This window comes from Miscanthus floridulus, chromosome 14 (assembly GCF_019320115.1).
Source record: "Miscanthus floridulus cultivar M001 chromosome 14, ASM1932011v1, whole genome shotgun sequence".
Classification (NCBI taxonomy): Eukaryota; Viridiplantae; Streptophyta; class Magnoliopsida; order Poales; family Poaceae; genus Miscanthus; species Miscanthus floridulus.
The window spans coordinates 97679342-97751430 of record NC_089593.1 but is presented as its reverse complement, the minus strand read 5'-3'; the positions used below and the strand labels follow the sequence as shown (position 1 = coordinate 97751430).

Genomic DNA, 72089 nt, shown 5'->3' with positions numbered 1-72089 from the left:
GCCCTTCTTCGGTGCGGCGGACCAGGTCGACCTCGCGGCATGGGTGGTGCGCTCGTTCAACTACACCTTCGACGCCGCCAACGCTGCCCGCATGAGCGAGGCGCGGTGGGCGCTGGTCGGCAACCTCACTGAGCAGGCCGCCGTCTCGCCCCTGCGGTTCGCCTACAACAGCTCCAGCTACATGGACTCGAAGAGCAACTCGCTGGAGATGTGCGCGCTGGCGCAGTGCAGGTGGGACTTGGTACACGACGAGTGCACCACATGCCTCGGGTACCTGCGCAATACGCTGGTGCGGAACATACCGAATGACACCGCTGGCTACTGCTTGGGGTACAGCTGCTACATCAGATACAACATCACGGGCCCCATGGAGATCATTGCGCCGCCGTCATCGCCGCCACTTCCACCAGCAGGTTATTAGCAGTGCACTCTAGCTCCGATCCTTTAGTTTCCTTCTACGAAAGTCATCGCTATTTGATTAACTCATTACTGTCTTTATAAACTGACTATGTTGAAAAGCTGCTGCGAGTGTGAAAAAGTTGTTGTGAACTATTATGTTGTAAAAACGCTATAAATTGTTTGCTTGAAACAACTATAAAACCTGTATCCTCTCTTTTTTTTTTCTTCCCTGAAACAACTGTAAAAAATCCCTCTATTTCCACTCATTTGTAAAAAGCTAGAAAGCTGAAAGCAGGATCTAAGGTGCTGTGAAAATTCAGGTTCTATCCATTTAGTTGATTTTATGCTTTTTGGCAGTAGAATCACTTTCAAGAAGCTGAACCAGAGATACAGCCTAAGTCGTTTTGACTTTTACAGATACGTAGCCCTGTTTGTTTCGCTGAAATTTAGCTTATGCTGAAATGTTGTGAGAGAAAAATATTATTCGTTCGCTGCAGGTACTGTTGAAGTAGTGCTGCAGAACATGACGATAGTTTTTTTTTTTAATCTATACGTCTAGTTATATATGCCAGCCTTGGATATATTATACTTGTATATATTTGACATGGCAACTTCTGAAGCATCACTACCGGAAACAGTGATTTTACCGTGTGCCACAGGCACTCGATAAAGACAAAAAAACATTTAGCAAAGGCTTTACCGAGTGTAACACTTGATAAACAGCACACAGCATCTATAGTGTCGACAAATAGCTATTTGCCAAATGTTTTTTTATCACGCACTCGACAAATGGTTTGTCGAGTGTCAAATTTGACACTTAGCAAAAAAAGTGATTTGCCGAGTGTTTTTCCAAAATACACTCGACAAACAATAATTCTATGCTGAGTGTTTTTGAGAATTACACTCGGCAAACCTATTTTCCAAAGAAACAATAATTTTTTTCTCAGCATACCATTATTGTTTGTCGAGTGTTTTTTGGAATTACACTCGGCAAACCTATTTTCCAAAGAAAAAAAAATATTTTTTTTCTCAGCATATTTCATTTTAATAGCTGCCATACAAAACTCTTAGTACACCATATCTGCATGCACATCATACTCCTGGCAACATAATTCTCATAATAACCACATGGACATAGAAATAGAGATGACAAATTTAAAAGACTAATGACAGGTATAAGTTCAGAAGAATTAACATCCAGAAAAAAAATTCAAAAACTATGCTACCAAAATAGTGAAGGTAAAACCACCAGCACCCCAGTAGACATGTCTTCTACTCCATTCTTCATGAAACTAGCTTCTTCACTGCTGCAAGAAGGAAGAAATATGAACACAGTTTGTTGTCTCACCCTTAGGTATAGAAGTAACCACATGTTTACACACTGATAACTAACTATATCATTCAAATTCACTGTGAACTTCGACTTTGCCGCAGCTAACCAGTGCACGGCCAACTCCAATAGTTATTCTTTTATTTACTTTTCCTAAAAAAAATAGGACAATGACTTGATTTTTCTATATAGCCATGAACTGGACACCCACCTCTTAGGCAGAAAAGAGGCCATTGCAAATAGAAGATAAAAGTTCATGTATGCAGGAAAAAGGTGCTAGGAAAACATCTATTTGGACATTTTAGAAAAAGGTTTTCTTGAGCTACCATTTCAGTGATGGATTGTTGGCTTACAGAACTATGTGTGAGAAATTTAAAGAAGCACAAGTTGTGTGAGAAGAACCTTTTCTATTAGAAGAACATTTTCGATCCCCTAGCTTCTCCTTCCTCACCTGGAGCAAAAGAACAAGAGCAAAAGAACTCGAGAAATGGCTCAGATTTACCCATTATCAGCATGACAATGGCAACTTAATTTCACCTGGAGCTTAATTTAATTCTCTCTCTCTAATGGGAATTGAACTGGCCACAGAACTGGTTGCTTGTACTGGTACAAGCCATCCTAGTTAAGCAACACAGCGGCGCCCCCTGCAAAGAATATGACACTCGGCAAAGCCTTCGATTCCGGTAGTGAATTAGAAATCACGAAGACATGAAAATAAATTAGTAATCAGTAATTACATAGTACTGTATGTCGGTAATTACAAGAAATGTAGACAAACAGATGCTTTGTAGGAGTTTATCTTGAGTTTACATCAAAATGCTAAAGAAATGCTTATCACCTAAAATTAACTTGATTCTCTAAAGACCATGAACAGCCCTAAGTAATATAAAACATCGCTAAAGTACAATTAAATATGAGATTGCATGAACACTATCTGTATCTGGATATGAACACTATCTGGATGGAACATCACTACAGCTCTAAATTTCAGATTGCATGAAAAATATCTGCATATGAGATGTGCCAATTTTCAGTAAAGGAAGGGCAATCAGAGAGGACGTATTCTAGCAGTCAGTTTCTGTATCAAGAATATTTGTACTTTGATCCAAACATAAACTAAACAGGGCTCACCACAAGGCCACAAAATATTTTTAGTCGAATCAGAAAATGTAGGACTCAGCACAAGGGTAAAAATATTTGTAGTTAAGCAGAAATCAGTTAGTTTACCTCGTCAGCATTGATATCAACAGAACCTGAAAAGCGCAAACCATGTTATGAGTATTATGCACGATGGGCAATTTACTTTGGTAAAAGTACATATGACAAAGGGCTATGCAAGCTCTGAGAGCTCAGACAAGACAGATATCCATTACAGTGAAAAATAGACAAGGACAGAAAACCAAAATAAAAGATGTCTATTTTCAGAGTTTGGAGCATGCAAATTTCAGTAGCAAACAATGTCGCACTGGTTGCAGCTTGCAAGTTAGCACAATGTATTTGTTTCAATAACATAACGACTCCCCAATTTACTCAAGTAAACATAACCCATGCATATGCATAATTACAATATAGTTGATATTTCCAAAAAAACTTTCAAATAACTAGGAATTGGCAACTCTAACTTCCTAACAGTAGCAATTCATTTGAAATCATGCAATTCATTCTACTCATACCGACCCAAATTCAGCAGCTGTTGTAAACTCAGCAATCAATATGCAAAGACAGGTTCTCTATAAATCTAAAACTGTTGACCTTCTCCTATGAATCTAACAAACAATGCAAAGCTGAAACTGAATTGAGCTGCTGTACTGCTACTCGCCACAATCCAACATCTCTGAAAAGAGAACCATTGTTCCATTTGCCGTCTCTGCAGGTTCACTGGAATACTACTATACTAGTGATGTTCTTGGATATAAGTATTTGACTTTTACGGTCATAACATGAACTACTGGATCTCCTAAAAACAAACAGCAGCACAATACCTCCCCCTAAGCTGCAGCCCCCATCGACCTTTCCATGTGCAGTCTGGAGTGACGTTCCCTTTCTCGAGCAGCTCCAGGGTTCCAGACGATTTCCCTTCCCAGCCAAACCTAGACCAGAGAAGAGCAGGCTGTGATCTATGGGAACACAGGAAGGGGAAGAAATCAAATTAGACCCAGAAGCAAACATCTTGTCACCAGCTTGCCGCAGATTCGCCACCGGCAGTGGAGGACTTCGTTGCGGGTTCCTCAAACAGTCCTCACGGGCTCCTGCAGCTGTGGATCTGCGGTCACAGGATCTCCTCCAGCAGCAGATCTCGGGTGGGAGAGGAGGGAAGGGAGGGCGGCGGCGACCTCCGGGAGAGCGGCAGCACAGCGGCGCCCCCTGAAGCATCATCGAGGGCAGCATCACGGCCCCCACCGCCCCACCACCGCTCGCCTTGGCCTTCTGTGCAGGTACTTCCCCAGCACGGCGGTGTCCGGGAGCGAGAGCTAGTGCACGAAGATGCGGTCGACGACGCCGCGCAGCGTGGGCTCCCCCGGCGGTAGCTGCAGGAGGTCCACCTGCAGTGGCAGCACGCTCACCTGCGAGAGCAGGGAGCTGGAGCCCGCGCGCAGGAGGGGCGCACCCCAACGTGGCTGCCCTGTCCCGCAGGCCGAGGCCGCCCGAGCCGCCGCCGTTGGGGTTGCCGGAGGACGAGCGCGCAGATCTGAGATGGGAGGGCAAGTGTGGTGCGGGAGAGGAGAGGCGCGGGGGGGGGGGGGGGGGGGGGGGGGGCAGAGGAGAGGCGGAGCGGGGGAAAGGAGGGAAGGGAGCGCGGGGAGAGGCTTCCGGGCGGCGGCTGAAAGAGGCAAGGGAGAAACGCGCGTGGTCATGTAAGGCCGAGTTTGCCGAGTGCTCGACAGGAGTTCGTCGAGTATCAGATATTAGATACCTAAATAATTTTATTTATTTATTTTTCTTTTTTCATAGAGGGACACGTGGGGGCGCAGAGGAGAGGCGGAGCGGGGGAGAGGAGGGAAGGGAGCGCGGAGAGAGGCTAGCGGGCGGCGGCTGAAAGAGATAAGAGAGAAACGCGCGTGGTCCTGTAAGCCCGAGTTCGTCGAGTGCTCAACAAACACAGGAGTTCGTCGAGTATCAGATATTAGACACTCAAATGATTTTATTTATTTATTTTTCTTTTTTCATGGAGGGACACGTGGGGGGCGCAGAGGAGAGGCGGAGCGGGGGAGAGGAGGGAAGGGAGCGCGGGGAGAGGCTTACGGGCGGCGGCTAAAAGAGATAAGAGAGAAACGCGCGTGGTCCTGTAAGCCCGAGTTTGCCGAGTGCTCGACAAACACAGGAGTTCGTCGAGTATCAGATATTAGACACTCGACAAATGATTTTATTTATTTATTTTTCTTTTTTCATGGAGGGACACGTGGCGCGATGTTTGCTGAGTGCCGTAATTTGTCGAGGGGTTTTTTCCTATATTTACCGAGTGCCGAAGTTTGCCGAGTGTTTTCAGTAGAATTGCCGAGTGTTTTTAGTTTGGCACTTGCCAAATAGATGTTTTGCCGAGTGTCCGATAAAATACACTCGGCAAAGAATATGACACTCGACAAAGCCTTTGATTCCGGTAGTGCATGATATGACCCAATTTATCTAGAGTTGCCTAATACTCCCTCCTATCTCAGACTTTGCATAAGAAATGATGTAAGAATTAGATATGGGTGCCAAGTATATCACTGATTAGTGTTAAACACGATTATGAACTATAATAAGTGGAATATTTGGATTCGTGTATATATTATATTATGGTAGATTATTCTTAGTTTAAGTGAAAATTACTCATAATTACAAAAAACAGGTCTGAGGTGGATTTAGGATTATTGTAGTTTGATGTTTTGATTATAATAAATTAATAATCCACCTTATAATCTAGTCTGTTTGAATTACAATTAGAGACTTGTTTGGATACCCTATTATAATAATCAAATAATGATCTAAACAAGATTGATTATACTATGGATTATAATAATAAAATCCCATGATTAACATAATCCAATAATCCAAAAACACCTGATTTTAGGGGATTATGGTTGTTGAAAGTCCAAATTGCCCCCTCCCCCATTTTCTCTTCTCCTGCCCTGTCATCCTCTCTGAAGAGTAAGATAAGAATTTCTTACTTTAACCAACTCCAATAATTCAGAGATCTAAACATCCTGGTTATTACAATCTATAATCCTGATTATTATAATCTATAATCCTTATTATAAATAATGAGAAAATTATTTCCTTGGCCCTAAAAAAAGTGTTGCTTAGTTTCTTGGTTCTTTTTTTCTTGAACTTGGCTATTTGGCCTTAAAACGAATTTCCTTTGGTTTCTTGGCCTTACCGTTAGTTTGATGGGCTAACGGTGTTAAGTTATACTAATATGGATTATAAACTTTAATAATTGGACTATTTGGATTCCTTTATTATTATTGTAGATTATTCTTAGGTTATGTGAAAATTACTCATAATTACGAAAAAGTAGGTCCAGGTGAATTATAGGATTATTGTAATATGATGTTTTGATTATAATAAACTAATAATCCACCTTATAATCTAGCCACTTTGGATTACAATTAGAGACCTGTTTGGATACCCTATGATTATAATAATCAGGTTGTATAATCAAATTATGTTCCAAACAAGATTGATTATTTTATGAATTATTATAATAAAAACTCCGATTTCCATAATCCCATAATATAGAAAAGACCTGACTTGGGGGATTATGGTTGCTGGAAGTCCAAATTAGCTCCACCCCCACCTTATCTTTTCTTTTCATGTCATCTTCTAAGCAATAAGGTAACCAACCACAATAATCCAGATCCAAACATTCTGATTATTATAATCCACAATCATGATTATAATAATCTCATGCACAATTCATATTATAATAATTTAGTTGTAATCCAAACAGCTCCTAGATTATTTTAGTTGATTATTATATTATAATTATAATAGATCCAATCAGACCTGAAAAGGTGCATTGAAGTTACTATATACTTATATTTATATACGTTTGATTTGATACGTTTAGGGAAAAAGCTAGGCAGACTCATTATTACTAAAAAAATGCTTGATTTCTATGTGTGGGAAAATTTCATTTTAAAGGTTGTTTTTTAGGTCTATAAAAGTCATGTACTCTCACCGGGTAACGGGCCCCTGTGTGCGGGCGAGGCATGGGGTTCGGGATTGTCTCGGGTTGGGTGAGAAATCCTCTACCTTAAGCTAAATTAGCTCGAGGGTGTCTACCCCGTAGCAGCCCGAGTTTTTTTTTTCAAGTCTAAAGTTACTTTTATTGATAACTACAAGTCTACAACTTTGATATATACTCACAAGTCCCACCGTCCTGAAATATAGCTCAGTCTAGCTAGCCACTTAGAAAAAAATTAGGAAGAGGGCAATAGACACATGTCACTTCCTAATCTATTGAAATTCAATTTGTGGCAGAACCACCCGAAATAGCGTACTTACGGAGGCGCTCGTCTTCCACCAGACACTAAGCACCCCAAAAGCAACTATAATGAGCGGTGTCCATCGGGCACACCCCGAGAGAGAACCCGAAAGATCCACATTTTTCCCAAGGATCCAATAATGAAAACGAGTTACAATACTTGTCCATTTCATACATCAGAGTTTCTTAAAAAGTACATTATTACAATACCAAATACCAGAGTGCGGAATGATAAACAGCGGAATATTAAAAGATAACATCTAGCGATAAGATAACGAGGATTTCGTCTGAGCCCACCAGAAGAATCCTCCACATAAGGTACTCCTCAAGCATCACCTGCAACAGGGGTAAATAAACCCTGAGTACACAATATACTCGCAAGACTTATCCGACCAGTGGGAATACTTTCCTGACTCCAAGGAATATGCTAGGCTTTATGGTTTGCTGGTTCTCTTTTTAGCAAAAAGCAATACTAATAGTGAGTCCTTATTGATACATTATTATCATCAGCCGTATTAAGTTTTTATCTAGGCAATCTATATAAGCTCCTGTTCTACTTTCAAGCAAGAGTTGAGCAATCGATACTGTTCCTTCTCCTTTTTCCACTTACAGTTCTTACTACGGTGCTAAACCGCAGACAAGCCGTACCAGATAACCCGGCGATTCGCGAATCAATGTACCCAGCTGGGTGCCCCGAAGACACACGCCCCGCTTGTACCCCAGGCACAAGCAGGACTAACCCACCACTCTCCTGTCCCGGGTGTCCAGGTCCCCATCCAAACTTGGACTCCAAGCCTCCGCCTCTGAATCCCGGACTCAGTGCGGTGCAAGGACCTCCACCACCTCCTCTTCCCATTAGTCGGTCCGAAAAGAGTCGGATCCGCGACAAGAGAGCAGCAAGTCTTCCCTGCGCCCATACCTAAGTATGTGCTCGGGACAATAGTCTGTGACTTGCCTAGAGTCATATGCAACGACCGGTCCTTAATCGACATAGACAGGGAAAAAGTGTAACCGGGCCATGTCCTGTTGGCCGCAGGACACAACCCCTCACACCCACCAGTACCAAATCCACATCCCTGTCCGGTCACCATTTTCCTTTCCCTTATTTCATCATGATATCATAGTTTAATCACCTATTTGCGAGTAACGGCAGGTTACTCACGCTACCGACATCCTGAGCATAGCAACTACTCGACCTGTACTAGTAGGACTCATGGTGGATATATTTATGCATATAGTTTCCATAAAATGCCTGTAACGTAAATGCAGATCATATAATATATTTAGTGACCATTTAAAAATAGGGGTTATGCACCGGGGCTTGCCTTGGGCAGGTGCCGGGTCAGCAAAGTCAGCACCAATAGGCTCCTAGGCTCCCTCCTGCGCGAAGAGCTCCTCCTCGTACTCCTCGATCACCTCGTCGTACTCCGGCTCGACGACGGGCACGAAGTCTACCAGCTCGTGATCTACATGCATGAAATAATGATGCAATGCTTAGGAATATAACAACAACAGCTCTCAAATTAAAAGTACATTGATTTAGCTACTAAGCTATGGATATCGACCACGGTACTAGGCTACCTATTGTCACCGATAACCATTTCGAAGTATCATTATTATTATAGCAACTGCGGCTATTCTTACCCCTAATGCTAGTTTACGCTATATACGATAAAGCAAAGGTAATAGCTACTCTATCTAACAACTCGTTCTAAGGCTACAAAATTTACAGCAAGTACATAATATCCTAGTGAACCTACTATAAAATTTTCAAAGCTAAAACTATTACCGATTTGCCACAATAATTCCTACAATTATTAATCTATATAATGCTAAGCTTACTAATTAAAATTTATGAACCTATCATCATAATAGCTAACTGCAATCTAACTGTACTAATAAGTAGATGGTATTTTTGTGAACCTAACAAACTTAGTTTCACTATTTTAGGACATCTACACAATTTACTACGATTTATCGAAGTTCAACTCATAACTAAAAATAATTAAGCATTTCTATTTTTCTAGAAATCAAGGAAACCGAATCTTAACTTGTGGCCCAACCGCGCCAGTGGGCCAGCAGTGGCCAGCACGGCGGGGCGCAGGCGCGCGGTCCAGCAAGCGGCAGCGGCGGGCGTGGCCCAGCGGCCAGCGCGGCAGTGGCCGAGCGCGGCGCGGCGCGCGGGCGGGCTGGCAGGCGGGCGGGCGCGGCGCGCAGCAGCGGCAGTGGTGGGCGTGGCCCAGCGGCCAGCGCGGCAGCAAACAGGTCAGACCAAGATGTATTTCAATGTATTTCGGCTTTATTTTCCTACATGAAAGCGGCCACAAAACATATGTGACGTAGGGGTGACGTCATGGTGACGTCAACAAGCTAACAACAACAGTACGCACCACGCACCTCTGGCTGCACTGCTTTCTTGCTCGGACGCAGTGCGGTGGAGTTCATCGGCGCTGCTACTAGCTCGATGCAGAAGAGCGTGATGTGAGTATTGCTAACTGGAAAGTGGTGGAGTGTTGCTAGACTACTTTGCAGAGGCGACCGCGTTCAGAACTTAAAGTGGCCGTGGCGACGAGAACTTGCATGGAAGCCCCGACATCGTACTACAGCATAGTGACGAGTTAGGCACCGTCACGTACTGCACTCGTCCTTCACATGTGCATGATAACAAAGGGTGGGTCATCTCAGTGGTTTGGCTGGCCACCGTCCAAGACAACGTGATGACAAAATTTGCGTGCTTTGTGTGCAACATGAAAAGGAGAGCCAATTGCATGCATGCGTTCATTAGCCTTTTTGTTCAATAAAAATTTGTTTAGGACACCAATAATATAACGTGACATGAAACTTAACATTTATTTCTTGTTTCGGATGAACGTTTCAAATGCCGTATATTGATTTATACTCCCAATTACACACATGTACAAACAAGTATGATGCTAATGCAGTGTTTTAGCAAAAACATTACAATATAACACCGAGGGTGTTACAAATTTATCCCCCTAAAATAAAATCTCGACCCGAGATTTCATGTGCCTAGTGTGAGAAAGAGATAGGGAGTACATTTGGCGCAAAACTAACTATCCGACCCAGAGAGGAGATGGAGGTAATGCTTTGTAAGTAGCTCTCTTGCTCCCAGGTGGCTTCGTCCTCAGAATGGTTTTGCCATTGTACCTTGTAAAACTTTATCACCCTGTTCCTGGTCACTCTCTCCTTCTCATCCAAGATTTTTATAGGATGCTCCACATAAGACAGATCAGGTTGGAGCAGAAGTCCTTCTATTTCCACAGATTCTTCAGGAACTCGTAGGCATTTCTTCAGTTGCGAGACGTGAAATACATTGTGAACTGCTGAGAGAATTTCAGGGAGTTGGAGACGATAAGCAACGGAACCACACTGCTGCAACACCTTGTATGGACCCACATACCGAGGGGCTAACTTGCCATGGACACCAAACCGATGTACCCCTCTCATAGGAGATACCTTGAGATACACATAATCCCCAGCTACAAATTCCAAAGGTCTTCTTCGCTTGTCTACGTAAGCCTTCTGTCGACTCTGAGCTACCTTCAAGTGTTCACGAATTATTTTTACTTTCTCTCGAGCCTCCTTTATGAAATCAGGCCTGAAGTACCCACGGTCTCCTACTTCAACCTAGTTTAGTGGCGTCCTATACTTCTGTCCATATAAAGCTTCAAATGGCGCCATGCGGATACTCTCTTGATAGCTGTTATTATATGAAAATTCTGCCAGCTTTAAACAATGATCCCACTTCTCAGGAAAAGAGATGGTACAAGCCCGCAGCATATCCTCGAGCACCTGGTTCACCCTTTCAGTCTGACCATCAGTCTGTGGGTGGTATGCCGAGCTTCTAAGAAGACGAGTACCCAAACACTCCTAGAGTTTCTCCCAGAAACGAGAGACAAAAACTGACCCTCTATCAGAGATGATGGTGAGAGGAACTCCATGTAGGGTCACAATCCGATCAAAGTATAACTCCGCATACTTCTTTGCATTGTATCTAGTGTCCACCGGAAGGAAGTGGGCAGACTTGGTGAGACGGTCCACAATGACCCAAATAGAATCAAAACCCGTGGAGGTGCGGGGTAAACCCATAATGAAATCCAGGGAAATATCCTCCCATTTCCAAACAGGAATGGGCAAGGGCTGCAGATATCCAGGAGTACGCATATGATCTGCCTTGATTCTACCACAAGTGTCACACTCTGCAACGAACTGGGTGATATCTTGCTTCATGTAAGACCACCAGTACAGTTGGCGTAGATCATGGTACATCTTGTTGCTACCAGGGTGGATAGACAGCTTGGAATGATGGGCTTCTTTTAGAATCTTTCTTTTTAGCTCTTCATTAGATGGAACCACTAGTCTATTCTTGTATCTCACGACTCCCAGCTCATCAATGCAAAAATGAGGTCCACGTCCTTCAGCTAGCAACTTCTTGATGTGAGGAATCTCTTCGGGGTCTTCCTTTTGTTAACGAATAATTTGCTCCAACAACTCTGAGGTCAATGCAATCTGAGCTAGTACCTCTGTGTGGTGAAGTGACAAGGGTATTTCCTCAACCTGATGCGACTTATGACTTAAGGCATCAGCTACCACATTGGCTTTTCCTGGATGATAGTGGACTTCCAAATTATAATCCTTGATCAACTCTAACCATCTCCTTTGCCTCATGTTCAACTTAGACTGAGTGAAAATATACTTAAGGCTCTTGTGGTCAATGAAGATGTGCACTTTGTTGCCCAACAAATAATGCCTCCAAATCTTCAGAGAGTGAACTACAGCAGCTAGCTCTAAATCATGGGTATGGTAGTTCACCTCGTGCTTCTTCAGTTGGCGCGAAGCATAAGCTATCACACGCCCTTCTTGCATAAGCACACACCCCAATCCCGTCTTCGAGGCATCACAGTAAACATCAAAGGGCCTCTCAATATCAGGTTGAGCCAATACAGGAGCAGTGGTCAGAAAAGTCTTCAGGGACTGAAAAGCTTCTTCACAAGCTGGACTCCAAACAAACTTAGCTTCTTTCTGGAGCAGCTTAGTCATGGGCTGGGCTATCTTGGAGAAATCAGGGATGAAACATCGATAGTATCCAGCTAGCCCAAGGAACTGACGGATCTGGTGTACAAACCTAGGAGACTTCCAATCTAATACATCTTGCACCTTGCTGGGATCCACAGAAACGCCCTCGGGTGTCAACACATGTCCCAAAAACTGCACTCGATCTAACCAAAACTCACACTTGCTGAATTTAGCATACAACTGGTGCTCCCTTAACCGAGTCAGTATTATCCAGAGGTGACAGGCATGCTCTTCATCATTCTTGGAATAGATTAAGGTGTCATCGATGAATACTACCATAAACTTATCCAACTCCGGCATGAAGACTGAGTTCATCAGGTACATGAAGAAAGCCGGGGCATTGGTGAGACCGAAAGACATCACTAGGTACTCATACAACCCATACCTAGTAGAGAAAGCTGTCCTTGGTATATCTTGTGGCCTGATCTTGATCTGATGGTAGCCTGAGCAGAGATCTATCTTCGAGAACACCTTGGCACCAGCTAACTGATCAAACAAAGTATCTATGCGGGGCAAGGGATACTTGTTCTTAACTGTTACCACATTGAGGGGGCGGTAATCCACACACATCCGCAGAGTACCATCCTTCTTCTTCACGAAAATCGCTGGGCAACCCCATGGTGAAGAACTCGAGCGGATGAAACCCTTGTCCATCAACTCCTCTAGTTGCTTCTTCATTTCTGCTAGTTCTCTCGGAGCCATGCGGTACGGACGCCTGGAGATAGGAGCAGTACCAGGCTCAAGCTCAATGGAGAATTCTACCTCACGGTCCGGTGGCAATCCAGGAAGATCTTCAGGGAAAACATCCGGGAACTCACATACTACTGGAATGGAGGTGAGATCAGGAACGGCTTCAGCATGGGCAGCAACAGGTAAGACTGGTTCTGAGGGTATGATGAGAGACATCCTATCCTCAGAAGACGGAAGCCGTAACTCTACACTTCTTCTCTTCAAATCCAATACTACCCCATACACCCGCAACCAGTTCATTCCAAGAATAACATCAATGCCTTGCCTAGGCATTATCATGAACTATAGACGGTAAGTGTGGGTGGCTAATACCAAACTTACAGTATCCGTGCGGGTATTGATAAACATCTGAGAACCCGCAGTACGGATCTTATAGGCATATGGTATAGCCAATAGGGATAAGTTGTGCCGCTCTACAAACCCCATGCTCATAAAGGAATGCGATGCACCAGAATTAAACAACACCAAAGTTGGATGGGATTCGATGCTAAACATACCAGCCATAACTGTCTCCTGCTGCACAACCTACTGAGCATCCGTGAAGTGCACCTGACCAGATCTGCTGGACACCTTCCTCTTGATGAAAGTCCTCTTAATAAGCCTGGAATTTGCAGACAGCTGAGACGGCTGAGCTGTCTGCTGCTGAGGACACTCCCTAGCATAGTGGCCATCCTTGCCATACTTGAAACAAGCACCAGGCTTGTTCCCGAATCCCTGACGAGATGGGACCTGCTGTCCCTGAGTCTGCTAGGGCTACACTTGCTGTGGAGGTGCCTTGTACTGAGTAGCGGAAGTCTGTGATGTCTGCTGGGGTGACCGGAATGGAGGCCCGCCAGATGGTTGATAGGGCCCCCGCCTAACAATTTGCACCTTCTGAGTATGAGGATGACTGGAGGATCTAGCTGCCACCCGCTTTCGCTTCAATCCACCTGAGATGCCCGCTGAAAACCCTCAAGAGCAATGGTGGTGTTCATTAGTGCCCCAAAGGTCTGATAGTTCCCCAGGTACAGTTTCTCCTGAAGAGCAGGAGTGAGACCGCGAAAGAAGCAATCCTTCTTCTTGTCATCCGTGTCCACCTGACCACCAGCATACTGAGCCAAGTGGTTAAACTGGGTCACATACTCCATTACCGTCCTGCTCCCCTGACGCAGCTCCATGAACTCGGTCACCTTCTGGTGGATAACACCAGCAGGTATGAAGAACTCGCAGAAGGTGGTGGAGAACTCCTGCCACGTTGCCGGGTGATCCGGTAGCTCCGCGGCCTAGAAAGTCTCCCACCAGGCACCTGTGGACCCCAAAAGCTGCTGGGACGCAAAGTGCACCTTCTGCTCATTGGCCACTCCGAGCAGCCGAAACTTCTGCTCCAGCGTGCGAAGCCAGTGCTCTGCCTCCAACGGATCGTCCGACGGCGTGAACGTGGGCGGGTGGGTCTTGAGGAAGTCCTGGTAAGAGGACTGTCCCTCAGGACAGCGAGCACCACCCCCATTCCCACCGTTGCCTCTGGGGCCTCCACGGGCGAGACCCACGATGGCCTGTGCCATAATCTCCATGGCACGAGCTGTCTCCTGACGAGCAGCGGCTGACTCCTGACGAGCAGCCAACAACTCCACCATGACCTCCGCGGCGGACAGCGACGGAGGCGGTGGTGGCGGCGGAAAAGGATGAGGAACCAAAGGTGGAACCTCCCGAGCTCCATCGTTGTCATGCTCAAAGGCCCGAGCACTGTCACCATGGCCCTCGTTGGCCGCTCCCAAACTGGTGCTCCCACGTCCGGACCTCAGATTCATCTGTAAGAGCGACGAACCATCCATTAGGACACCTTCCCGATCAGGATCCAGGGTTTAAAAGAAATGGCAGCACATTTATTAAAGCATTCATTAAGTTAGTTCTACCAATTTACTACTTTCATTATACGTGAAGGGGGATTCCTAGTTCAAGTAAGATGCTATTATATGATGCATGCTTCGACCTATACGTTCACTCAAGCCGGAATATAGCGGCGTTCGTAACATTTTCGGCACATCGCACACTCACTTTTCGTATGCTAAGCGATTTCTTACGTCACGTAAGTCAGTGTACCTACAGAAAACTGATTAGATAAAACCAGTGCCGCTATCCTAGATACACCATATAGTTAGGGCATTATACTTATATAACTCACTTAATCGCATCCTATTTTTCGCAAACTTTAGTTGGTCAAACTTTTAGTTTTGTAAAAGAATGAGGAAACTCGTGACCATTATTGGCTCTGGTACCAACTGTGGCAGAACCACCCGAAATAGCGTACTTACGGAGGCGCTCGTCTTCCACCAGACACTAAGCACCCTGAAAGCAACTACAACGAGCGGTGTCCGTCGGGCACACCCCGAGGGAGAACCCAAAAGATCCACATTTTTCCCAAGGATCCAACAATGAAAACGAGTTACAATACTTGTCCATTTCATACATCAGAGTTTCTTAAAAAGTACATTATTACAATACCAAATACCAGAGTGCGGAATGATAAACAGCGGAATATTAAAAGATAACATCTAGCGATAAGATAACGAGGATTTCGTCTGAGCTCACCAGAAGAATCCTCCACACAAGGTACTCCTCAAGCATCACCTGCAACAGGGGTAAATAAACCCTGAGTACACAATGTACTCGCAAGACTTATCCGACCAGTGGGAATACTTTCCTGACTCTAAGGAATATGCTAGGCTTTATGGTTTGCTGGTTCTCTTTTTAGCAAAAAGCAATACTAATAGTGAGTCCTTATTTATACATTATTATCATCAGCCGTATTAAGTTTTTATCTAGGCAATCTATATAAGCTCCTGTTCTACTTTCAAGCAAGAGTTGAGCAATCGATATTGTTCCTTCTCCTTTTTCCACTTACAGTTCTTACTACGGTGCTAAACCGCAGACAAGCCGTACCGGATAACCCGACGATTCGCGAATCAATGTACCCAGCTGGGTGCCCCGAAGACACACGCCCCGCTTGTACCCTAGGCTTAAGCAGGACTAACCCACCACTCTCCTGTCCCGGGTGTCTAGGTCCTCGTCCAAACTTGGACTCCAAGCCCCCGCCTCTGAATCCCGGACTCAGTGCGGTGCAAGGACCTCCACCACCTCCTCTTCCCATCAGTCGGTCCGGAAAGAGCCGGATCCATGACAAGAGAGCAGCAAGTCCTCCCTGCGCCCATACCCAAGTATGTGCTCGGGACAATAGTCTGTGACTTGCCTAGAGTCATATGCAATGACCGGTCCTTAATCGACACAGACAGGGAAAAAGTGTAACTGGGCCATGTCCTGTTGGCCGCAGGACACAACCCCTCACACCCACCAGTACCAAATCCACATCCCTGTCCGGTCACCATTTTCCTTTCTCTTATTTCATCATGATATCATAGTTTAATCACCTATTTGCGAGTAACGGCAGGTTACTCACGCTACCGACATCCTGAGCATAGCAACTACTTGACCTGTACTAGTAGGACTCATGGTGGATATATTTATGCATATAGTTTCCATAAAATGCCTATAACATAAATGCAGATCATATAATATATTCAGTGACCATTTAAAAATAGGGGTTATGCACCGGGGCTTGCCTTGGGCAGGTGCCGGGTCAGCAAAGTCAGCACCAACAGGCTCCTGGGCTCCCTCCTGCGCGAAGAGCTCCTCCTCGTACTCCTCGATCACCTCGTCGTACTCCGGCTCGACGACGGGCACGAAGTCTACCAGCTCGTGATTTACATGCATGAAATGATGATGCAATGCTTAGGAATATAACAACAGCAGCTCTCAAATTAAAAGTACATTGATTTAGCTACTAAGCTATGGATATCGACCACGGTACTAGGCTACCTATTGTCACCGATAACCATTTCGAAGTATCATTATTGTTATAGCAACTGTGGCTATTCTTACCCCTAATGCTAGTTTACGCTATATACGATAAAGCAAAGGTAATAGCTACTCTATCTAATAACTCGTTCTAAGGCTACAAAATTTACAACAAGTACATGATATCCTAGTGAACCTATTGTAAAATTTTCAAAGCTAAAACTATTACCGATTTGCCACAATATTTCCTACAATTATTAATCTATATAATGCTAAGCTTACTAATTAAAATTTATGAACCTATCATCATAATAGCTAACTGCAATCTAACTGTACTAATAAGTAGATGGTATTTTTGTGAACCTAACAAACTTAGTTTCACTATTTTAGGACATCTACACAATTTACTACGATTTATCGAAGTTCAACTCATAACTAAAAATAATTAAGCATTTCTATTTTTCTGGAAATCAAGGAAACCGAATCTTAACTTGTGGCCCAACAGCGGCAGTGGGCCAGCAGTGGCCAGCGCGGCGGGGCGCAGGCGCGCGGTAGCGCGGTCCAGCAAGCGGCAGCGGCGGGCGTGGCCCAGCGGCCAGCGCGGCAGTGGCCGAGCGCGGCGCGGCGCGCGGGCGGGCTGGCAGGCGGGCGGGCGCGGCGCGCAGCAGCGGCAGTGGCGGGCATGGCCCAGCGGCCAGCGCGGCAGCAAACAGGTCGGACCAAGATGTATTTCAATGTATTTCGGTTTTATTTTCCTACATGAAAGCGGCCACAAAACATATGTGACGTAGGGGTGACGTCATGGTGACGTCAACAAGCTAACAACAACAGTACGCACCACGCACCTCTGGCTGCACTGCTTTCTTGCTCGGACGCAGTGCGATGGAGTTCGTCGGCGCTGCTAGTAGCTCGATGCAGAAGAGCGCGATGTGAGTATTGCTAACTGGAAAGTGGTGGAGTGCTGCTAGACTACTTTGCAGAGGCGACCGCGTTCAGAACTTAAAGCGGCCGTGGTGACGAGAACTTGCATGGAAGCCCCGACATCGTACTACAGCATAGTGACGAGTTAGGCACCGTCATGTACTGCACTCGTCCTTCAAACGTGCATGATAACAAAGGGTGGGTCATCTCAGTGGTTTGGCCGGCCACTGTCCAAGACAACGTGATGACAAAATTTGCGTGCTTTGTGTGCAACATGAAAAGGAGAGCCAATTGCATGCATGCGTTCATTAGCCTTTTTGTTCAATAAAAATTTGTTTAGGACACCAATAATATAACGTGACATGAAACTTAACATTTATTTCTTGTTTCGGATGAACGTTTCAAATGCCGTATATTGATTTATACTCCCAATTACACACATGTACAAACAAGTATGATGCTAATGCAGTGTTTTAGCAAAAACATTACAATATAACACCGAGGGTGTTACACAATTCTTCAAGGGTGGACTCTCAGTTTTCTCATACAAAAATATCACAAGTACTGAATTATGTATTTCTATTTAGTAAACATTATTTTTTTTATTCCTCAAATCTTTTGTATTTTAGGTCAAATTTTAAATGTCGGAACACGCTATATTACAAGACGAGGGAGTACCTGTTAATGTTCAAGGTCATTCACAAAAATTCAAAATAAAATAAATTTTAAAATATAATTATTAAAATAAATATTTGGGCATTTAAATGATTTCAAATCAAAAGGTTATCAACTGCAAAGTTGAAGATTGTGTCGAGACTTGAGAACTACAATATTCACGTAGATCATGTTAACACTTGAGGTTGTTTTAAAAATTCAAAAGTTTTAATTTAAAAAATATGAGAACTTAAAAAACTAATATTTATGTCTCTAAACTATCTCAAATCAAAAGGTTATCAACTACATAGTTGTATATCTTGTAGATGTATATATTTTTTACAAAAAAAATTGTCTCCATCTAACTTCTTATGAAAAGGTTACGTGTTTACTTGTACGACTGCTATAAGCTATTGCATAGGTGGTTTTTTTTAAACTAGCCTCATTTTCAGAGGCAGTTTCTTTAGAGGTCCACGATAGTTATTATTTTTAGAGGTGGTTGCTGCATCCTGGAAATGAAAGGCGGTGTTGAAGCAAGTTTCATCCTACAATTGACTTATGGCCGCTAGAAGCTTATGTGTAGTTCTCCTTATCTTCTTTTGTAACTTTTTTGTTTCGTGATTTTGTTTATTAGACTCTTGTATTTAATCTTTTTGCAATAAAGCACACCCCTCTTGTTTTAATAAGTTAAAAAAGGTGGTGTCTCTGAAGTCCGATTTTTTTTTGTGCATATAATATCCCATGGGAGTGTAGTAAGGGCATGCTTGGATCTATTAGGACTAAAAATTAGCAACTAAAATCAGTACTAGTGGATCCAAACAGACCGGCTAATTATTAGTTGGAGAGCTGCTAACTATTAGTTTCATTAATAGATTTGGAGTTGCTAATAGGTGCTAATAATTTATATACAACTTTAACTCACTATCCAACCACCTTGTTAGCAGGTGGATTCAAACAACCCTTGCTAGAAAATAGCTAGCTAAATATTAGCAGCTATTGGCTATTAGCTAGCTAATTTTTAGTATTAATCGATCCAAATAGGTTCTAAGAGCATCACATAGAGAGAAGCTATATGTGCCATATAGTCTATATTTGGGTATTTACAGAGAAAATAGTCCTCCAACCGCTTTTCTATCTGGTGTTCTAAAATAACAAGTATGCTATCCCAGGTCCTCACTTGCTGAATGTAGCATGCCATCGCAGCTCCTTGCTCATCGTTGAATATAGCATGCCATCGCGGCTCACCATCCGCTTCCCCTGGAGCCTTTTCACGCCGTGCCTCGCATGGTGGCACTGCCGCAGAGCCCCTGCCAGCTAAATATAGCATGGAGTTATCTATTTTAGAAAGGTTCTTGGAGTTATTTATTTTTGGAAGAAGTTTTCTATTTTAGAAAATAGTTAAACCATTGATTTAGCCATCCAATTTTACAAACTCTCTTGGAGTTGCTCTAAGATAAGATTAAAAGACACTCTGATACAGATGCTATATATGCTGCAGGTAGCTGTAGCTCTGGTCATAAATGGAAGGGCATCAAACTGATTATGTTGGCAACCGGCGTGTCCGTCACCGGCACAGTGGGGTTCTTGCCCTGCCTCGGTCTATGCCGTCAGTACCACTTGCAACGGCGCCAAGAAGAAATCCGCCGGAGCACTGACGTATTTCCGAGGTGAAGCTGTGGAAGTCATCGAGCTGGAGCAAGGGACGACTGGACCAAGGAGATTAGGAGATTATCCTACGAAGAGCTCGCCGCCGCCACCAACAACTTCGCCGACGAGAGGAAACTAGGAGAAGGTGGCTTCGGATCGGTGTACCGTGGGTTCTTAGAGGACCTGAACCTGGACGTGGCCATCAAGAGGGTCTCCAAGACTTCTCCGCAGGGCTGGAACGAGTTCATGTCGGAGGTGAGGATCATCAGCCGTCTCCGGCACCGGAACCTCGTGCTGCTCGTCGGCTGGTGCTACGGTGACGGCGATTGCGACGACCTCCTGCTCGTCTACGAGCTGGTGCGCAACGGCAGCGTGGATGGCCACCTCTACAACCCAAACAAGAAGCTGACGTGGAGGGTGAGGTATCAGATCGTGCTCGGGCTCGACTTGGCGCTCCTGTACCTGCACCAGGATACGGACCTGCGCGTCGTGCACCACGAAGTCAAGCCAAGCAACGTGATGCTTTACGCGTCGTTCACCGCCAAGCTCGGCGACTTTGGGCTGGCGAGGGTGATCGAGGACGGCCGGAGGTCACGGACGACGGCAGCGGCGGGCACGACGGGGTATGTGGTATGTGGACCCGGAGTGCCTGAACACCGGCAGGACGTCCTCTGTAAGGAGATTACTCCTCCTCTGACTCCGCCCAGGCATGTTGTAGTGCCTGCACATCATCATTTATGGCCGCTACTAGCTGCTGCTCGTTTCGCGCTTTGTTGTCGAATACCCTTCTGCATCTTTCCTTCCCCAGGTTCCAAGCCGTATAGACAATGACTGTTGCCCGTAAATTACTGGGTTCAGATTTCTCCACCAATCGGTTATCTTCGTTACAGCTTGATGATGTTGTAATCTTTGCTGTCCTGACCAGTTTTCCACCAGATGACAAACTGTTTTAGCATACGGACAGTTGGCAATCATATGTGTGTGCGATTCTTGCCTCGTGTAGCAAAGTTTGCAAGTTGGGTTTGCTTGGCCTCCCCGCCTGATGATTTGACCTGCCGTCGGTAGCTTTCTTTGGAGCAATAGCCATGTGAAGAAACGACACACTGGGGTTTTGCTCTTAACTTCCAGATAGTGTTCCAGTCTAGTTCTGAGAATGTCCCAATAAACTGACTGTTGTACGCCGGCCTGAGGCCCCTAGCCTCCAGGAGACTTCATCTTCCTGTGATTGTAGCTGAACCTCATGCAGTTGAGTCCACAAATCAACAAACCGTTGCAGCTCCTGGTTTGTGCTAATTCGATGGAGAGACCACGCATCTATCAGCCCCTTTGCAATGCTGCTGCCACATTTTGGTTTTTACGCCATACAAGTTTATAGCATGCAGTCCGGCGCCACGTCTTTGGGAGCTTTCCCATTAAGCCAGTTGTCTTTCCGGAACTTTACCTTATTGCCGTTGCCAAGTTTTATGCCGGTGCATGTTCTGAACAAAGCTTCTTCTATGTACTATCTCGTACACAAATCAGTTTTACAATCCCGTTTTATATCTTTTCATTCAGGGGTGTCCCACTTAATCAACCTCCTCTACAAACATTGTGATGCACTATAGCTTACAAACCGCTTTTAGAAATCAGTTTTCAGGTGGCGATTCCTTTAATAAAATCGTCTTTAAAAGAGCTGGCTATTTTCAAACACGGATAACATAAGGAATCCCTCCTAAAATCCAAATTTTCCGGGTGGATGAAATAGTTTTTTTTCTAGGGGCCTTTGACTAAGTCAACGGTCCTTGAAAATGATTGTCAAACAAATAAATTCATAGCTTCTTTAAATGAAGTCAGATAGAAACAAAAAATTTATTAAAATTGCAAAGCTCGATGAGATTTGAAATTGTAGTGGACAACTTTTATGTTCTCAAATTTTGAAATAGAAAATTTTAAATTTTAAATTAGAGTTGAACTTTTGTTCCATTGAGATAGTTTAGGTAAATACAAAAAGATAGCATCCGATACTTGATCACATGTGATCATGTGATGTAGTGGAGGTCATAGGTCCGAATCTCCGCGGACGCATTTGTGCGGAAATGATTAGAAAACTGACATTGCAACACGTAAGATTTTTAAGAGTCTAAAATCATCTTTAAGGACATAAGGTGGCGGAGCATTTGTGACTATTGCCCCATTTAAATGCACTTGTGACTATTGATCAGCTTCCACATGATAAGTGCTAGCTAGGTAACCCCATATAGGGGCAGAGCCAAAATTTAGACATAAGTGGGCGTTCAAACCGACAACAATTATGCACTATTAAATACAAACACAACAAGAGTATATATAATAACTGAATAAACACTTAAACAAACATGGAATATTATGGAGCAAAAGAGAAGAAAATTAATTAGTCCTAGGTCTCCAACCTTTATCTGATTAATCTAATTCTTACACACAAAAAATTGTATAACAACAAGAACAAATAGAGACAACTGGAAAATTAATTCTAAATAATAAATACCATTGGAAATCAATTCAAAGGAAGCAAACAAGCAAATCACTAATTATAATTAACTAGTTAATTAAAGGGCATAAAGTGGGGACGAACTCAATGTTTTAGGGATGCAAGCCGAGTTGTCTATGAATCCGCAAATAGGCTTAATTACCCGCATCTAGCAAAATTAAGCCTATTTATAGGTTCGCTGAAGCCTTGCATCACTAGATGTTTGGTAGGCAATAATAAAAAGAATAAAAGAGATGGAGAAAATAATAGGAAGACAAAATTCTTAATACTATTAGAAATTAATATGGAGGGAAGACAAGAAATCAAAGCACAAATAGCATCATGAACTAGCTAATTAAACAATTATAAGTAGCTAATTGAGGAGGTATATTATGGGGGACATAGGAATGTGTTAGGGTGTTAGGGCCCCACCTCAACCTAGATGTTTTTGAGGGGACATGAAACGAAATGTTTTTGAGAGCACACGTTACAACAGATGGCGTCAGAGATGCATATTATGGACTTCTATGCATTGCAATTTTTGTTACCGAACCTAGATCGGTTGGGCCACATACTCCTGAGGAGGAGCGTGTTCCAAGATGCTGATACTATGTTCAAGGGGGCAATAATCAGCGTGCTAGCGGACTCCATAGTGGATGCATATGTGACTGCATACTGGAAAAGAAATTTGGGATGCACTTGAGGCCAAATATGGAGTTTTAGACACTGATAGTGGGTTGTATGTCATGGAGCAATTTCATGACTACGGAATGGTCGATAGCCATTCTGTAGTAGATCAAGCTCATGAGATACAAACACTAGTGAAAGAATTCTGGTTGTGTGCTACCAGAGAAGTTTGTGGTGGGTTATATTTTGCTAAGCTACCGCACAATTGGACGGACTTTGCTACTTCTCCAAAACATAGGAAATGGGAGTTTGGTATTGCCAATCTCATTGGATCTTTAGACGTTGAAGAGAAGGTGGGAGCTAAGGATGTCCGCGGTAAGAAAAATGTTGAGGGAAGTTCTGGTGCCCATGTGGTGCAGAAAAATCCTCAAAATTCCAACAAAAAAAAATTCGAGCAAGAATTCAAACAAAAGGCCACTACTCCTTTTAAGAAGAAGAAGAAGAACAGGGAAAACAGAAATTGCTTCACTTGTGGTAAGCCCAGACATTATGCTAGGGAGTGCGAGGAGAGCAATTGAAAGTCCAAAAAAAAAAAGAAATCTAGAAACATGGATGAGGCTGATGAAGGAACATCGGGGTATGGTAATTTATTACCTATAGTTCTTTCAGTTTGTCATTCACATGATTGGTGAGTTGACCACTATGCCATTAAACTTAACCGAGGCGGGCAAAAAAGGTTAACCAAACCGAGCATCCCATCCGTCTACGTCAAAAGGTCACGATTAATCCAGCCTTAACGCAGGTGGTTAGCAGCCTGCCTCGATTAATAGGTTAACGGAGATGGGCTCCTTAGAATGCTCGCCTCGGTTAATCAATAAAAAAAATAAAAAAATCCTAAGCCCACCGGCGAGCCCGTTCTTGAGCCCACTAGCTAGATCTGGTGACGCGGGATGTCACCGTCACGGGATCCGGGAGCGACCGGCCTCCACCTCTCTTCCACGCCGGATCCGCCCGCTGTTTCCATCTACGTCCGAACTCCCCTCCTCCACGCCGGATCCGCCCGACGCCGGATTTGGACCTGTCGTGGAGGGATCTGTACCAGCCGCCTCCTCGCGTGTCGCCGACTGCCAGAGAAGGACCCCACCGATGGATCTGGATGCGCCGCCGACTACTGGAGAAGGACCCTCGCTGATGGATCTAGATGCGTCGAGGTGGGAGCGCCAAGTAGGGGGCCATGCCACGCTCGGATCTCGCCGGCCACTGCCTCCTCGCGCGGGATCTCACCAGCGCCGCCTCCTCGCGTGGGATGTCGCTAGTTTCTACTCATCACAACCACGAGAATGCTTCCACTACAGGGGAGCATCGGATCCCGCCTCCTCGTGGTAGCGCCGCTGCAGGGCCACGCGAGCTCTGCTGGAAGTTGTAGGGGCACCGTGATGGGAGGGGAGGGATGGGGCGCTGCCGATAGGGTAGGGGAGGGGAGTTGCGCCGGGCTAGGAGATGGGGCGCGGCTAGGAGAGGAGCGGCAGGATGGGGAGAGGGGTGTGCCTAGGAGCGAGAGGCGCGGTGAGATGGGGAGGGCTTGAGGGGAGGGGCATGGCTGGGGAGTGGGAGTGGCAAGGAAACCCTAACTGTCGTATTTATACAATCAGCGTGATATTAGGCCAAGATGGGCTTCCTGCTGGGCCATTATTTACGGAGGCGGGCATTATAGTGTAACCGCCTCTGAAAATGGTTTTACGGAGGCGGTTGTTATAAGGCAACCACCTCCAAAAATAAACCACTCGGTAAATCAATTTTGCGAGGCGGTTGATTGTGACCGCCTCGGTTAATAAAAAAAGACCACCTCGGTTAATCTCAGTAATTAACCGAGGCGGTTGAAATATCTGCCCGCCTCCGAGCCCATTTGCCAAATGCATCGGTTAAGTTTTTTTATAGTATTGGACACTGGTGTCAATATTCATGTGTGTGCTTATATTTTTTTATTTTCTTCTTATTAGATCAGGAGAAGTTCCTCCTTGTTGATGGGGAATGGAGCGTGCGGTTGTTCATGGTGTTGATACGGTCGATCTAAAGCTTACTTCAGAAAAGACTGTGCAACTGAAGAACATGCAACATGTCCCCTCAATAAGAAAGAATTTAATTAGTAGTTCGTTGCTGTGTCGAGAATACTATAAACTTGTGTGAGTCGAATAAGTGTATACTTTCTAAGTATGGATTTTTTATTGGTAAAGGTTATGAGAGCGAAGGCTTGTTCTGCTTGTCTTTAACAGATGCTTGTTTTAATTCTGTGAACCATGTGAGCCACAATAATGAGACAAATGTTTGGCATTCATGGCTTTGTCATATAAATTTTGATTGTTTGACTTGCTTAGTTGGTATGTTTAATCCTGAAATTTGATTTGGTCAAGGGTTCTAAGTGGCATGTATGCGTGCAATCGAAGCAATCTCGCAAGCCTCACAAAGCTGCTTTGGCGAGGGACTTGGCACCATTTTCGAACTAATCCATTTTGATTTGTGTGAAATGAATGGCACGAGTTGACCAAATTGAAGATGGCAAAAGATATTTCATGATGTTTATAGATGATTGTACTAGCTTTTGCTATGTGTATCTCTTAAACTCAAAAAATGAAGTGTTGCATTATTTTAAGATCTATAAGGAGGTAGAAAATCAACTTGAGAAGAAAAATAAACGGTTATGGTTCGATTGTGGAGGAGAATATTTCTCAAATGAATTTTTAGAGTTTTGTGCGGAGCATGGTATTATTCATCAGAGGACACAGCCGTACTCACCAATGGGATTGTTGAACCGCATTCTTACTAAGTTGGTTAACATCATGTTAGAGATAGCGGGCCAATCTAGGGAATGGTGGGGTGAGGCAATTTTGACAGTGTGTCATGTCCTGAATAGAGTGTCCACAAAGAACAAAGAAATTACACTATTTGAGGAATGGGAGAAGAAGAGATTAAATCTTTCTTACATGCAAACATAGGGTTGTTTGAGAAACGCGAATGTGCCAATAAACAAAAAGGAAAAGCTTGGACCAAAAAACCATTGATTGTGTCTTTCTCGATTATCCTATTCATAGCATGGGTTATATATTTTTAATAATAAATTCTAAAGTGTTTGATGTGAATGTTGGTACAATTATGGAATCTAGAGATGCTTTATTTTTTAGAATGAACTTCCTATGAAAAATACAGATAGCACTTCTAGTCATGATTCTATAACACTTCCACAGTTGTATGAACCGATAGAACATGCTGATGTTGAAACCCATGTGGAAAATCATGAGGATAATAATATAGCTACTCGAAAGAGTAAGAGGCAGAGGACTGCAAAGTCTTTTGGTGAGGACTATATTATATACCTCATGAATGACACTCCTAAAACTGTAGAAGAGGCATATTCATCTCTTGACGCTGACATATGGAAGCTGTTCAAAGTGAGATAGACTCTATTTTTTCTAATGGAACTTGGGAGGTGGTCGATTGTCCTTACGGGTGCAAATCTGTGGGATGTAAATTGGTATTCAAGAAAAAGCTTAGACTTGATGGTACTATTGAGAAGTACAAGGCAAGGCTTGTGGCTATGGCTTACCTAGAAAGAAGGCAAATATTATTTTGATACTTATTCATCAGTTTCCCGTCTGACGACGATACGATTTTTACTTTCCTTGGCTGCCTCAAATGGTCTTCTCGTTCATCAGATGGACGTTAAGACAACTTTCTTGAATGGAGAACTTGAGGAATAGATCTATATGGATCAGCCTGATGGATTTGTAGCAAATGGTCAAGAGGAAAAGGTGTGTAAGTTATTGAAATCTTTGTATGGCCTAAAGCAAGCACCTAAGGAGTGGCACAAAAAGTTCGACAGAACTTTGACATCAGTCGGCTTTGTTATGAATAAAGTTGATAAATATGTTTAGTATCGGTACGGTGGGGGAGAAGGTGTGATCTTGTGCTTATATCTGGATGATATACTAATTTTTAGAAATAATATTAATGTGATTAAGGAAGTGAGAGAATTTCTCTCTAATAACTTTGAGATTAAATATTTGGGAGAGGTTGATGTTGTTCTTAACATAAAGCTACTTAGAGAAGGAAATAGCGGGGTAACACTTGTGCAATCCCATTATGTGGAAAAGGTGTTGAGTTGTTTTGGTTATAGTGATAGCAAACCTGCCACAACTCCTTATTATGACCCAAGTGTGTTGTTAAGGAAAAATCATAGAATAGCACGAGATCAATTGAGATATTTCTCAAATTATTGGTTTACTTATGTATTTAGCTAGTGCAACGATGCCTAACATCTCATTTGCTGAGAGCAAACTTAGCCGGTTCATTTCAAATCCGGTAGATGATCATTGGCATGCTCTTGAGAGGGTGTTGCGCTATCTAAAAGGGACTGTGAGCAATGAAATTCATTATACTAGGTATCAAGGGTACTAGAGGGTTATTGTGATGCAAATTGGATATTTGATGCTGATGAGATTTACTTCGCAAGTGGATATGTGTTCTCACTTAGAGGTGACACTGTTGTATAGAAGTCTTACAAGCAGACCATCTTAACGAGGTCAACAAGGGAAGGAGATCATAGCATTAGATACCGCCATTGTTGAGGCCGGGTGGCTCCATGAACTTACGGATTTACTGGTAGTTGAAAAAAATCGATACCGCCGACTATTTCCATGAACAGTGATAATCAGACAGTGATAATCAAAGTGAACAGTTCTAAAGATAACTTGAAGTCCACAAGGCATGTGAAGACGCTGTTAAAGTTTGTTAGAAAACTAAGAAACTCCAAAGTAATAACGTTGGATATGTCCATACATCTAAGAATCTAGCAGATCAATTTACAAAGGAACTGTCACGCAATGTGATAGAAGGTCCATCAAGGAAAATGGGCTTGAGACCCTCTTGAAGTCATTCCATAGTGGTAACATGTTCTATGTGATCGGAGATCCCGTGAAGTAAGATGATGAAACAAGCTAGTGGTTGACTATGATGGAGAGACCCCTTACAATAAGGTCCAGATCGTTTGAGATGCACATTTCTCGTATGTTGTATGACAGGTTGGTTTATACCTTAATGTGATCTAAGTGGCTTATTTAAGCAGAGATTTTGTCCTACAGAATATCTTAGAAGGAACACACCTATATAATTTTGACTAATAGTCACGGTCTATGAGATGTGGGTAATCTCTAGATACTCATGAAAGGCTCAAGAGTTTGACTTATATGCTTCAACCAGAGGGGATGCTTTAGGAAGCCTTGTACCAATAAAGTACTTTGGTGAAACTTATATCGCACAAAATTGTCAATTCAAGGCATAGTCCATTGTTCAGTTGTGAAGAAGTATAACGTCTGTTCTAAATGTATGTTCAACTTAATAGTCTCCATTTAAAAACTGGTATATCAAACATCAGTAGAATTGAGAGCATTTCTCTGTCTTAGAATTTGATGGGATTGTTGGATTTAATTGGACAAGTCTTTTTTTATTCAATAATTAAATCAAAGAATAATTCCAAGACTATAGTTAATGCTATGTGTAATATGCATGGGTCCTTTATGCAGTGTAACTGACGGTTTGATGAGCATAAAGTGCATGATTACCATTATATGCTAGTGGGTCGTGATGTCTTAATGGTTTCCGTTACTAGTAACATACAATTGATTTGTTAGTTTCGTAAGTAAGTAATAAGGACGCACTATGATGACCGTTATCTCTTCATGTGTGTGGTTCTTCATCTTCGTTACGTTAGTTGCTACATAAAAAGGGGATTGCTTCTCTTGTTCGCAAGCGATAAGAGACAACCAAAAACACTACTTCACTTCTGTTGTGTTGCTCGCGTCCTGGTTCTTGCATGCACAGGAATAGAGAGAGCAAGCCTCCGAAACCATTTCGTCTCTGCGCTCATCTGCTCGGGTGAAGAGTGGCCATCAGGTTTTTTGGGAGCAACGACACGACTGCTCGATCGACCATCCATGACTTCTTCCGAATATCCCGGCGCTAGTGATCGGCATTGCAAAGCTACTGCACGGCATCGAGCCGGACAAGTACACAAACAACTGATATGTCAACTAGCGTCGACTCTGGTGCCGCTGGGTATGTTGCATCTCGTCCTCTTTTTTCAGCGATTAAGATCATGATGATCAGTATCATGTATATGTGCATTACGGTTAGATCACACGTGCACATTTCTAATGACACAAACATGGTTCAAAATTCGGCGAAATTTTGCCGAAATTTCACGAATTTCGGTGGTGGCCTAAAGAAAAATCCAAAATTTTGTAATATACTACATGTGCTATATAACTCTTGACTCATATTTTTTTTATTATTTATATTGCATATTCTTCTATTCAATAGGTGCTGAGTCATAAATCATGCTAATATTTGTTTAGATCTAAATTTTTCTAGAAAAAGAATACTTCATGTGCTAGTCTAAAAAAATTTCGGTGAACAAAAATTTTTCGGTACTGAAGTTGCCTAAATTTCTAACAAAGACTAGTACACTTCTCCGTTAGCTTACGGACCTTTCTAACCACCCTTATGAAACTTCCAAACGGATCCCGAACCCTGCAAGAAGCTCATTGTTGTTCCAGTCCATTGCCAGGGTACTCTGTGAAAGAGTACTTGTTTGCGCTCTAGATTTCTACGCACCTGCTTTAACGAGGAGACAGTAGACAGAGATGCCGAGTCCTTTTGTCATGCACGAAATGAACAACTAACGAGGAGAAAAGAGGCGTCCCCGGCCATGGCTTCCTGCCTTCTCCTTCTTCGTCTCACCACCTCTGTCTTCCTCTTGTCATGCACGATCGAGTCCTTTTGTCATGCACGAGGAGGAAAGAGGGTGACAAGCAACAGAGGTCAAGGGCGTCCCCGGCCATGGATTCCTGCCTTCTCCTCCTCCTCGCCACCTTTGTCTTCCTCGTCGTTGCGGCATCAGGGCAGGACAACAGCACCATGGAGCCGGCTTATGCATCCTGCTCGACTACGGGCAACTACACGGGCGGCAGCCAATACAAGAAGAACCTGGACCAGTTCCTGGCCGCGCTCCCCGCGGCGGCCGGCGACAACGGCGGGTTCTACAAGGGCAACGTCGGGGCGGGGACCGACGCGGTGTTCGGCCTCATCATGTGCTTCGCGGACAGCGACGCGTCCGAGTGCCTGGACTGCCTCTCCAGGGCGCCGGCCGGGATCACGGCGGCGTGCCCGGGCAGCCGGAGCGTGAACGCGGTGTACGACACGTGCGTGCTCCGGTACTCGGCGGCGCCGATCCCCGACGCCGCGGACCTCGACTACGAGCCTCCGGTCTCCATCGCCATGCCTAACACCACGGACGCGGTGCGCGCGGCCTGGGTGCCCCTGATGTGCAAGCTCCTCGGCGGCATGGAAACCTCGCCGCTGCGGATCTCCAACGACAGCACGCCGTACTCGGGGCCGCAGAAGGGCCGGATGTACGGCCTGGCGCAGTGCACCAGGGACCTCAACGCCAGCGAGTGCAACAGGTGTATCTCGAGCTTCGCCAACAGGCTGTGGAGCCTGTTCCCCGACAACATCTCCGGTGCCCTCAGGGGGTACAGCTGCTACCTGCGGTACCAGGTGGGCGCGTTCGACGTCACTCTGCCACCGGAGCCGGCGCCGCCGCCGTCTCAGGCGGTTCCTGGTACAGGTCCGGCTCACCCGCCGTCACCACAGGCAGTTCCAGGGCCTTTTTCCCCCGCAAAGCCTCCGTCTTCGTCCAAGACAGGGGTCGTCGCGGTCGGCATGTCCGTCAGTTTGGTCTCCGTCCTGGTCACCCTGGGCTTGTTCGCGTTTCTCCTTATCCGGCGACGGCGGGAAAAGGATAGATTTAGTGAGGAAGCGAGGGAGCAAGAGCGGGAACAGTGTGATTTCTTTGATGATGACGAGCCGGAGATGGAAGACGAGTTCGAGAAAGGGACAGGGCCGAAGCGGTTTCGCTACGGCGAGCTCGCCATTGCCACCGGCAACTTTGCCGATGACAGGAAGCTCGGGGAAGGAGGATTTGGATTGGTGTACAGAGGATTCTTGAAGGAGATGAACCTTCACGTCGCCATCAAGAGAGTGTCCAAGGGCTCAAAGCAGGGGAGGAAAGAGTACGCCACGGAGGTGAGGATCATCAGCCGGCTGAGACACCGCAACCTGGTGCAGCTCGTCGGCTGGTGCCGCGGCGGCGGCGACCTCCTCCTCGTGTATGAGCTCATGCCCAACGGAAGCCTCGACAAGCATCTCTACAGTAGTGGCAGCGACGACGCCGACGACACGCTGCTGCCATGGCCGCGCCGGCACGACGTCGTTCTGGGGCTAGGGTCGGCGCTGCTCTACCTGCACGAGGAGTGGGAGCAGTGCGTGGTGCACAGGGACATCAAGCCCAGCAACGTGATGCTGGACGCGTCCTTCCACGCCAGGCTCGGCGACTTCGGCCTCGCCAGGCTCGTCGACCACGACCGCGGCTCGCACACGACGGTGGTCGCGGGCACGATGGGCTACATGGACCCCGAGTGTGTCATCACCGGGAGGGCCGACGCCGAGTCGGACGTCTACAGCTTTGGCGTTGTGCTTCTCGAGATCGCCTGCGGCCGGCGGCCCATGGTGGTGGCGGCGGCTCGCCGTGGGGAAGAAGGCGAGGGCGTGGTCCACATTGTGGAGTGGGTGTGGGAGTACTACGGCAGGGGAGCCATCCTCGACGTCGCCGACGCGCGGCTGAAGGGTGAGTTTGACGCCCGGGAGGTGGAGACGGTGATGCTCGTCGGGCTCTGGTGCGCGCACCCTGACCGGAGCCTGCGACCGTCCATCAGGCAGGCTGTCAACGTGCTGCGGGTGGAGGCGCCTCTGCCAAGCCTGCCGGCGAGGATGCCGGTGGCGACCTACATGCCGCCGCCTGATGCTTTCTACTACACGTCTTCGGTTACGACAGGCGGCACCGGCACCACTCAGTCCAGCATGACATCCGTCCCGATGAAATGAAAGTAGTTCAGGCCTCCCAATTGTGCATAGCCAAATTTTCACAACCGTTTTGAACATAAGTTTTTTTTCCCGAATGTGCAGCAAGAGATTTTCTGCAATTATATTGCAAGGTACAGTGAAAAAAACAAGCGACTTAGCGTCTAGAAAAACAACTTAGCCATTGTTCCAAATTCACCTGGAGAAAACACAGTGGAAAAAACAACTAAGAAATAAGAAACTAAAGGGCCTGTACGATCGCCACAAGAAAAACAAATAAAAAAGAGAGCCCAACAACCGCTCAAATGAGTAGTCCAAGGACAGTCATCCCATAATTTGTTTGACCCTTAGATAAAAATTGAGGGTCCATATACAATATCTCTCTACCTTATCATTTTCCCTTCTTCCTTCACGCGCCTGCACATGACCCCGACCTTGACAAGCCGCTCGCCCCAGCGTCCTCCACCGTGGCCCGGTCCTAAAATCCATTGGATGTGCCTTCTCCCCGCTGCCTTCTTCATCTCCGGCTAAGCTCCCTTGTCGCCACCGCCTCCTGCCAGGCTACAGCGGCAACCCGGCCCACCACATAAGCAACCATGCTATCTTGGGAGAGGAGGTTGGGCTATCTTGGTCACGCCTCCACCCTTGTCCTGCCTAACCATCTTAACCTCACTGTGTGGCCAGCCTTGCCATCGTCGCCTGCCCCACGCCGTACTTGCACCCACCAACATCGTCGGGCTGGCCTTTTCCCTAGCAATTCTTCTAAGCTTGTCGGATTCAAGTAAGCCCCTGAACTTCTAATCCTATCCCTAAACTTGTTGGCCTTGGAGAAGATCACGTGGTGTTCTTGAATTGGTCAGAAAAATTCAAATGAGAAGAGACCACTAGTAGAGAACAGACTTTCGATTTTTTGCTTTAGTCCGGGTCAAAATTTGGCCCGGAAGTAATAGAAGATTTAGTCTCGGTTGGAACTACCAACCGGGACTAGAATCCTCTGTCCAATGGATAGTGCAGCAGGCTTTTACAGCCGTGACCTTTAGTCCCGGTCTGTGGTACAAACCGGGACTAAAGGTTTCCTTTTAATCCTGGTTGAACCGGGACCAAAGGTCCCACTGGCCATTTATCCCGGTTTTGACTCCAACCGGGATTAGAGGTTGATCCTTTAGTCCCGGTAGGCTCCATCAACCGGGACTAAAGGTCCCCACCTATATATACTCGCTTCCATTATCCCCTAGCCCGAGACACAGGTCAAATTTTTGGTCTTTGCTTGTGCGCGTGTGTTCATCCGTGTTCTTGCTTGGGGGAGCAAGTTCTTGCTCTCAGCCGCCGGCTTCATCTCTTCAATATTCTAAAGGTTAGCAACTTCATCTTCTAATCTTTCACTTCTAATAATGTAGATCATTTCATGGTTTAGTAATAAGCATAGAAATATCTGGTTTTTAGTTAGGAATAATAATGGTGGATTTTATTTTTATTTATACATCATTTCTGCATAACCTTAATAAACATTTATAGTTTTCTAGATCTTTGTTAGCAACATTATTTCTTGATGAGAGTTAATAACTGTTAAAAAAAATTATGTGCAAAATGTTTAAGTTTACTTGGCATATATATTTTATATGTTTGTTGCATGGTATATTTATATGGGGGTTCTATATTTATTGGGATGTTTTTTTTAATTTTTTTAGTTACGATGAACGGCGGCGGACTTCCCCAGCCACAGAAACCAGGTTTCCACCTTGGCGATCTTCCATTCGCGCCATCGCCAGATAGAGTCATTCCGCGTCACCTAGACCCATCAATAGTATGGAATATTTTAAGTTTTGCGTATTAATATAATTTTTGCATATATACATTCATTCATAACATGATTGTTGCATATGTCACAGACTATAAAACCGGTCTTAAGTGGCTGGAATCAGTACTATGGCTGCTCGAGGTGTGGGACATCTTTGAGACGACGACAAGTGTGGTCGTGAATGATGAAGGAGGCGAGTTATGGACGTGCAATCTTGTCTTCGACATCCCTACAATAATGAGGTGCACAAGGACATCATGCAGACTGGACGACGGTCGTCGACCAAGATAGGCGCCCAGATCGATGTCGTGCTGCTTTCTTTGCAGGCAATTGAGCGAATTGGCTACCGTGTGCCTGATTTCTCGTCCTTAAACATAGAAGCTTTACGTCAGCATAGTCTGGATATGCCGCGAGTAAGCGAGAGGCATGCGACATTCAACCAAATGGATGTGGTACGTCGTGTATGATATGAGAGTATTGTTTACTTATTCTTATTATTATATGAGCGCTTCCTGATATTTTTTGTTTGTCCGCTTGCAGATTTTCCTCTATGATTTCACCTATGCTACATGTGGCTTGCAGCCCATTCTCACGACGCCTGGGACTTCGTGGAAGCGATGGGCCAGAGGACGACAGCCGGTATCGAGTGTTGTGTGAGATTTAGGCAAAACCAGGCCACCTATAGTCCGTCAGTAGGCTACATCTATGGCATACCATGTCTTTGGCGTTGTGAGTTAATGGAGAGTGTTTTAGTGTAGGCCTTGCATTACATAGACAATGACCGTGGTTACACAATCCGAGACTAACACTTCTGGTAGTGGAGACAGGCTAGAGCTGTGGCCGGTTTTTGTAAGGTTCATGTGTTAATTAGGTTTATTCATATTGTTATATTTAATTAGGTTTATTGGAACGGATATGTACTTTAATTAGGTTTATTTGTATGGATATTTTAATTATGTTTGTATGCAAGTTAATTATGTTTCATTAGGTTTATTTGTATGGACATCATAACTATGTTTGTATGGATTGAAATTTAACTTGTGTAGGATTGAAATGCATATGCAAATAAAGAAACAGAGAAATAAAAACAAAAAAATTAAAGGGTACTACCAACCGGGATTAAGTACCTTTTAATCCCGGTTGTAGTTATAAACCGAGACTAAAAGTCCCCCACTACTCCCACCTACCACAGCGGGCGATCACCACTCATCCCAACTATCACCGCCGCTGCTCACACTTATAAACCAGCCACTTCAGGCGTCATTAATCTCCCACAATGACATGTAGTGTTGTGTTGTGCCCAATTCATCTGTTGTTGTTTGCCCAATTTTCTATCCACATATATGGCCTCTCTGTGGGAGAAAGCCCTCCATATACAACTTTATTACACGCAGTTAGCAATGATGCACACAAGAAGTACTAGAAGAATGTTTTTGAAGATGGAGCAACGCCGAAGCCTGGAGAAGGTAGGTGTGACGCCCGTGCAACGTAATTGTTGCATGGGTTGTCTTCTACGTTGATGGATCCATCAAATGCGGTGTGCTCTAGACTGTCTGCGGATTGTCTATCTATGCAAGGCATGAATGGACTATCCGTAGGTTGATGGATCCATCCAAGGCATGAATGTACTGTCTTCTGTGAGGCATGGGTTCATCGGAGCTCGCACAACCGCCCCCTTCGTCTCTAAATAGGCATAGTTCGTCATCCACCTCTGGCATGCTCTGGCACCTATTTGACCCTATTTTGGGGCTAGAAGAATGTTTTTGTGGTGGTTATTTTATAATGTGTTGGTATACTTTGATTGTAACATTGACCTACTCAAAGAAAAGTCTTTGTTATCGTACATGTAATTTTATTGTTAGATCTTTGTTATCGTATATGTACCTCAAATATTTATTTTAAAGATCTCTAAGATCTTTAATATTGTTTTTGATGTCGCATGATGTCTCATAAACGATCTTAGATGGAGAAATGTCCAAAATAAAAGTTATAGATCTCGAAACGTTAAACAACTTTGTAGTTGACAACTTTTTCATTTGAAGCCATCTACTATTTTGAAATTCTGTTTGAAATTAAATTTTTAAAGAAGTTTGATTTCTCTTTTTAATCTCTGGCTAAAACTTGTAACTAGTCTTTCTTCGTCATACAAACTTCAAATTTGATGATTTTTTTTCTAAAATTTTCTAAAATCATGCTATATAAATTTATTGTGTTCTTGTAGTTTTCATTTTGGTCATGTTTTCATGTGAATTTGTTTTATCAATTCAAAATTTGATTCTAAAAAATGGCAACTTCAAACAATATTTTGAAGCAGTAAATGAATTCAGCTGGGAAATTCATCAACATAAAAGTTGTAGAACTAATCAGGATCTACAACTTTCATTTTAATCATTTCTTCATTCAACAAAGTGGTAGTAAACATTGTTCAAAATTTACATATCTCTCATATAGTTTATGACTATATGGGAGCTATGTAAAATATAAACAATGTTTACTACCACTTTGTCGGATGGAGAAATATCGAAAATAAAAGTTTTAGATCTCAAAAAGTTTTACAACTTTGTAGTTGACAACCTTTTGATTTGAAATCATTTTCTCAAAAAAAAATTCTGTATGAATTTCTCAAATTTGAATTTTGAATTTTTAAAATGTCCTCAAATGGAGAAATGACCAGAACGAAAGTTGTATATCTTGAAAAGTTATGCAACTTTGTAGTTGATAACTTTTTCATTTGAGCTATATTTTTTTACTATGCAATTTCCAATTTTTAGCCTATTTATGTTAAAGGAAATGTAAAAAACTGTTGCATGGGCGGGAAATGAAACTGACGTGTAGGCAGTAGTTTCGCCGTGCGCCAAAATTTGATTTTAGTGCTGGGTTGGGCCAACAACCGGGGCAAAAAGACCTTTAGTCCAGATTGATGGCCCAATCGGACTAAAGGTCAAAACCTTTTGTTCTTAGTTGGGCAACCAACCGGGACTAAAGGCCTTTTAGTCCCGGTTGTTGGCCTATCCCGGGACTCAAGGGTACCGACTCTACATATACTTGTGTCTTCTCTTCTTCTTTCTTCTTTCAAGCATTGGATCCGCCACTCTACCACACCGCCACCCCTGCTATGCGCCCGTCTAACCGTGCCTTCTTCTTCGGCTCCGGCCTCACCCTCGTCCCTCGGCTCGAGTGCGCGTGGCTTGCCCTCTTCTTTGGCTCGCACGGCGGGACCTCATCCTTGTCTCCTCGGTGCACACAGCGGCGCCCTCGTCCTCGTCCTTCAGCGGCCGGCCGGCCTTGCCCTCATCCTCGGCTCCGACGCATGTGGCTCGCCCTCGTCTTTGGCTCACGTGGTGGGGCCTCATCCTTGACTCCCTGGTGCCCGTGATGGCAACGCTCTCATCCTCGTCCTCTAGTGGTAGGCCAGCCTTGCCCTCATCCTCGTCCTCACTTTCGATTGTGGCCAGCCTCGCCCTCGTCCTCATCTCCCTAGCGCATGCATGCAGCGCCCTCATCCTCATCTCTGGCCGACCTCGTCCTCGTCTCCCTCCCTAGTACGCCCTCATCCTTGTCTCCGGCTAGCCTCGTCCTCGTCCTTGACTACCACCAAGTGGCAATACTCGTATTGCAAACCCTTCCCATCCCTTCATGCTGTGTGAAACCGAGCACTCACCCTAACTTAAGCTAATTGCCTAACTATTTCTATTCAATCTGATTAGTATTTTCTTTATGATTTATTTTGATACAATTTGATATATATATATATATATATATGTGTGTGTGTGTGTGTGTGTGTGTGTGGAAAGATACTCACTTTGGTGATATTTATTTTAATATATTGACTTTAGTGTGATATACTGTATATATATGATATGCATTTGGTATATGAAAGAAATTGACTTCAGTGATATATATGAATTTTGATATATTGACTTTAGTGTTATATATTGTATATATATGATATGCATGCATTGTGTGTATATATAGGGTCCAGTTATATGAATTTTGATATATAGGGTTTATAGATGTGAATTTTGATATATGTACTTTAGTGCCTGATATTTTGGTATACGAAAAATTTTGACATCAATGATATATATGAATTTTGGTGTATGAATTTATATATTAACTCGAGTGATACGAATTTTGACATATTAACTTTGGTGACAAGAGATGGCTAGACGTCTCCCTGAACTGATTGTCCCAGGTTGGGGCTATACAATTACTCATGGATTCGATCCAGTGTTGCTGAATGTTCCATTCAATCATCCTAGCAAAGTAAGCAACGATATATGTTTTCAATAAATCAATACGTTTTAATTACGCTTGTACACAATATATTGTTCTAATATGTATATGTGTTTCTTAAATGTACCGTAGGTAATTGACTCAATCATTTGGCTTAAAGAGACACTCTCGAATTTTGGGGTTGAGGTTGTGGATGTTGAGAGCTTTGAGGTAGATAATGGTCGATTCATCCAATGTCGAGTTGGCTTTTCCATCGCTGCTAGGAGGGGTAGAGGTGTTGTACAAATCTCGGAGGTGAGAGTAAAGGCACCTGATAAGGCTGTTGCACAAAAATATACTATCCTAGCATGTGTAAATAAGCTTGCGAATATTGGGTATTGTTGGTATTTATTAACTTGTCACTTGTTAGTAGTCACCTATTATAAACTTATATCTCTTAACATTACTTTACTAGGTTCTCATTCCTAGTGATGATGCCAGAGATGCTTGTTGACATTTCTTAGTGTCACTACTAAGAATAGAGTTTTAAATCTAGCCCCTAGTAACAACACAAGGAATGCTTGTTGGTACTACATAGCATTACTACTAGAATAATACTAAGCAGTTCTTTATTAATTATGTGACTAGGAAGAATAAATATATGAATAAAAAGGATCTACAAGCGCACAGATAATATACCATTGTAGCATTTTACCCGAGAGTATTCTAGGTATCGTTATTTATATTTTTACCACAGGGAAGGTCTGGCATGGACATGTATTGAAAACTTATACTATTGAAGGAGAAATAAAGTATAACCAATACTCTACTCATAACAGGGATAAGTCATATGATAAGATATATGATAAGTATTGATCAATAATAAATCACTCAGAGTACTTCTTTCTATGGCATTAGCATGGTCAGGTAGAATATTAGAGGAATAATTCATAAGTCATTCTTAATTATAAGTCAAAGCATACATTGATTAGTGCAATTACCTAGTAATCATTGCTAAGATCATCATCATATCTACACATAAGGGATATTTGGGGAGTGGACTACAAAGGACTCAATAGGAGTGTCACATCCGTGATCTACCATGTGACCCACAATATAGGGTGTATCCATAGGTAAACAACATATAAGCACCACGCTTATACAATGTTGACCACTCACCCATGGTACCTTAGAGTGAGCGCTATACAAACTTATGCATGAACATGATGATAATCTAACTATACTAAGCAAATAATCAAAGTAGACGATGAACATTGTATCGAAGAATATGAATAAGATGAATACTAATATTGTCATAACGATTCTAACTAGCATATAAAAGTAATGGAGGCACAAAAGAGAGAGGGGTACAAAGATTATACCGAACCACGCTCTTGACACAATCAGGAATCCAAGAGAAGCCCGCTTGCCTCCCTCTAGACCTAGCCTAACTAGCTCTGCCCTAGAATATGGTGAAGCTCTGAGGATGATTAGGGTTTCTGCCTTCTCAAATGACTTGATGACTGGGGTTATGCCTGGGGGTGGCAGAGGCTGGTATATATAGCCCGGAGCATCCAACGTGAGCCCTTGGATTAAACCGACTTAAAGGATGGCGTAGATGCAACCTAGAAGGCAGTGGAGAACCGATATTGCGACGTGGAGGCTGACAGTGGGCCCCAAGCACCGGGCGGCCTGTAGTGTAGTAGAACCAACCAATTTATAAGAGCACAAGTACAATGGCAGCCCGCAAGCTGTCGCATTGTCATACTTGAGCCCACATAAACTAGGTAGTCCGTCAAGTACCACGAAGGGTCTCGATTAACCATCAACATACAACCAAGATCGTACATGATTCAACATACATGTCACATGTTACATAATGTTCACAAATATAGTTCATCCATCAGAGTACGAATTAAAGTTATTACAAACCATGTTTAGGTAAAATAGTAGCGGAAGCAAATTAAAAGTTTGAAACCAACATCTGCAATATTGTTTAAATATAGTGCCAGCTCACGATCACACTTCTACAAAAACATAAGAGAGGGATTAATAAGAGATGTCTGCCCAGGGCTTACTCCTCGTCCACGGTGGGACCGAAGCAGTTCTTGCAATAGCCATGATAAATTGTACCATCTACAACAATGGGAATAAAACCCTAAGTATGAGAAGGTACTCAGCTAGACTTACCCATCATAAACAAAAAATAACATGACTCCAAGGATCATGCAAGGCTTTATAAGTGAAGCTAGCTTAACAACATTTTGCATAAAAAGCGACTAATTCAGTTGTACATTCATAATTCGGTCATCAAGGTAATTATAGCTATTCATCTCTAGATTAGCAACTAACCTATACCAAACATGTGGTATATCATTTAGTAGCATACAATAGTAACCATAGCCGGTATAATAATTTCATGTTCATTATAACCATCATTCCATAATACAGTTACTACGATGCTGGAGCTAGCCATGTTTCTCACTGTCCGGGAGAGACAGCGATTCGAATCAATTTCAACTAGCTAGGAATTTATTTCTAACATAAACCCAGGCAGACCAGATCAATGGTCACCTTAGGTCACCTTTGGTACAACTCAGGTCCACATTTCGTGGGTTCGCCTAGCGCCATACAATTAGGGACAACCAGCTGCAAGGATGTTCAGGCCCGGCTTGCCCTTGGGCTCACGTCTGGCTCCCCACACATCCTTACTACCATCCTGAGTGCACACTTTTATAGAATAGGGCCCAGCCTGAGTTTAGCTACTCGGCTTCACAGTCGGAATGAGTTATCCGGCCAGCTAAGTGAGAGGCATGCGTTCAATCTCAATAGAAGTTCCAACAACGGTACGGTCCTTAATCGGCATAGACGGAATCACATGAGCCAACCTACGCATAGACTCTGTCTGACCTCCAGTTACATTACCCTATGGTTCTTTTCCACGATAGCAAATATAGCTAACCATGCTCTGATATCCACCTATATCTTGTAGGTGATAGGAAATCACCCGACTTCTACTGGTCTAAGCATGGCTAAGCATATATTCGATCCTGGACCTACACAAGGTTAAAGGTATATTTATCTAGACAAGGTAGTTCTATACATCAAGTGTTTCCAATTTAACTCTTATAACCTAATGCATCAAACATAAAGGACTCAAGTGATATTTTGTAAAACATAGGAGACTTAGAATGCTCCGGGGCTTGCCTTTGAGGAAAGAGGTTGGCCTATGATCCAGGCACTTAGGGAGGTCCTCAAGAGTTTGCTCCTCTTCTTCTAAAGCTATGGCCTGAGGTGTTTGCTACTATTCCTCCTCTTCTTCTTCGTTGAACTCCAAAAGAGTTATCCCTTTAGATGATCCTATATGCATGAGCATGAAATAAAATATCATGGATGCATATATAATGATATGTATGATATGATATGATATGGTGTGATGAAATGCATCCTCATAAGTGCTCTTAGCAGCATTGCATTAAGATGATAACAAGTTACATTTGCTTTTTACTGAATATGTGCATATCTCTTCTCTAGTAACTTAAACAAACACTTATGTAAATCATTTTCTGGACTACAAGACAACAACCACTTGTTTTGACCATAACTTGAGTTATGCACATCAAAATAATATGGTTGTTGACTTTCTGGAAAGCTTATAAAATTACATACAACTTTCTTTTAATCATCTTAATAAGATTCAGCAGTTGTCTGGGTCAAACAATTCAATCTTTCAGATCTAGCCAGAGAGCAAGTATTTCTGACAGCAGACTTCTAACAGCTATAATTCTTAAACCATAAGACCTATAACTACAAAAATTGAACACAAGGTAGATAAGTAAGTTATATACAACTTTTTTATTAACAAGTTTTATAGCAAGGATCATTATCGTCATGAAATTATCACCACAACAGAAACTATACATGCAGCCATCTAGTTGAATTATAAAGCAATAATTAACTAGTTGCATACAACAAATTACTTTTAAGCCTAACAAATAACATCAACAGATCATATGCATCACAAGCACCATAGAAAACATCATGGTTAAACATAACTAATTTATTTACATTCACTTATTAATTTCCTTAGATAATAAGATGATTTACAAAGTAAATATTTCCAACATTCAATAAATTTTGACAAAATTACAGTAGTCTGCTCATGACCCTAATAGTCTATTGTACAAATTTCATTCCATTTGGACAAGTATAGCAACCTCTACAAAAATGACAAGTTACATATGCTTATTTTAGCAAAAATAGTTTAGCATAGTGAAAAGTGTCGAGCAACAGATTTAATATTTTTTTACTTTACTCGTAGCATGAGAATACTTTGTAAAAATTTGTATAATTTTATGTTATGTATTTCTACCCCAATTAATTTCACTAGAACCTAGCAATTAATAATGATTAAATAGGAAGACCATATTTTAAGTATGCTTACTATAGGTTAATATTTTTCCTAGCTAGAGCATGTCAACACAATACCACCAAAATTCAAATCACAATTTTATCACCTTCCTAGCTCAAGTTATGCAATTTACAAGATAAAAACTACTTTAAAAGCATTTATCTTGCTCAATTTAATTCTCTCAGAAAAATACAATAAATAGTAGATTTCATATTTTTTATCAAATAGCACACTTCAATATGAATCCAACAAAATTTGGTTCACCCCATTTGGATATTCCTTGCTCTAGTTATAAATTTTTGAAGTTTGTAACTAAATCTGTGAAAAAATTAATAAAGAAAATCAAATTTTAAATCGGGCGCTACAGCTAGGTGCACCCGGTGTATACACCCCGCTATGACTGATGACTAGGCCCCATGGGTCAACTGACCCCACAAGTTAGAGAGACAGAGGCAGGGGCCGGCTTTGACCGGCGAGAACTCGCCGACTGCGAGGTCACCAGCGATGAGGTCGGCACCAACATGTTCCCCATCCTATTCCACACCTACAAGTACCCTTGGTTTGCTCAAAGGATCACCAGAGCTAGATCGCCGATGAGCATGGTGGCAGCGCGCAGTGGTGCTCCAGCCATCCCCAGCGATGGCATGGCTAGGCGAGCGCAGCTACGGCATCTACAAACCCTAGCGAAGCTCTACGGCATGGATTAGGTCAGGGTGGAGCGGCGGCAAAGCTTGGTCGCGTGCATGGTGGCACAGCAGTGCGAGCACAATGGTGGCACGGCGGCATTCCACTCCAATGAGGCCAGCATTGGCCTTAGCCTCTTATCTCGAGCTAGACCTAGCTCTAACCTAACCCTAACATCTAGAAGCGCGCGAGGAAGAGAACTAGGCATGTACAACCATGGCGGCGTGCATGGCGGCGGTGCTCTCGGCTCATGGCGGTGTGGCTCGTGTTCTGGCACTAGCGATGTGGTAGCGGCTTAACGCGCTACTGCTATGGCTTCTAGGACCTACGACAAAGATGAATCAAGAGAGAGAGATTGGAGGAGCGGTGGATAGGGCTAGCCATGGTAGCTCAAAGCTCAGCGGTGCTCCATGGCCATGGCGGCGACGGCAACGGCCCGTAGGCCTTTACCTTGGCTCAAGCTAAGGCAATGGGTGGTCAGCGAGGTAGAGGAGGTGATCGCTGAGCGGTGTGCATGAGCAATCACATAATGAAGCGGTGGTGGTGTGTGTGAGCTCGGCGAAGGTCGACGGCAATGGCATGGCGCTCAGCTTGCTCTGGCGGGTGAAGGAGAGGCAGAGAGAAGGCGAGAGTGAGTGAGCGTGGTGGCTTCGCCTCCCATTTCTCCCCTGCTTACCCGACCAGCCGGGCCGACGCCGATGTGCTACCTCCACATGGCGCGCGCGGCTTGGCTCGGTCGGCCACGATGGCTAGCCGATTCAAATCGGCTAAGTGCCGATTCAATTGACTGACAGCGCTATTTCATTCCTCTATATCTCCTAATCTAGTTCGAGTTAGCAAAATTGGTATTAGTGAAAGTTGTAGAGCTATGTGAGATCTCCAACTTTGCTTTAGGAACCATCATCTAATTCTCAATGGTTAGCCAGGGACAAAGCTCCCAAGTGAGGCACATTGAAACTAAAAATAGCTTCAAGATTGCGAAATTTCAAGTTTTGAAAACAGCATTTTGTTGATATTTGTGAGCTCTATTTGACCATCTTAGACACTGAATTAGCTCATGACCCTTAAATAAAGTTTGTTACCCATGATGTGAACTACAACTTTTATTTAGGTCACATAGCCATGCAAACACTCTAATCTACTGTTCAACTTTGGTCAAACTAGTATCATGAAAATGGCATTTCAAATGAAACCAACACTTAGAAGCAAATTTGGTCTATGTCATGAATATAAACATTGTTCCAATTACCATCCTAGATGTGTCTAAGGTGTTTTCATGACCTCACAACCATTTCATACATTGGTCATACATGATTACAAGCATATGTAAATATATAAGCAACATCACATGTGATAAAGAGAAGGTAAATGAAATGAAACTTCATATGCTCATGCTCATGAATGCTTGGATGATGCTTGTGCTCATGAAATGCAAATGCCAAATGCAATGCTTAACACTAGGGTGTTACAGCCCCTCCCCCTTATAGGAATCTTGTCCCAAGATTTGAAAGACCTACCATTCCTCATAAAAGGCGGGATAAACCTTACATAAATAATCCTCCCGTTCCCACGTGGCATCTTATTCATTGTGGTTATTCTACACCACCTTGTAGAACTTAATGACCTTACTCTGGGTTACTCTTTCCCTTTCTTATAGCACTTGGATTGGTTTCTCTTCATTGGTCAAATTCGATTGGAGTTTAATGTTGGTGGGTGCAATGGCTTCCTCAGGTATGCGAAGACATCTTTTCAACTAAGAAACATGGAAGACATCGAATATTGCACTCATCTCAGGAGGAAGTTGTAACTTGTAGGCAACCTCTCCCTTCCATTCAATAATATGGTACGGGCCTACATATCTAGGTGCAAGCTTCCTTTTTACTCCAAATCTCTACACTCCCTTCATGGGCAAAACTTTTAAGTACACATAATCTCCTACTTCAAAAGTTAGTGGTCTTCTTCTTTTATCAATATAACTCTTTTGTCTATACTGAGCTGCTCTCATATGCCGTTGGATAATGCGTACCTGCTCTTCAGCTTCAGTGACAAAGTCAATGACATAATATCTTCTTTCTCTAGGCTCAATCCAATTCAAGGGAGTTCTACATTTCCGACCGTACAAGGCCTCAAAAGGAGCCATCTTGATGCTCTCTTGATATCTATTGTTATAGGAGAACTCAGCTAAAGGTAGCTATTTCTCCCATGAACCCTTGGAAGATATAACACAAGCTCTCAACATGTCTTCTAAAATTTGATTCACTCGCTCGGTCTGTCCTAAAGTTTGTAGATGATATGTTGAACTTCTGATTAGTTTAGTTCCCAAGGCCTGGTGCAAGTGTTCCAAAAAATGAGCTATAAACTATGGTCCCCGATCTAAGATTATGGTCCTTGGTACTCCATGTAGTCTCATGATCTGGGAAACATACAACTCAGCGTACTTCCCAGCGTAATACGTTGTGTTAACTAGTACAAAATGTGCTGACTTGGTGATGCGATCTATAATGACCCATATAGAATCGTGACCTTGTTGTGTCAGCGGGAGGCCTATAATAAAGTCCATACTTATTTCCTCCCATTTCTAGCTAGGAATAGGCAATGACTAAAGTAATCCAGTAGATTTCAAATGAATGGCCTTGACTCTACTGCAATTATCACACCTAGCGACATAGGCGGCGATCTCTTTCTTTATCTTGGTCCACCAAAAACGGGTTTTCAAATCTTGATACATTTTGCTACTACCTGGATGGATAGACAACTTGGATGAATGAGCTTCATCTAAAATTTGATTTCTAAGCTCACGGTCTTTCGGTACTACCAGTCAGTCCTCAAACCATAGCACACCCCTTTCATCCAACCTAAAATATTTGGTTTCTAGTTCTTTCATCCTTCTCTTAATGTGAAATATACCTACATCCGTCTTCTGTAGTTCTATGATTTTGCTCTTGAGTGAGCAACTGACGGTGATATTGTGTAGCACCACAGGATGTAGCAAATTAAATCCATCTTCCAGCAAGGCTTCCAAAGTGTTGCAATGAGATTTCTGACTAAGTGCATCCACTACAACATTGGCTTTTCCTGGATGGTAGTGCACTTCTAAATTATAGTCCTTGATCAGCTCTAACCATCTTCGCTGCCTCATGTTCAGCTTAGGTTGAGTGAAGATATATTTGAGACTTTTGTGGTCAGTATATATGTGACACACATTTCCCAACAAGTAATGTCTCCATATCTTCAAAGCATAGTTGACTTCATGCTTTCTCAATTGCCGAGAAGCATAGGCAATAACTCTTCCTTCTTGCATGAGCACACACCCCAAACCTATTCCCGATGCATCACAGAACACATCGAAAGGCTTTTCAATGTCGAAGGTGCCTGCCACTGGAGCTCTAGACTAGGAAGATCCTGAGGTGCCTGCCTTAGTTGCTCTTTTGCGGCCCTTCGCTGCTCCGTGCAAATTGTTCTGGTTCTCCTAGGTCAAGGCATCACTGAAGAACTCGTTGTATGTGGTACACCTTGAGTTGGCCATGGTCTTCATTAGCTTGGTATCGAGGCCTCTCTTGAAGCTCTCTATTTTCTTCTCTTCTGTGTTAACAAACTCTAGGGCATATTGGGAAAGATTATTGAAGGCATGCATGTACTCGGAAAGGGTTTTGGTCCCTTGAGTAAGCCTCATGAACTCGGTGGTTTTCATGCGCATTAGCCCTAGGAGAATGTGATGTCCCCTAAAGGCAAACTTGAATTATTCCCATGTGACCTGTGCGTTTGTAGGTAGAGAAGACAGGAAATGGGTCCACCATATCCCTGCCGATCCCTACAGTTGATGGGACACATATTCAGCCTCCTAATGCTCAGTAACCCTCAATACATGGAACTTCTCCTCTATCGTGTTAAGCCATTCATCCGCCTGGAGCAGTTCTTCAACCTCTTTGAAGATAGGAGGCTTGGTGTCTTGGAAATTTTTGAAAGAGCTATATTGATTTGGCTCAGGCCCTTGATGTTGCTGACGGGCGTGAGCGGTGTTCTGCGCAATGAGGCGTAGTGTATCCTCCATGGCTCTCTGATTACCCAGGAACTGTGCGAAGAATTCATTCACTGATGGTGATGGCGGTGGTGGTAAGTCACCATCGTTGCCACCCTGGCTGGTGCCTGCCCCAGCTCAAGTGTGAGTCATCTACAAAGTTACAACAATCAGTGATTATTGGATAATGTCAAGAGATTGCAGATGAATTATGTAATCATGCCAAACTGAAATTACTGGAGGGAATCTTAAATTCATACAATAAAATAGAGGCATAATCATCCATTCTTGCAACATGACATCACTAATTAGATCACTTATCATACTTGTAACATGTTGATATGCATGTCATAATCCACTAGTAAAACGAAACTAGAATTTCACCAAAGCTCAATCAATAGTGAGACAACATGCAAAGTGCCAATATTACACCAAAGTTAAATCACTAATACCAAACTTTGAGCTACAAGTCCATTACATGAATAACAGGGATACATCTAGCACTTTAACTAGTCACTAGGCGACTCTAATCTTTAGCATGCTCACTGTCGAGGTTGGAGATAGCATCATCCTCATCCTCTAGCTCCACTTCTTCCATGCAACCGTCATCTTCGACCATCATTTCTAGATCTTCTTCTTCCTCATCAAGGACCGGGTGCAGTTGGTTGTTCAGATGATGCACTTCATGCTAAAGATCAACCACCATGTTCTAGGTCTATGCAAGCCGCTGGCACAAATCCCTCTTGACCCGATCCTGCTGCACGGTTAGGGCTTTGTCTCTGTTTTGTGCTGCTTCTGCTAGGGCTGCATGGTTGTTTGCTTGGATCCACTGGCCTGTAGCTGTGAGCGCCTCAGCATGAGCGGCCTCTAGCTACTCCCGCAGTCCTGCTAGCACTGCCTAATCATCCACTCTTACCTCTTGGGCGGTATCTCTCTACTGATCAACTTGCTCCATTTGGGTGTGGAGATTTCCCAATGCTATATATGCCTGATCAGTTTCCCACCGAGCCTCACTTGCTACCTTTTTGTGCTTGCGCACACGCTTCCTCAGCTTACACTATGCAGCTTCGACTCTCATGAGCCTATCAATGCAAGTGGTATAGGACTCCTACCAGAAGTCTCTGGTGTCCTGATGAGTATAGAACATCTTCATCACTGTAAACATTGAACTCATAGCAGGACTAGAACTATCTGCTCGCTCATCTCGGTCTCGGATCAACGCATTGTGGTTGCGCTATGCCCAAACTATTGTGGATGAATCCACCTGAGGAAAAGTACCAGCAGCACTACCAGTAAGCTCATCCCCGTACTGCTGACATATCTAACTCAGCACCTCAAAAACCACTACTTGGGCAGCTTCCCAAGGAGTTCTTCCTTCAGATTCTACCCTCCATTCCTACCAGAAGGGTGCTTGGTTATGAGCTGGTATGGTCAGCTGTACTTCGTACCATGGTTGTCCCTCCAGGTATACTTCATTCCAGCAATAGAGGGGTGGTTCATAATACCCCGCATAATGCAAGACTCTCCAAAGTAGGTCAGGGGTACCAAACATCAGCAGGAAAGTCTCACTTCCAGCTGGTGCTGCCATCTGCACCAACAACATGGTGCAACTCTCATGAGACAACATCATAATGGATAAGAGTTACATAACCGAGTAAGAAATCCATAAGGGGAGGAACAATGCAAGTGTAATAATAATGATTTATCATGATGCATGCATGTTACGTACGTCCTCACAAACTTAGGAAAATTTAAAACTTCTAACGGCATACACGGTGGCATACAAATGTTCTCTCATATATAACGTAACTAGTCGGGCTACATGTTTTGCTGTTAGTATACCTGCACAAGAATTTTATTTCAGCCCAACCCCACAATTATATATGCGGAATGTAGATCTGGGCTTTAGGTTGCAAGCTAAATACTTCCATATATTTATATACCCATATATATATACTTCTATATCAAAGCTACCCAAGACTAAATGTGTCCTATATATACATATAAATATGCATATATAGCCGCATCAAAGCTAACCCACAATTAAATACTTCCGTATATATATGAGGCATATATACACTTCAGTATTAAAGTTAACTCTCCCCATAGACCGCACGCTCACATCTTGCGGTCATGCCACTATGATGATGAGTGGCATCTGACCTTGGGCATAGAGGATTTGATCCATACATTACCACTCAAGTGAATGGCATCCCTACAATAGCACGCCATATGGATGATGAAAATAAAAACTCCCAAGTTGGTACTTAATTATCCACCTGAAGTCCTTAACTGAGCATAAAGGAAAGTGTTCACTAGCACACTTTAGATTCAAAATTTATTTTTAAACACCTATATATATAGTTGTAAGTTGCTAAAAACCAGTTTTGGAAAACAAAAACCTTTGTTTTAAATACACATATGGCAATTAACGTTGAATCTTTCTCTGATGTCAGCTGTAGCAAAACCAACCAATTTATAAGAGCACAAGTATAATGGCAGCTCACAAGCAGTCGCACTGTTAGACTTGAGCCCACATAAACCCGGTTGTGGGGGATATGACCCCCGGTATCCACAAGACAAGACATGTGCTGCACCATCAGAGGTGGCCCAGCCCATAAGATGAAGGCGTGCACCGCAAGACTACAATAAGATATTGTATAGTACCAAATAGGATACTTTCCTTGTAACCCTACCCCTCCAGAGCATATAAGGAGGGGCAAGGGTTCCCTAGTCGACATCCCCATACAGATCCTAGGCCTAGCCTAAGGCATCTGATCATATGCAACATCATATCATAGTCAATACAATCCAACAGACCACAGGAGTAGGGTATTATGTCGCGCTGACGGCCCAAACCTATCTAACTCTTGTGTCCCTGATGCCTTCTTGTTCTCGATTACACATATCTCTGCCGATCAATCTACCTTCATGGGATACTCCTTGGAGGACTACCGATGAGATTTTGTTGACAGTTGGCATGCCAAGTAGGGGTGTGCGTGCTGTTTCCATGATGAACAAGATGGTATGTTTTGTAGGCTCTTCATCCCTCCCCCAGCCTGGCCAGATCTTTACGGTTGGATCAATTTCCTAGACCATCAACACGGACGGAGACGGAGAGCTCATCTAGCCAGTGCAGATCGATTTTGTGCCGACCACACCAACACCTGCAATGGCAGATCTGATCTCAGAACCGCCTCTGAGGTCATTTTCACCAACTACTTACTTTGACCACCTGCCGCATCACAACGATGACCGCCGCAAAGAATGGCCCTATGATGACTGCGACGACCGCCGGGGCAACAGGCCGGAAAGCTTGAGGGCTGCGCAATTTCGTCAACGCCAACCAGATAATGCCATACACCGCCGACCAGATGTTCTGTCTAAAGCTTAGTCATGCTTTAATATTTTTCTAAATATTCTCCAACCTTCATATATCTTCATGATGTTTCTCCAAGCTATTTTCTCCATGTTTGCTCTCCAAACGATTTTCTTTCATGTATACCATCTTAAAGATGACATACAACTAAGTCTAAGGCAAATCCCCAAATAGTCATGTTGATGCTCGGATGCTCCCAGAGATGGCCCTATCTTTGGCTCCACCCTACACGTGCACGAGCGTCTGCCATCTGCGTTATGGGTGGTGAACAGCGACTCCTTAGCGATGCTTTGTTCTTCCTACACGCACACAGGCTCCACGCTCTGTATTATGGTTAATGGGCTAGCTAGGGCTTGAGACTCAGCTACTCACTAACTGGTCGGGCGGTTTATATTAAATATAAATACATCTTCATAATAACACTAAGTGTTCACACCAACTGATCGCCGAGCTACATACGCTATTTCATCACCATTGTTGATTCTTCTCTAGAGTTCATATATTTTACATCATGTACTACCCGTTCTACATATTTGTATCGCAAGATCATCGTCTAGGTGGTTGGACCACCTAGTGCTCGGACATCTCCACCGAACAACTGGTTGGACTGCTAGGTTCATGGACTTCATTGCCGACCAGCTGATTAGACTATTTGCTGGTCGCTTCTACTCAATGCTCACTTCGCTGCAGACCAGTTGACCGAAATGTTCATCGCTCGTGCTTCATCGTCAGCTATGCTGGGAGCTTACCAACTAAGCTAGGGACTCCTTGGCGTCTGGACTGTTTGTCACTCATGCTTGGGGCTTACCAGCTAAGCTAGGGACTCCTCAGTGTTTGGATTGTTTGTCGCTTCATCGTCAGCTACGCTGGGGGCTCTCTAGCTACGCTGGGGACTCCTCAGTGTCTGAATTTTTTGTGCAAGCATCTCCAGCTAAGCTGGGGACTCCCTTGGTGGTCGGATTCACCGCCAACCAACTAGTTGGACTACTTGACGCTCACTCCTGGTCGACAACTAGTTGGTTGGACTACTCATCGCATGGGCTTCATCACCAGCTATGCTGGGGACTCCTTGGTGCTTGGATTCTTTATGTAAGCATCACCAGCTAAGCTAGGGACTCCTTGGTGCTCGAATTCTTTGTGCAAGCGTCACTAGCTAAGCCAGGGACTCCCTGGTGCTCGAATTCTTTGTGCAAGCATTACCAGCTAAGCTGGGGACTCCTCGGTGCTTGGATTCTTCGTGTAAGCATCGCCAGCTATGCTAGGGACTCCCTTGTTGGTTGGATCTTGCTACGTCTCATCGGTGTGCTATCAAGTTGCTCCATGTTGTTCAGATCAGGGTGCTGATCTTGGGCAGCAAGCCTGGGGTCTTGTTACGCGCATGTCAGATGACGTCAGCAAGCTTTTAGACTTCTTTTCTTTGACCCTGCTATAAGATTCATTCTTCATCTTCCAGCAAGCTCAGAGACTAAGTGGCTATACTTCACCTGGCGGTAAATGTAGTGCTTATTTCTTGATTTACCCTCCTTATTGACGGAGTCTAAATGGCTACACTTCTCCTAAGTGGAAGAATTTTCAAATTTGATATTGAGCCCCTTACATCCTTCTAGCAAGCCTTACTTGGCTAAGTTTGAGGTCTTCTAACCAGTTAAACTGGTTGGCATTGACTTTCACCGCCCATGTCATCAATTAAACTGGCCGGCTTCAACTTTCACCACCCAGGTCACCAATTAAGCTGGTCGGCTTCGACTTCCACTTCTCGGATCACCGGTTAAACTGATCGGCTTCATGTCAAAGTGCTTGAACTTGTTCAAGACAATGTTGCTCAAAGGATACAAGGCACTCGGGGACTAGCTGTGGGGGATATGACCCTCGGTATCCATAAGACAAGACATGGGCTGCACCATCAAAGGTGGTCCAGCCCACAAGATCAAGGCGTGCACCGCAAGACTATAATAAGATATTATATAGTACCAAATAAGATACTTTTCTTATAACCCTACTCCTCTAGAGCATATAAGGAGGGGTAGGGGTTCCCAAGTCGACATCCCCATATAGATCCTAGGCCTAGCCTAAGGCATCTGATCACACGCAACATCATATCATAGTCAATACAATCCAATAGACCATAGGAGTAGGGTATTACATCGAGCTAATGGCCCAAACCTATCTAACTCTTTTGCCCATGTTGCCTTCTTGTTCTCGATTACACACATCTCTACCAATCAATCTACCTTCGTAGGATACCCCTCAGAGGACTGCCGATGATATTCTATCGACACCGGTAGTCCATCGAGTACCACGAAGGGTCTCGATTAACCATCAACATACAACCAAGATCGTACATGATTCAATATACATGTCACACGTTATATAAAAGTTCACAAATACAGTTCATCCATCAGAGTATGAATTAAAGTTATTACAAACCACATTCAGGTAAAATAGTAGCAGAAGCAAATTAAAAGTTTAAAACCAACATCAGCAACATTGGTTAAATATAGTGCCAGCTCATGATTATACTTCCACAAAAGCATAAGAGAGGGATTAATAAGAGATGCCGACCTAGGCCTTACACCTCATCCACGGTAGGACAAAAATAGTTCTTGCCCAGTAGCATGAGAAAACTGTGTAAAAATTTGTAAGATCTTATGTTATGTATTTTTACCCCAATTAATTTCACTAGAAGCTAGCAATTAATTAGGATTAAATAGGAAGACCATATTTCAAGTATGCTTACTATAGGTTTAATATTTTTCCTAGCTAGAGCATGTCAACACAAGACTAGCAAAATTGGAATCACAATTTTATCCCTTCCTAGCTCAGGTTATGCAATTTACAAGGTAGAAACTACTTAAAAAGCATTTATGTTGCTCAATTTAATTCTCCTAGAAAAATACCCTAAATAGTAGATTTCATATTTTTTACCAAATAGTACACTTCAGGATGAATCTAACAAAATTTGGTTCACCCCATTTGGATATTCCTAGCTCTAGTTATAAATTTTTGAATTTTGTAACTAAATCTGTGAAAAAATTAATAAAGAAAATCAAATTTCAAATTGGGCGCTACAGCTAGGTAATCTCAGTGCATACACCCCGCTGTGACTGACGACTAGGCCTCGTGGGTCAACTGGCCCCACAAGTCAGAGAGACAGAGGCAGGGGCTGGCTTTGACCGATGAGAACTCACCGACGGTGAGGTCACCAGCGACGAGGTCAGCCCCAACGTGTTCCCGATCCTATTCCGCACCTACAGGTACCCTCGGTTTGCTCAGAGGATCATCAGAGCTAGCTCACCGACGAGCATGGTGGCAGCACGTGGTGGTGCTCTGGCCATCTCGGTGATGGCATGGCCAGGCGAGCGTAGCTACGGCATCTACAAACCCTAGCGAAGCTCTATGGCGTGGATTAGGTCAGAGTGGAGTGGCGGCGAAGCTTGGCCGCGTGCATGGTGGCATGGCGGCATTCCACTCCGTCGAGGCTAGCATTGGCCTTAGGCTCTTGCTTCGAGCTAGACCTAGCTCTAACCTAACCCTAACATCTTGAAGCAAGAAAGCAAGACAACTAGGCATGGACAGCCACGGTAGCGTGTATGGCGGCGACGCTCTTGGCTCACGGCGGTGCGGCTGGTGTTCCAGCACCGATGATGCGGTAGCGGCTCAACGAGCTATGGCTATAGCTTCTAGGACCTATGACAAAGATGAATCAAGAGAGAGAGATTGGAGGAGCGGTGGATAGGGCTAGCCAAGGTAGCTCAGAGCTCGGTAGTGCTCCGTGGCCATGGTGGCGACGGCAATGGCCCATAGGCCTTTCACTTGGCTCGAGCTAAGGCAATGGGTTGTCGGCGAGGTGGAGGAGGTGATGGCCGAGTGGTGTGCATGAGCAATCGCACAATGGCGCGGTGGCAGTGGTGTGCGAGCTTGGCGTAGGTCGGTGGCAATGGCACGGTGCTCGGCTTGCTCTGGCAGGTGAAGGAGAGGCAGAGAGTGGGCGAGAGAGCGAGAGTGAGTGAGCGTGGCGGCTTTGCCTCCCTTTTCTCCCCCTACTGGCCTGACCAGCTAGGCCAACACTGGTGTGCTACCACCACGTGGTGCGTGTGGCCTGGCATGGTCGGCCTCGACGGCCAGCCGATTCAAATCGGCTAAGTGCCGATTCAGTTGACTCACAGCGCTACTTCGTTCCTCTATATCTCCTAATCCAATTCAAGTTAGCAAAATTAGTATTAGTGAAAGTTGTAGAGCTATGTGAGATCTCCAACTTTGCTTTAGGAATCATCATCTAATTCTCAATGGTTAGCCAGGGACAAAGCTCCCAAGTGGGGCACATTTAAACTGAAAACACCTTCAAGACAACGAAATTTCAAGTTTTGAAAACAACATTTTATTGATACTTGTGAGCTCTATTTGACCATGTTAGACACTGAATTAGCTCATGACCCTTAAATAAAGTTTGTTACCCATGATGTGAACTACAACATTTATTTAGGTCACACAACCATGCAAACACTCTAAGCTACTGTTCAACTTTGGTCAAACTAGTATCATGAAAATAGCATTTCAAATGAAACCGACACTTAGAAGCAAATTTGGTCTATGTCATGAATATAAACATTGTTCCAATTACCATCCTAGATGTGTCTAAGGTGTTTTCATGACCTCACAACCATTTCATACATTGGTCATACATGATTACAAGCATATGTAAATATATAAGCAACATCACATGTGATAAAGAGAAGGTAAATGAAATGAAACTTCATGTGCTCACGCTCATGAATGCTTGGATGATGCTTGTGCTCATGAAATGCAAATGCCAAATGCAATGCTTAACACTAGAGTGTTACATGTAGGTGGGGCTGGCCGACCCCACATGTCAGCGTCTCGCCCTCTGCTTCGGTGTGGAGTCCTCTCGAGTCTTCTAGAACCTTCTGATGTTCGTTTCGCTGTGGATAAGCACAATTAAATCTGACATGTAGGTCCACGTTGATGGTTTTCTATATAAACCCTGTAGAAAATATAGATTCACCAAAACTCATGGAATTTGTTAGTTTAAACCCCTAAACCTTTGTTGGTGATTATATTTATGCCCTTATGCATGTTATATTGACGGTTTATAATGGTTGTTAACTACCATCCACAAATTCCCCTAGGCTTAACCTTTGCTAGTCCCTTAGCAAAGCTAAACTTAGTAAATGGATCCGAAGTTTTTAGATTTTTGAAAACATCATAGCAACTCCTCAAAAGTACACATGCGTTCAAACAAGAATTCTCCTCCGGATTAGAATAAACCGATCTGACTTTCAAACTTACCCATATTACCTTCAACCATGAGGCTTCTCTGCCTTCACTTGGGTCTTGAGCAATTGAAAGACAGAATGATCAAGTCAAGCACTATGTCTCAAGTTCTTTGCTCAACCATTATTCCAGAGTTTTTATAGGTTTTTAAAATAAAACTCAGAGCTTCCTTTGTATGACACTCTCAAGTCTCTCAATATATGTGGTATTTGTGGATTCTCACCAAAGAAAAGTGATGTTATGCCTTTCACTCCCTACAACTAAGGCTTATGTGAAGCTCATAGGAGTGAAAAGCATGAAAGAGCATACTTACAATACATATATTATAAAGACAAACCTAGGATCCAAAAAGAGTTGTCATAAAATCAAATCAATATGTGCATGTGTATGGATGTATGTGGTGGATATATATGGTGGCTAACTTAATTCTACTATGCTCCTTGAAAACATATCTCTCTTCTAAAACTTGAAAACAACTTTGCAAGAAAACATAGGCTATCTTATTCATCTCTTCTCTTTTTTTCAAGCGGGCATCTAAGTACCCATTGTTTTCAATATCTCGGACACTTGTCCATTTTTTCCTTTCTCAACTTCTTTTTTTATGAATAACTTTTGCATAACCACATGCATCTTTTTTGCAACAAAATTTTTGAGAGATAGCAACAAGAACTTGGAGCATTTATTTGGTGGATATTCCTATCAAGAATATTTTTGGTGTTTACTCCGAGTGTAGGAGTAAAACATTTTTGGGTGGATCTAGATGAAATGGCATGTTGTTGCGCCAACCCCCAGTGTAGGAACATTGCATATTTGGGTGGTGTGTACGTGATCTTGATTTTAAGAGCATGACAAATCTCTCATAAGGGTCAACAAAGCTTGACTAAACTCAATGCAATGCAAGCAACATATATGAGTGGAAGTTTTCCTAATCTAAATATCATATATTGCTCTGGTAGGAATTCAAGCTTTATCATACAGGAGCTCATCATGTAACATTTTTATGTTTTTCAAAAGATAAATGTCTAGAACTTTAGTATCGCTAGGAACAAGATAAATAGCAGCTCAGACCTTCTCATATCATATCCGTCAATTACCTAGACTTAGATCAAGCATATGCTACCCACGAGTTTCAAGTTCAGAGTAAATTCTTATATCAAAACAGCCGTATCCAAAACTCGGGAGAATTCAAGGCTGAAAACTAAGTACTTGAAAGGAATTACGACAGAGCAACTATTTATCATTTCCATTGCAAGAGATTATCCTCATAGTCCATTTATTTATTTAGCTCTTAAAAATAGAAAACTAGACACAAACTTTTTATTTTGTTTTTACTTGTAAGATCACACCTTACTATTATATATATATATATATATATAACTAGCTAAGATAATTTTTTTAGTTTGTTATGCATTTTTTTATTTCTTTAGCAAATATGAAGCAAACTTAAAAATAGTAAAACCACAAGAGAAAGAAATATTTAGCTCGATACATTGGGGATGCTCCTCCCCCAAGTTGAATGTTGTCGTGGCCTTTCTTAAAGTGAGTCTACTAGCAAAAGTCTTTCTCATCCGTCCAGAAGTAGGATTCCTTGTGCAGCGGGTGTAGCGATAGTTTGGGAAAATATACTTCGGATGGATGGCTTTACTCTTGATCATACTGCAAAATACTCCAACAAGAACACCAAAACTCGTGGCACAGATTAGGATAAGGTGTTAGCGGTCAGCCATTCAGAGATTTATTGTCCTTGGGGGTTTAGACAGATTTCCTAATTGGCAAAGTTCTAGCAGGATGTCTATTAATATTTTTTGATTTTCTTATTTATATAATGCAGAAAGAAAATATGCATGCATGATATATTATTTTTTTATGCCACCATAGTGAATCTTCCCATGGGTGTTTATACACCGAGAAAATTTTTCACATGGGGCTTAGGATTTATGTTGCAATGATGTAGTGTAGTCATGAAACTTTTCATCTTCCTATTCTAAATGCAATGCTAATGCAGAAAAGTAAATATGCTAAAGTGAAAAGTAAATCATGCAATACTAGAAAGTAAATATGGATAACTACCGATATTACCTCATGACCAGGGTTCAAATTTTTAAGTCCTCCGGACAGGACTCTTTTCCTATCTTGTTCATTCCTTGGGTGCATCAGTCAGTCCTGAGGATGGAGACCTTGATGGTTGCACCTCTTGTGACTCTAGTGACAATGTTACCTTTTCTTTCAATACCTGCTTGGTCTATGGACCTGACTTTGGCGGAGCGGGCTCATCTTTTACAACTTCTTTAGGTTCCTCATCTTCCTCCCAATTTTTCTTTGGGGATTGATTCTTTTGGTTTTGGGATGATCAACGTCTCCTCCTAGAACGGAACTTCTTCGGCTGCTCATAAGTAGTATAACTATTGAAATAACAGCGTACCTTTTCTCTAGGGAATCGGAAGTGGACTTATCTAGATCCGACGTAGATGATCGCGTTGGTTGTGTTGAGGAACGGTCTTCCAAGAATGATGGGTGTATATGCTTGTTCTTCTCTCATGTCTAGAACCATGAAGTCGGCAACAGCATAGTGATCATGTATCCTTACCATGACATCTTTTGCTATTCCCTTCGGAAATTAGATTTATTGGTCCACCATCTGCAATTACATATATGTAGGAAACAAAGGTTCGTCACCAAATAAGTATTCATACGTTACCTTGGACATTATATTGACACCCGACCCAATGTCGTAGAAGGTCTTGTGGAATATTCTTTGTCCAATGGTACACTCGATCGTGGGTACGCCTAGATCATCCTTCTTAGCAAAGAATGGTGAAGCAAGGAGGTGGTCGTACTCTAATCGGAGTGTGTTGATCATGATTCTTCTTGAGGCTGCCTGGCCTTGTTCTTCCTCCTCCTATTGTTCTTCTTCTTGGTCACTATTGTCTCTTTGGGTAGGTACGACATTTGTGGATGTCTAGGAGATTGCAGGATGCGGTTCTTGAAAGAAAACTTCTCATTTCTATCCTTGATTATGAAGCAGATCTTGGCACTATCTACGTAGATGATGGCTTTGGTGGTGTTTAGGAAAGGTCGGCCTAAAATAATGGGTGCCCTTATATCTCCATCTGTTTCTAGAACCACAAAGTCTACAGGAACATAAGATTGTCCCACTCGAATAATGGCATCTTCAAGAACTCCCTTGGGGTAGCAGAGTGACTGATTTACAAGCTGCAAATGCATATTTGCGTACAACAAAGTATCTCCATTAATTTGATCATAAATTAGCTTAGGCATGATGTTGACACTTGCTCTAAAATCACAGATAGTTTCTTGGAAAATGTGAGGTCCAATGGTGATGGGATGATAGGTCTTCCTGGATCACTCTTCTTTTCGGGAAAGGTATAGTCTCTCCACCTTCTCGTTGATGGTTGTATATAGTAGTATGCTGCATTATGAATATCGACAAGTTTTGCAGTTTCTAGATCTTCCGGTTGCCCCGGAATCTTACCTTTGTCGAAAGGAGAAACATCAGCAGCCAGTTGAGCTATTTGTGATTCTATCATTTTATTAAAGCTTTGCTGGTTCTTAATGGCAGAAGCAAAGCTATCCATTCTATTATTTATGTTCTCTAGAATTTTATCATTGGTAGCTACCTTTCTAGATAATCCCTCCAAATGTTTGGATTGGTCGGCAATTAATTCTCTCAAGGGTGGTTGATTGAAATTGTTAAAATTATTACCTTGATAGTTACCTTGGTAGTTCGGCCTTTGTTGCTGGTTCCATCCTTGATTCTGCTAAGGACGAAAGTAGTTGTTGACAAAGTTTACATCCTCATGGGTTTTGAGACAGTTGTTTCCTGAACGCCCAGTATTTGCACAAACTTCACATGTCATGTGAGAATCATGAATATGCATGACTTCTTGCTTCTCATTGGCTCGATCTTCAAGCTTTTTTATCAGTAAGTCCATCTTGGTAGATAGCATCTCTATCTCCTTGAGTTGATGCATATCTCCACCCCTCTTGCGGGTTTGAACATGTTCTACATTCCAACCTTGATTGGAGGCTATCTTCTCCATAAGAGCTGTTGGAGCTGGTATGGTGAGTGACAGGAATGCACCTTCAGTAGCAGCATCCATAGTCTCACGGGTACTATTGATCAACCCATGGTAGAAAGTCTGCATAAGTAGCCAATTCTCCATCCCATGATGAGGACATTCCGCAATATAATCTTGAAAGCGTTTCCATGCCTCAGGGATAGATTCATCATGTTGCTGAAAGCTTGAGATTCTCCTACGCAGAGCATTGGTCTTGCCTATAGGAAAGAACTTTGCTAAAAGGACCGTGGAGCAGTTATCACATGTAGTATTTCTATCTTTGTTGGCGTAGAACAATTGCTTTGCCTTCCCCACGAGTGAGAATGGGAAGAGGCTTTGATGGTGAAAGTGCTATAGATCTTCAGAAAGTGTTGGAGATGTGCACTCGCATCTTCATGTGCCTTTCCACAAAACTGGTTTATTTGCGCCATGTTGATGAGAGCTGGCTTGAGCTTGAATCCATTGTCTCTGATATTGACTGTCGGTCCAGTACGGATGTTGGCCATAGTTGGAGCAGAGAATTCATGGAGAGTCCTGTTAGCCATAGCTTCAAATTCTGGTGTTAGGCTTCGCCTTATATGGTTGTCTTCCTAATTAATGCTTGTGGATCTTCAACGTAGTTTGTCGGAAGGTCAAAACTGGTCATACATTATCCTGCATAGGATACACAAGTAGACAAGACAATGGTAAGCCTGTTTGAGCAGAGGTCTATGTTTATTTTCGATCATATCAATAAGTATAAGTTTATCAATACTTCCTTTGCCTAGCTATCTTTCCCGACAATGACGCCAAAAATGCTTGTTGGTATTTATTAACTCGTCACTTGTTTAGTAGTCACCTATTATAAACATATATCTTCTAACATTACTTTACTAGGTTGTCATCCCTAGTGATGATGCCAGAGATGCTTGTTAACATTTCTTAGTGTCACTACTAAGAACAGAGTTTTAAATCTAGCCCCTAGTAACAGCACTAGGAATGCTTGTTGGTACTTGTTGACACAAAAATGTGGCAATGTGATCAACACATAGCAAGCCAGAGGATCTAAGTGGGACGAGACCAGAGATCTGCTAGGCTTCAACACAGAACCAGCCGATTCTAAAAACCCAACGACGTGCCAGTCAATTTGACTAGCAATTGAGAAGGAGAGAAAATCTTATCAGTAATTTAAGGTGGAATATGTCAGTGTTGCACCAGACTATTCCAAATGTACGGCTAGATAGCCGATTCAATAAGGCTATTGACTAAATAGTCGATATCCAGCGTATCCATGAAATGAAGATCTTTAAATCAAGGATTATTGGCTAATATTAAATGATAATGATATGAATCAAAATAACCGATGCTCATGGATCACAACAGTTTTATGATGATTGATTAATCTAGACAAAACAAGTACAATACACCCAAATACAAAATCAGAAGATCTTTCCTTAAAATTCTAATATATATGACCAAATGGTCGATTGATGTCATTGATCGATTAGAGAATTGATAATCAACAAAGAAGCGATATAAGAAAGCATCATCGGCTAAATGGAACGTGACTGATATAAAGCGTCGAGCCGATAAGTTTGATGAAAAAAGTATAACATGCGAACAAATCAACTGTCTAATATAAATGAATTGACAAACAGTTTGAATCTAATCTATTATCATGAACAGTGAGGTTCGATCGGATCGATGCAGCTTTGATAATGATAACAAACTAAAGCCAAAGAATCTATAAAACCATCTATATGTTGACAGATTCATAAAAATATGCTATATGCGTGAGAGTATAGGCAAATCGACTAAAATAGCCGATGCAGTCATAGCAAACAAACAGAGTGCATGTCTTGATCATGAACAAGACCACTAATCGATAATTTCTAATCTAAAGTCTAACCAGTGAGGTTCGACCGGATCGATGCAGCTATGGTAGTGTCATTAGATTAGGTCACATTAACTAGTGAGTTTATTTAAGATTGAAACATGTCTTTAGATGCATACTATGTTTGACTGGAATAGAGATAAAACAGCCGATCTAGCGGAATTAAGCCATCAATTATAAGATTTAAAGCGTGACCAGATCAAAGGACGACCAATTAAGATGATATGTTGCCGATCTATCTCTATCTCAATCAAGTGATTTGTTATAATTAATAAAATATTAATTATAACAAGACCGATAACTGGTGAATCAACCAAAAATAGCAAGAAAAATCTTACTAATCTTAGCAGATTCGATAACTGATGATAGTGTATTAAACAACAAGTTATTTAACACAAGATCGATTACTTTGATCTATATTATGATTCATAAGAGATCAATCAGCTAATGCAGCCTTACAAACTACGATACAGATCGATAACTAACTTATATTATGGCTCATAAAAGATCAATCAGTTGATGCAGCTTTATAAGCATAATACAAGTCGTGACGGTACTCACAAGTAAGCTAGAGGTCGATCAGTCGATGCAGTCCTGTTTGGTGAAGAATTCGCCGAGATCTATAGTACTCCTACTCCTAATATGATGGCGAAAGCCAAAAAGATTGTATTGATTAAGTGTTGGTCCCCTTGTATAATAACCAGTGTCTAATATTTATACCCAGAACCTAAATATGAATCCTACTCAAATTCGACTCATTACAATTCTTGGAATAAAAGAAAACTTCCTAACTTAATAATAACTTGGACCCTAATTTTTCTTATTTGTAGAGTCCGACACATCTTTCTGACACCATTCAAGCATAGCCCATTGACGTTGTCTGCTGATGTCATCTATAAAGTAGCCGATTCTGACATTGCATCTAAAGCTGATACTGATTTACATCTAATCGATTCCTTAATGACACAATCCTAGAAGCTTCGAGTTCTCGCGTTCTTCTTTCCAAATTTTGGTATAAACGGTACTACATAGCATTATTACTAGAATAATACTAAGCAGTTCTTAGTTAATTATGTGACTAGGAATAATAAATATATGAATGAAAATAATTTGCAAGCGCACACCAATTAAGATGATATGATGCCGATCTATCTCTATCTCAATCAGGTGATTTGTTATAATTAATAAAACATTAATTATAAAAAGACCGATACCTGGTGAATCAACCAAAAATAGTAAGAAGAATCTTACTAATCTTAGCAGATTCGATAACTGGTGATAGTGTATTAAACAACAAGTTATTTAACAGAAGATCGATAACTTTGATCTATATTATGATTCGTAAAAGATCAATCACCTAATGCAGCCTTACAAACTACGATACAGATCGATAACTAACTTATATTATGGCTTATAAAAGATCAATCAGCTGATGTAGCTTTAAAAGCAGAATACAAGTCGTCGCGGTACACACAAGCAAGCTGGAGGTCGATCAGTCGATGTAGCCCTGTTTGCTAAAGAACTCGTCGAGATCTATAGTACTCCTACTCCTAATGCGATAGCGAAAGCCGAAAAGATTGTATTGATTGACTGTTTGTCCCCTTCTACAATAACTAGGGTCTAATATTTATACACGGAACCTAAATATGAATCCTACTCAAATACGACTCATTATAATTCTTGAAATAAAAGAAAACTTCCTAACTTAATAATAACTTGGACCCTAATTTTCCTTATTTGTAAAGTCCAACACATCTTTCTGACGCCATTCAAGCATAGCCCATTGACGTCGTCTGCTAACGTCATCTATAAAGTAGCCGATTCTGACATCGCATCTAAATCAACTGATACCGATTTACATCTAATCGATTTCTTGATGACACAATCCTGAAAGCTTCGAGTTCCCGCGTTATTCTTCCCAAATTTTGGTGTAAACAATACTACATAGCATTACTACTAGAATAAAACTAAGCAGTTCTTTATTAATTATGTGACTAGGAAGAATAAATATATGAATGAAAAGGATCTGCAAGCGCACAGATAATATACCATTGTAGCATTTTACCCGAGAGTATTTCAGGTATCGTTATTTATATTTTTACCATAGGAAAGGTCTAGCATGGACATGTATTGATAAGTTATACTATTGAAGGAGAAATAAAGCATAACCAATATTCTACTTATAACAGGGGTAAGTCATAGGATAAGATATATGATAAGTATTGATCAATGATAAATCACTCAGAGTACTCCTTTCTATGGCATTAGCATGGTCAGGTAGAATATTAGAGGAATAATTCCTAAGTCATTCTTAATTACAAGTCAAAGCATGCATTGATTGGTGTAATTACCTTGTAATCATTGCTAAGATCATCGTCATATCTACACATAAGAGATATTACTAAGAAAGATTAAGAATAGATGTAGTCCTTTCTTCGTAACCGAACCCTACGTGCGCCTATATTCGGGGAGTGGACTATAAAGAACTCAACGAGAGTGTCACATCTGTGACCTACCACATGACCCAGAATATAGGGTGTATCCGCAGGTAAACAACATATAAGCACTACGCTTACACAATGTCGACCACTCACCCATCGTACCTTAGAGTGAGCCTATACGAACTTATACGTAAACATGATGATAATCTAACTATACTATGCATATAATCAAACTAGACGATGAACATTGTAACAAAGAACATGAATAAGATGAATACTAATATTGTCATAACAATTGTAATTAGCATATAAAAGTAATGGAGGCACAAAAAAGAGAGGGGTACAAAGATTATACCGAACCACGCTCTTGACACGATCGGGAATCCAAGCGAAGCCTGCTTACCTCCTTCTAGACCTTGCCTAACTAGCTATGCCCTAAAATATGGTGGAGCTCTGAGGATGATTAGGGTTTCTGTCTTCCCAAATAACTTTAACTGGGGTTATGCCGGGGGTGGCAGGGGCTGGTATATATAGCCCGGAGCATCCAACATGAGCCCTTGGATCAAACCGACTTAAAGGACGGCGTAGATGTAACCCAGGAGGCGGTGGAGAACCGATATTGTGATGTGGAGGCTGACAGTGAGCCCCAGGGGCTAGGTGGCTTCAAGGTGGGGCCGGCCGGCCCCACATGTCAGCGTCTCGCCCTTCGCTTCGGTGTGGAGTCCTCTCGAGTCTTCAAAAACCTTCTGGTGTCCGTTTCGCTGCGGATAAGCGTAATTAAATCTGATATGTTGGTCTACCTTGACGGCTTTCTGGATAAACCCTGCAGAAAATACAGATTCACCAAAACTCGTGGAATTTGTTAGTTTAAACCCCTAAACCTTTGTTGGTGATTATATTTATGCCCTTGTGCATGTTATATTGACAGTTTATAATGGTTCTTAACTACCGTCAATAAATTCTCCCAAGCTTAACATTTGCTAGTCCCTTAGCAAAGCTAAACTTAGTAAATGGATCCGAAGTTTTGAGATTTTTGAAAACATCTACCTGCTCCGCCCACTAGACGTCACCCTGCCGCCGGCACCGGCATCGGCATTGGAACTGCCTCTACCGCCTTCGCCACCGCCAAGAGGCTAGGGAAGCGGTTTGCCACTCAGACGGGAGGCGCCATCAAGAGCTACAGTTGCTACCTGTTGGCCCCGATAAACGTCACTCTGCCGCCGGTGCCGGCGCCAACTACGTCTTCAGGTAGACATCTTCTTGCAGCGGCTTCCTTTATCCGTTTATCGTCATCGACTGATGCAGGGCAACAACGTTGACGCGGTCTTTTGCATCTCTCCACAGAACCATCAATGACAGCGACCGTGATAGGCGCCTCCCTCGGCTCCGTCTCGATCTTTATCATCCTGGGCTTCTTCTCCATATGGCTCCTTCGCCGGCGACGGAGGACACAGGCTAGAATCATCGAGGAAGCGAGGGCGCAAGAGCTGCGAGAAGGAGGGTTCTTCGACGAGGAGCCGGATGAGATGGAGGACGAGTTCGAGAAAGGGACCGGGCCAAAGCGGTTTCGCTACGGCGAGCTCGCCACTGCCACCGACAACTTCTCGGACAAGCAGAAGCTTGGAGAAGGTGGGTTTGGGTCTGTGTATAGAGGATTCCTCAAGGACATGGACCTTCACGTCGCCGTCAAGAGGGCATCGAAGGGCTCGAAGCAGGGGAGGAAGGAGTACGCAGCGGAGGTCAGGATCATCAGCCGGCTGAGGCACCGCAACCTGGTGCAGCTCATCGGCTGGTGCCACGGCGGCGGCGAGCTGCTCCTCGTCTACGAGCTCATGCCCAACGGCAGCCTCGACACACACCTGTACAGAGCCAGCGACGACGCTCTGCTTCCATGGCCAGTCCGGCACGAGATCGTGCTGGGGCTGGGGTCGGCGCTGCTCTACCTGCACGAGGAGTGGGAGCAGTGCGTGGTGCACAGGGACATCAAGCCCAGCAACGTGATGCTCGACGCGTCCTTCCACGCCAAGCTCGGCGACTTCGGGCTGGCGAGGCTGGTCGACCACGGCCGGGGCTCCCACACCACGGTGCTCGCTGGAACCATGGGGTACATGGACCCGGAGTGCATGATCACCGGCAGGGCCAATGCCGAGTCGAGCTTCGGCGTCTTCCTCCTAGAGATCGCCTGCGGCCCCTGGTGTGTCGCCACGAGGAAGAAGACGTGATCCACATCGTGCAATGGGTGTGGGAATGGCACGGCAGAGGAGCCATCGTCGACGCCGCCGACGAGCGGCTGAAGGGCGAATTCGACGCCCGTGAGATGGAGACCGTGATGGTCGTCGGACTCTGGTGCGCGCACCCTGACCGGAGCCTCCGACCGTCCATCGGGCAGGCCGTCAGCGTGCTGCGGTCTGAGATGCCACTGCCCAATCTGCAGGCGAGGATGCCGGTGGCAATCTATGAGCCACCACCGTACCTGATGCCTTCTACTATACATCTACCGCTGTCACAGGCGTTAATAGCAGCACTACTCAATCCAGCATGACAATCACAACTGTCCTGCCCAAATGACCTCAGATCATTCGCGACTGCAGAGACAACAAATTGACAATGCCCGGAGATCTTTGGCACACTGCTTTTGAATGTAATAAGTACCTCATCATGTTCCTTTAACATACTTTGCAAGTATTATTATTTGTTACTTGAAATTGTTCTTGACCCACAGCATTTATTGGCATAAACTTTATATAGTTATCGTCAAATAATTTCTTGGGTTAAAGTTATCGTTGTCTCTCTCTTCTATTCCTTTTTTTCCGCACTCCTATCTTGTGGCTATATAGTTATTTCTACTGAGTATAATGAGGGAAGTCTTGAATTGTCTCTTGTTGAACTTCATTCCTCGAGAAATAACTATCCAAGTTCCTTAGCTGTCTTTTAAAATTTAATGTTTTGATTCTTGGAGAGATATGTAGTTTCCTTTTTGCTATAAAATATCATGGTGTTAACCATAATGCTGCTCAATTCTGTTGGTGCCATTTTCTGGCTCAAGCATGCATTCGTTGGATGGCCTGATGTCGTACCAACATCCACAGGAGCCTTAAGGCTTCCAAAACCATGGAACCATCGCTAATGGCAATGAGCTGTTAGTCTGAGACCTGCTACCATGCCACTCTCACGCTATTATCGACCATGCCATGACCACGTTTGTTTTCTCTTGTGACTAACTTCTCGCAAAAGAAGGCGAAATGATGTCAGCTACACTGATCTTGAGCTTTTCATGCTTGTCTATCGATGAATTGATGAACCAGTTGCACATAGCACGTACGACATCGATAGCCAATATGCATAATCACAGCAGCCAAAACATGTTACTCCTTATGTCAATTCATTATAGCCATCAAATTTAAGCTATGGTACTTGGAATGGACATGTTTTGATTATGTTTTAATATAAAATAAAAATAATAACATATGGTCCCATATGACATGCTCTTGATGGCTGCGTGATAATGTGCATCCTCCCTTTTGTTGTTACGAATATTAAAATCACTATATTTATTAAACCATACGTCCAACTTATAATCCGATTGAACATTTGTGTTCATTACAATTAAATCTATAAATCAAGACCAATATTGATTATATTATGATGTAAAATAAAATAACAATATGTGGGCCCCACATGACATGATCTGGATGGCTGTGTGATAATGTGCATCCTTTTGCCGTTACGAATATTCAAATCATTATATTTATTAAATCATAGGTCCAATGTATAATCCGGTTGAACCTTTATGTTCGTTACAATTAAATCTACAAATCAAGACCAATATTGATTATGTTTTGATGTAAAATGAAATAACGACATGTGGGCCCCACATGAAATTTTCATAGCTTTTACACATTATAATCTCATTTGCGATAAACCTTAAAACCTAGATGTATTAAACCCTAAACCCTAAGCACTAAACAATAAACCCTAAACACTAAAAACTAAAACACAAACCCAAAATCCTAATACCCTTAACCCCAAACCCTAAAACCCTAACCCTAACCCTAAACCCTAAACCCTAAATCCCTAACCCTAAAACCTAAAACCCTAAACTCTAACCCTAAAACGTAACCCTAAACCCTAAAATCCTAAATCCCAAACCCTAAACTCTAAAACCATAAATCGCAAAAATTAAACCCTAAACCCTAAACTCTAAACAAAGTAAGATGCATCAATGCTCACGTCGACGCAGAAGATGGAGGAAAAAAGAAGTGTCAGATCGCCAAAAACATATGGTCTTATACGAAGGAATATACTGCTAAAACTATAAAGTTGTGGATCTCATAGGGGATTGCAACTTTTATATAAAAAGTATCTTCAATTGACACCGTACAAGAAAGATATAATTTTTCTAAGGCGAAAAGTGCTTGTACGCGATTAATATGTTGCTGAAACTTTATATTATTTGTTTAAGCATCTTAATTACCTAAAATAAAAAAAACTCAAAACCATAAAGTTGTATATGTCATCGAGGGCTACAACTTTCATATAAAAAGTATCTTTATTTGACATCATACAAGAAATATATTATTTTTCTAAGGCAACAAACATTAGTACGAGATTAATATGCTACTGAAACTTTTAATTTTTTTTAGCATCGTAATGATGTTAAATGAAAAAACTCAAAACTAGAAAGTTAGACCTCGTCGAAAGATACCATTTTCATATTAAAATCGTTTCAAAACTTTATATATGGTTATTTGTTATTGCAAATATGCTTAACGTATAAAAGCTAGCTATGAACATATCATGTGGGGCCCACATGTTGTTATTTCATTTTACATCAGAAAATAATCAATATTAGTCTTGATTTGTAGATTTAATTGTAAGGAACACAAATGTTTAATTGGAATATAAATTGGATGTATGGTTTAACAAATACGGTGATTTGAATATTCGTAACGACAAATGATGGAGCAACATCGCAAGCACCGACCCGCCACGGCCCCGCTAGCCTGACTCCGCCGTCACCCTAGGTATAACCCCTCTTTCCGTATCATGGTCGTAGATCGCGTAACCCAGTTAGGCGTCTCCCGTTCGAAAGAGATACGGTTGGAGGTATGTAGATCTTTGCATATCTATGACCGTATCTGTTTTGGATTGTCCACGTTTTTTGGACATCCCGCGGATGCGTAGATGGGTTAGTTTCCATGATCTGCTCTGGTCTGAGATAGAGTTTTGGCATCACCTCCCTGTTATTCTCCGGATACACACTCTTCTTTGGTAGGACGTGTATCTAGAGAACAGCGGGGAGGTGCTGGCGAAATTCTATCTCGGATAGGAGTAGAGCATGGAAACTAACCTCATCTACGCATCCGCGGGTGGGATTAGGACCTTATCCTCACCTATTAGATAGTAGGAACACCATGTAGATGCAATTGATGGTTACATTACTCGCTGATACATATGTTAGAGGATGGATGACCGTCAGTGGATGTACACGGGCTGGAGAAAGTCAGAGTGATTACACAACGGAATGGATGAACAAGACCGATGCTTTCTTGAACAGTGCATTTGGCAAGGCTGCTAAAGGACATTGCCTAGTTTTGTGTCCCTACAGCAAATGTGGAAACAGGAGAAGGGTAAACAAGGTGGAAATGGGTAAACATCTTGTGAAGAATGGATTTACGCCAGACTACACCTGGTGGGTCCACCATGGTGAAGCCCATCGTATGAGAGAGGAGGTGGTGAGACCACGGATGGAGGCTTTTGATGCTGATGCCGGGGTAGCAGACATGTTAGATGACTTTCACCAAGCACAGTTCGATGAGGGACGTGAGAAGGAGATGGAGGTAGCCGCACAGGCGTTCTACGACATGATGGACTCGGCACAGAAACCCCTTCACGATCGGTCAATGGTGTCTCAACTGGATGCCATTGGACGCTTAATGAGGTTGAAGTCCGAGTTAAACTTGAGTCGTCCTAGCTTCGATAAGATGTTGGCCATGATTGGCACCCTGCTTTCGGAGAGCCACATTCTGCCAAAGAGCATGTACGAGTCACAGAAACTCCTTCGTGCACTTAAGATGCCATATGAGCAGATACATGCTTGTCCGAAGGGGTGCATCCTATTTAGGAAAGAACATGAGCATGCAAAGTTTTGTCCAAAGTGTAAATCCTCTAGGTACCTAGAGGTAGACTCTAATGATGGCCAGAAGAGGCAACTTACGATCCCCGTGAAAATCCTATGGTACCTTCTATTCCTACCGAGGATCCAATGGCTATACATGACCGAGGAATCCGCGAAACAGATGACATGGCACAAAAATGGCAAACGGTACAATCCTGACAAGATGGTACATTCATCCGATGGTGAAGCTTGGATCCTCTTTAATGACAAACATCGTGACAAAGCAGATGAGGCTCGTAATGTACGTGTCACGCTAGCAACAAATGGGTTCAATCCTTATGGAATGATGGCTGCCCCATACACATGTTGGCCCGTCTTCGTTACCCCCCTTAATCTCCCCCCCTGGTGTCTCCTTTCAACGACATAACGTATTCTTGTCGTTGATAATTCTTGGACACCCAGGGAGTAATATGGGTGTGTTCATGGAGCCTGTGTTTGATGAATTGGTCCGTGCTTGGGACGAAGGGGTATGAACATACGATCGAGCTACAAAGACAACCTTCAAAATGCACGTTTGGTACCACTACTCCCTGCATGACTTCCTGGCGTATGGGATATTCTGCGCCTGGTGTGTTCACGGGAAGTTCCCATGCTCAATAGGCAAGGAAGATGTGAGGTTCATTTGGATGTAGAAGGGTGGTAAGTATTCATCGTTCGATAGACATCGTCAATTCCTACCTCTTGACCATCCATTCAGACAAGACATTAAGAACTTTACGAAAGGTGTCAAAGTGACAAACCCTACACCATGGATGATGACTAGTGCCGAGGTTCATGCTCAGATAGATGCTCTCATGCCTAATGAAGAAGGTGGTTTTGTGGGATATGGTGAGTAACATATGTGGACTCATATCTCGGGCATGATGAGGCTCCCCTATTTCGATGACCTTCTTTTGCTACATAATATTGATGTAATGCACACTGAAAAGAATGTCGCCGAGGCACTTTGGGCAATACTCATGGACACTGAAAAGTCTAAGGACAACTATAAGGCTAGAGTGGACCTGGCAACGTTGTGCGATAGACCAAATCAAGAGATGCAGCCTCCTAGTCGTGGCAAGACCTAGAGAAGGCCTAAGGCCAATTTTGTCTTGAAAAAGGACCAAAGAAGGGAAGTACTTGAATGGATCTAGACGCTAATGTTCCCTGATAGGTATGCAGTGAATCTAAAGAGGGGAGTGAACTTAGGCACTCTACGAGTCAACGGGATGAAGAGTCATGACTACCACATATGGATTGAGCGGCTTCTTCCGGCGATGATTCAAGGCTATGTCCTAGAGCATGTCTGGCAAGTGCTGGCAGAGTTGAGCTACTTATTCCGCCAGCTTTGTGCCAAGTAGCTCTCTCGGACCATCATTGATGAGTTGGAAAAAGCGGCACCCGTGTTGCTCTGTAAGTTGGAGAAGATCTTTCCCACCCAGCTTTTTCTTGCCAATGCAGCATTTGATTGTGCACCTCCCGTATGAGGCACGGATGGGGGGGCCCGTGCAGGACCGTTGGTGCTATCCAATCGAGAGGTGTCTGAAGACTCTTCGCAAAAAAT

General features: G+C 43.2%; 4 protein-coding genes, 1 non-coding gene and 1 pseudogene across 12 annotated transcripts in view; 5 read left to right on the top strand and 1 right to left on the bottom strand.

Annotated features, from left to right (window-relative positions):
- LOC136504089 (antimicrobial ginkbilobin-2-like protein) overlaps positions 1-421 on the top strand; it is a 654-nt gene extending 233 nt beyond the window's left edge. The window contains exon 1 of the mRNA XM_066498961.1: positions 1-421. This exon is cut by the window's left edge and continues 233 nt beyond it. Within this exon, the coding sequence (XP_066355058.1) occupies positions 1-421 (421 nt within the window).
- A 1010-nt stretch (positions 422-1431) lies between these two features.
- On the bottom strand, positions 1432-4478 carry LOC136504534 (uncharacterized). Of its 8 annotated transcripts, none has more exons than XR_010770900.1 (6): positions 3907-4478; positions 3712-3819; positions 2957-2982; positions 2267-2373; positions 2132-2180; positions 1432-1706 (listed from the first exon to the last, which is right to left on the bottom strand). XR_010770900.1 is itself a non-coding variant. In XM_066499470.1 (5 exons), the coding sequence occupies exons 1-5, from the start codon at positions 4115-4117 to the stop codon at positions 1684-1686; spliced, it is 417 nt and encodes a 138-aa protein (XP_066355567.1). In that variant the 5' UTR covers positions 4118-4478; the 3' UTR covers positions 1432-1683. The 8 variants fall into 8 exon arrangements, 1 of the variants encoding a protein (XP_066355567.1); XR_010770901.1 differs by having other exon boundaries at positions 1432-1703; XR_010770903.1 differs by having other exon boundaries at positions 2267-2401; positions 3907-4477.
- A 13278-nt stretch (positions 4479-17756) lies between these two features.
- LOC136504088 (L-type lectin-domain containing receptor kinase IX.1-like) lies at positions 17757-21266 on the top strand. The gene is made up of 3 exons (XM_066498960.1): positions 17757-17803; positions 20123-20726; positions 21225-21266. Exons 1-3 carry the CDS (start codon positions 17757-17759, stop codon positions 21264-21266), a joined length of 693 nt encoding a protein of 230 aa, XP_066355057.1.
- An 8833-nt stretch (positions 21267-30099) lies between these two features.
- LOC136504087 (L-type lectin-domain containing receptor kinase IX.1-like) lies at positions 30100-32202 on the top strand. The gene has a single exon (XM_066498959.1). It carries the CDS (start codon positions 30100-30102, stop codon positions 32200-32202), a length of 2103 nt encoding a protein of 700 aa, XP_066355056.1.
- Positions 32203-34176: 1974 nt separating this feature from the next.
- Positions 34177-66936, top strand: LOC136504086 (L-type lectin-domain containing receptor kinase IX.1-like; annotated as a pseudogene).
- On the top strand, positions 60158-60263 carry LOC136506240 (small nucleolar RNA R71). Its single transcript, XR_010771464.1, has one exon. It is a non-coding gene; the product is annotated as a small nucleolar RNA R71 (small nucleolar RNA).
- Positions 66937-72089: the final 5153 nt, after the last annotated feature.

What these genes read in the sequence shown, in the direction of transcription:
- LOC136504534 (XM_066499470.1), bottom strand. Translation starts at nt 4,117, where the DNA reads ATGCTGCCCTCGATGATGCTTCAGGGGGCGCCGCTGTGCTGCCGCTCT. An exon ending in GGCGAATCTGCGGCAAGCTG is followed by an intron (nt 3,820 to 3,906) that starts GTGACAAGATGT and finishes TCTCTGGTCTAG; the next exon opens with GTTTGGCTGGGAAGGGAAAT. An exon ending in ATGTTCTTCTAATAGAAAAG is followed by an intron (nt 1,707 to 2,131) that starts GTTCTTCTCACA and finishes TCCTTCTTGCAG; the next exon opens with CAGTGAAGAAGCTAGTTTCA.
- LOC136504088 (XM_066498960.1), top strand. Translation starts at nt 17,757, where the DNA reads ATGGAGTTCGTCGGCGCTGCTAGTAGCTCGATGCAGAAGAGCGCGAT. An exon ending in TCGATGCAGAAGAGCGCGAT is followed by an intron (nt 17,804 to 20,122) that starts GTGAGTATTGCT and finishes TCCGAGGTGAAG; the next exon opens with CTGTGGAAGTCATCGAGCTG. An exon ending in CGGGCACGACGGGGTATGTG is followed by an intron (nt 20,727 to 21,224) that starts GTATGTGGACCC and finishes CTTAACTTCCAG; the next exon opens with ATAGTGTTCCAGTCTAGTTC.
- LOC136504087 (XM_066498959.1), top strand. Translation starts at nt 30,100, where the DNA reads ATGGATTCCTGCCTTCTCCTCCTCCTCGCCACCTTTGTCTTCCTCGTC.